Raw genomic sequence first — 72,089 nt, 5'->3', positions numbered from 1 at the left:
ATTTCACTCCTGCGACCCACATAAAGTACGACTAAGGATTGCATTTCTTCCATACCGAATTTTGGAGCTACGCTTCGTTCAACCCCAGCGGGTTTGGGGTCAGAATAAGCCCAAGGTATTCCTGCCTGTCGTAAGAGGAGACTAAAAGGAGTCCCTCCCCCTCAAGGGGGTAGTTTGCGACTGTGTCCGGAGACGAACGGTTCAACGACTTACATTTGATGCCATTTTTGTTTTTGGATTATTCTGGTTTCTTCCTCCCTTTCTTTGTTTTTCTTTCATTTCTTTTTCCTTCCATTCCTTTTCATTCCTTTGTTTTCCTTCCTTTGTTTTTCCTTCCTTTGTCCTTCTCCCTCCATCACTGTATTCCTTCCTTTTTTCCTTGCATTCTCCTCCTCCTCCTCCTCCTCCTCCTCCTCCTCCTCCTATTTCTCGCCTTCTCCTCCTTCTCCTCCTCATCATCACCTTCTCCTCCTCCTCCTCCTCCTCCTCCTCCTCTTCCTCGACTTGCCCTTCCCTTCCTCGACTTCTTCTCCTCCTCCTCTTCCTCATCCTCGACTTCTCCTCCCTCCCTGCCTCCTCCTTACCTTTTTGTCCGCCCTATTGTCTCCAGCTCAGCGTTTAAAACAGTCTGTCCTTTCTCTCCCTCTCTCCCTTTTTTTCTATTCTTCTTTCCTCCCTGTGCGTGCCTGAAGGCCGACCCACGCATTCACACGCATAGCTGGTGACGGCGTAATGCGTAATTCCGCGCCCTGGGTAGGCACGTAAGGTTCACACGTACCCCCTGGTAAAGGCCAGGCCCGGATAGGGATGATCGCCTGAGCTGACACCTTCTGACTATGCCGATTGTTCCCTCAGTCCGTTTCTCGGGAAGTGTGACCTGAGGTGTAAACATTCACCTAAGGCAGGAGCACCCTCTGGGAGGGTCCCAACAAGGAAGGAGCACGCCATCTGAGATGGTGGCAATCATAGAGGATTCATCCGCAATGAATTCTTCTTCTTCTTCTTCTTCTCCTTCTCCTCTCTCGACTTCTGCCATAAAAACGGAAACATGACTGGCCACCAGTGACAAAAGTACTGCCGCCTGCCCCAAAGTTTCTCGTAGTTTCTAGATCTGAGGATGGAAAAGATTTTTCATCTGTCAACCCCTTCGTTATTCATAATTGCGTAGATATCATAGGTGGATCTGACAAGTCTTGCACCAGGATGCGTAACTGTACCTTGTTGTTGGAAACTGAGAGCGCCTTTCAGGCACAAAAACTCCTTCGCGACACACTCCTGTACACGTTCCCTGTCCAGGTGGGGGCTCACTGCACTTTGAATTCATCTCGTGGTGTGGTATCTACTAGATCACTTGATGGATTGATTGACGAGGAGATTCAGTCTTTCCTCGCTGAGCAGAGCGTGACATCTGTCCATAGGGTCATGAAAAAGGTCGACTATGACCTTGTAATGACCCAGACAGTTTTCTTGCCCCCCTATGGGGTCCACAACTTTTTTGTGGATACGTGTGTGTCGAGCAAGGGGCCCTGAGCTATTGCAGCCTTCTTTCTCTCCAGGGCTGCATTTCCTTTCTTTTCCCCTCCTTTCCCCTCCTTGTTTCTTTCCCCTCGCCCTCTCCTCTCCCTCTCTTGGCGTCCTTGCTTAAGTTGGCCCCTGCTAACCTCCTGGTTCTGTTGGTTTTACAATTTGGCTTTGTTGCATAATCAGCTCCTCCTATTGGCATTCCCTGGTCCCCCTCTGGGGTTTGACCCCCATTCCTAAATTTTTGCTCCATAGTGTGAACCATTTGGGGAAGAGCACCTTACCTAGTGTCTCCGATCTGCGCCCTCCTAGTACATTCCACCTTCTCTTTTACGTCGTTGTCTGATACTAGGTTGCATAGCCAGCACGGTAGCCAGCCCATGTGGTGGGGTCGCTATGTACCCTTTTGGTTGAGCCCCCTGAACACACAGGGATTACACTTCTGATACCTGAGCTGTGACCTCCTAATGCATGCCTTGGAGTGGTTGCTCGTCATGCTGGAGCATCGGAACTCCTGGCAATGTCGGCCATGCCAGACGGCCCTTGCTGTGGTTAGGTGGCACCTGTGAGGAGAGCCCCTGATCTGAGTTGGTAATATCAGGGCGGACGCTATGCAAATGAAATGCATATGGGTCCAGAACTCTGGCTGTTCTTCTGCAGCTGTCTCTCAGCGTAGAACTGATTCTTAAAGTGCTTCTTCTCTTGCCCCCTTCGGCCTTCCCTTCCATGACTACCCCCTGGGAAGAGGGTCAGGCCCGTTGGCTACTGGCGACGCACTTCCCCCGTTATCCAGTTTGCACCAGGACTGATGGGGATACTTTCACCAATACCAACTTTATTTTTTGTGTAACACATGGAAGACAATTTTGGTGAAGTGGACTCCCTGATCAAGATGAGGTCGGGTTTGTTGCTGATCAAAATTGCTTCACTTGCCCAATCTATGGCCCTTTGTGCCTGTACCCATCTTGGATCAATGTGTATTTTTCACATGGTCCTCATCCTTCAAACTGATGAGGAACTTCGGGACAATCTCGGATGGCGGGGTGTTCAGATTGTTCGGCGTGTTCAGAAGGGTTCTAAAGACAGTCGTATTGATACTGGTGCCTTTATCTTGGACCCTGAAGGGGATACCCTGCCTGCAAAAGTTAAGATTATGTTTTATCGATGTGATGTGAAGCCGTACTTCCCACCACCTATGAGCTTTCGTTTTGGACACGTCTTCCTGCTGTTCACAGGCCCCTCTCTGTGGTGACTGTGGACGTCCACTCCATGTGTTCCCCCTCCTGTGTGTGGAAATTGTCATGGTAGTCATTCTCCACGTTCACCCGATTGCCCAGTATATAAGAAGGAAAAGATGATACAGGAGTATAAGTCCCTCGATTGTTTAACCTACACAGAGGCCCGTAAGAAGTATCCAGGTCTTCAGCCTGTGTCCATGACATCTAGTTATGCTTTGGTTTCATCTTCACCCCTTCCTCACCCCCATCTCGGAACCCTCGCCTCCCCCCTCCCCTGCAGCTCCAGCACTTTCTTCTCTGGGCGGTGCTCCCCTCTCCAGCCGGAAAAGTGTCCCACTCCTTCGGCGTCTGCCGGTCAAGGGCGCCTATTCAGGATGCCCCTTCCCAGCACCTTCCAGGCCAAAGGTCTGCTGCATCGTGACGACCGCGAGAGCCGCGGTCTGTCGGCCCCCAGGTTGCCCGGTCTTTCTGTTCGCGATATTGCAGCAGCTTGCTCCTTTATGCCACACGGCCCTCCTAGATCTCAAAGAGAAAAGAAGAAACAAAAGTCCGAGACAAAGAGCCTCTGGTGTCAGCAGAGGTCCTCGTGTTGAGTTTTATTCGGGGGGGGGGGGTTTATCGTATGATTTGAGTGTTTGTCCTTTTCTTTCCTGTATTGACTTGGGCCTTTCGCCTGTGGTTTTAAACTGTGGGTTTTAATGTCATTTGGTGGTTGGCTTTTCCTTATTTTCATGGTCGGCCAACCACCTTCACACTCGGTGTGATTTTAGTTCCGTTTGTCTGGTCTTTGTCTGTCTTTCTCGTATTGTGTCGTCCCTTGTCTCAGTTCTCCGTTTTTAACGACTGACAGTTTTTATTTCGTGTGATTTTATCGTGGAACAAGGGACCGATGACCTTAGCAGTCTGGTCCCTTCAATCCCACACCCAACCAACCAATCAGCAGAGGTCCCATCCGGATTCTGTCGTTCATGGATGTCGCCCCCTCCTTGTCGGTGACAGATGGTGACTGGGTGGTATGACTGGCTTTAGCCTGTTCAACCTCCATTGAAATCATTGTTCAGTGGTTATCCAATGGAACTGTAATGGATACTACCATCACCTTCAAGAATTGAAATCCCTTATTTCGTCTTACTCTGCACCTTGTGTGGTTCTACAGGAATCTCATTTTACTGATGATCACTCACAGACCCTCTGTCGGTTCAGTGTTTTCTGTTAAAATCGGGTCGGACCCTCACGGGCTTCTGGTGGCGTTTGTACGTTGGTCCATACAGACACTGCTAGCAGGTGGATTCCTCTTCAATCTATATTGGAAGCTGTTGCTGTTAGGGTACACCTAGACTCTGAGGTCACGGTTTCCAATCTTTACCTCCCTCCTGACAGGACTCTTACACCTGCTGCCTTAACTGCCCTCCTTCAGCAACATCGTCTTCCCTTCTTCCTTTTTGGGGATTTTAATGCTCATCATCCCTTGTGAGGCAGTGCCTTTCCATCTAGACGAGGTCTTCTCATAGACCAGTTTATTGCAGACCACGACTTGTGCCTTCTTGATGATGGCTCTCCTACTCATGTCAGTGCCGGTCATGATACCTTTTATGCCATTGATCTTTCTCTTTTCTTTGCACTCTCTCCTCCATTCATTTCACTGGTCGCCAAACGACGACCTTTGTGATAGTGACCATTTCCAGTTGATTATCTCTCTCCCTTCCCGCTCCCCAAATGACACGTTACCTTGTTGGTGTTTCCAACGCACCGATTGGCCTCTATAAACTAAACAGGTCTTGTTTTCTCCCTCTTTGTCGGGTTGTATTGATGACATCCTACATGACGTGTCTGACGCGATTGTTCGCGCTGCTAGCCCTGCTGTCCCGCGTTCATCTGGGCCATTAAGTCGCCGGCAAGTCCCATGGTGGAGTACAGCCATTGCCATTGCAATCCGTGATCGCTGTCGAGCTTTGCAACACCTTAAGGGGCACCCATCCGTAGCCAGACTTACTACCTTTAAACGCCTCTGCGCTAAAGCACGTTATTGAATCAAACAGAGCAAGTGGATATGTTGGGAACGATTCGTTTCTTTCCTTGGTAGTACTGTCCCTCTGTTACGAGTATGGGCTACACTTCGCTCTCTCCAAGGTTGCCATCGGCAGTCCACCCTCCCAGGCCTTCACCTCCCAGATGGCCTTTGTACGGACCCATTAGCTTGTGCAGACTACCTTGCGACCCATTTTGCACTGGCATCAGCCTCCTATCCAGCTGCTTTCCTTCACCAGAAACTGGTGGCTGAAGCTTTCATCTTATGTTTTACCCCTTGTGAGTCAGAATCTTAAAACAAACCTTTTACTGAATGGGAATTTCTTTCTGTTCTATCTTCTTCTCATGATACGGCCCCTGGCCCAGATTCCATTCATAACGAACTGCTTCAACATCTCAGTGCTCCACAATGACAACATCTTCTCCAGCTGTTTAACTGTATCCGCTCCAGGGCGACTTCCCTTCTCTGTGGAGGGATAGCATCGTGGTTCCTGCCCTTAAGCCTGTTAAGAACCCCCTATTTGTAGACAGCTATTGGCCAATTAGTCTGACCAATGTTGTTTGTAAGTTACTTTAATGGATGGTAGCCCGTCGGCTCAATTCGGTCCTCCAGTCTCGAGATCTATTGTCCCCTTACCAGTGTGGCTTCCAAGAGGGACGGTTTCCAATCATCCAATCATTTACTTCACTTGGAATCTGCAGTTCGGCAGGCTTTTTCCCAGCGCCACCATTTAGTTGCAGTGTTTTTTGACCTTCTAAAGGCCTATTACATGGCCTCGTGCCATCACATTTTGCTTACCCTTCATCAGAAGGGTCTTGGGGCCCACTACTGATTTTCATCCGCCAGTTCCTGTTCCATCGGTCATTCAGAGTTTGAGTTGGTACTGTTTTTAGTTCTCCACGGACCCAGGAGACAGGTATCCCACAGGGTTCTGTCTTGAGTGTCCCTCTTTTCCTCATTGCTATCGATGGACGTGTGGCCTCAGTCAGTCATTTGGTTGCCCCTGCCCTGTATATGGATGGTTTCTGCATTTGGGTTAGTTCCTCCTCGATGGCATCTGCAGAACGGCAGCTCCAGGGAGCTACACGGAGTGCCTCTGCATGGACCCTCTCCCACGGGTTTCAATTTACTCCTCTACAATCGCAGGTGGTCCACTTCTGCCGCCGTACTATGATCCACCCCGATCCAGAGCCCTATCTTTATGCACAACGATTGCCAATGGTCCCACAGTTTCGTTTCCTTGGTTATCTTTTCCACAAAAACTCATTTGGCTGCCCCATATCAGACATCTGAGGGTAGGATGTTTCTGTAAACTCAATGTCCTTCACTTCCTTACCCACTCCTCTTCGGGTGCAGACCGTTCCCCCATCCTCCATTTTTATCATGCTCTAGTTCTGTCTCGCTTGGACTATTGTTGTCAAGTTTATGGTTCAGATGCTCCTTCCACACTGCACGTGCTGGATCTAGTCCACTATTGTGTTATCCATTTGGCCACCGGTGCCTTCCCTACTACCTCTGTTGATAGTCTCCTGGTTGAATCTGGGATTCCCCTCCCCCCTTTTCTGTTCGGCAGTCCCAGCTTCTGGTGTCTTAAGCACTCGCTGTCCCTCCCTCTCATCCTTCCTATTCTGTCCTGTTACGAGACCATGGACGTCGCCCACCCCATTCCATCCCTCGGGCGGGTTTACCGGTTGGGCTCTGCCTTGCGTCTCTTTGCTGTGATTTTCAGCTTTCTTCTTTGTCCTGTCTTCCTCGCTCTCTCCCCTCCACCCCCCCCCCCCCCTTGGCTAGTTCCTCAGCCTCTAATTTGGATTGATCTCCTCCAACGTCCAAAAGATTCCATCCCCCCATTGGTGATCCATTCCTTTTTCCGCCTAACTTAATGGGAGTTTCGGGATGCTGTCGTTTTTACACTGATGACTCAAAATCTGCTGATCATGTGGGGTATGCTTTCACGTCCCCTGTTGGAACGAAAAATCACCTGCTGCCACCTACATGTGGGGTTTTTACTGCGTAATTGATGGCAATTTCGCAGGCCCTTTACGTTTATTAAACAGTCCCAACACAACTGTGTTTTGTTAATGTAACGACTCAATGAGTGGCCTTCTTGCTATTGACTGATGTTTTTTGCGTCGTCCCTTGGTCTCTGTCATCCATGACCATCTCGTTGATATTCACTGTGCTGCTTGTTCCATTGACTTCCTTTGTGTCCCTGGCCATGTGGGTATCCTGAGTAATGAGCTCGCTTATCATTTGGCTGGAGAAGCAGTCACTTACCCCCCGTTTTCTTTAACCCCTCCTGCAGCGGATTTACTGCTTTACATCAAATCCCACTTCACACAGGCATGGGCCAACTTTTGGGACGCTTCTCCCCTGTCTAATAAACCTCGTGCGATCAAGGTGATACAAGGATCATTGTGTTCTTCCTTCCACCTCTCGCGAAAGACTCGACCACACTGTGTCGTCCCCGCATTTGCCATACCAGGCTTTTGCGGGATGGGTCACCCCCACTTTGTGGTTGTGGAGCCTTCCAGTCAGTAGCCCACATTTTTCTTGAATGCCCCCTTCTTTTGGCTCTGCGTGCTAAGTACAGACTCACCCACACTTTACCTCTGATGTTGGCTGACGATTCCCACATGGTCTCTCTGGTTCTGTTTCCTCCGGGAAAGTGGTTTTTATTCTCAGTTTTAAGGTGTTGGGGCAGGGCGGTGAGTGCTTGGGTGTCTCCCACTGTAAGCCATGTTTGGAGATTCCAGACTCACCGCCCTGACAGAGATAATATTTTCTTCCCCTTTTACTCTGTTTTACCCTTTTTTAAAGGATTGGTTAGTCTCCTTTTCTCATAGGTACTTCTACATTCTAGCGGTTGCACGTCTTAAGTCATAGGTGGTATTGCCTATGCTGCTTCATCATAGTGTTGGGTTCGTTGTCTTGCTGACTTCCCTCATTTTGTTTTTTACCATTTACAACATGACTGCCCTTTTACGTTTTCACCTTCTTCCCTTTTATTGTTCTGACTTTCCTGAGATGTCAAACAAGTGGAATGGACCACATTTGCAACAAGGGGCTGATGACCTTGCTGTTTGGTCCTATAAACCCCACACAACCAACCAACTAACCAAGCTTTCTTGCCTTTGACAGTGTTCAGCTGCCGTCGCGCATCAAAGTGGGCTATGAAGTTATTTCTGTTCGCCCTTACGTCCCGATACCTACTCGCTGCTACCAGTGTCATCGTTTTAATCACACCCGCCAGTCTAGTTCTAATGCCGATAAATGCGTCACTTGTGGCAGGGACGCCCATGGGGGTGACTGTCTGTCTGTCACCTTGTTGTGTGAACTGTCAGGGTGACCATGCAGCATCCTCCCGCGAGTGTCCCATCTACAAGGATTAATGCTGTTTACAGGAAATTCGGGTCAAAGAGAAAGTGTCCACCTCGGCTGCTCGCAAGCTATTTGTTAGTAGGAAGCCCACGCTGCTCCCAACAAGGAAATACAGTACTGTACCCTCCCCTCCTTCGCCTACTAGGTAGGTGTCGACACAGACATGCTATCTGACCTTTAGCATTACGGTCGTCCGTTCGGCCAGTGCTAAGATCGCCCGATCAACGTCTCCTCTTCCTCCAGTCACCCCTAAGACACAAGAACCTTCATCAGCTTCTGCCTAGTCGAAGACCCAGAAGTCAGCTGCACGGGCCTTCAAGAAGGAACCGTCCCGTGAAGACATCCTATGTACCTCGAACTCCCAGCCATCGACCAGTTCTTCGACTAAACAACCTTCCAAGAAGGCTCATAGGAAGCACAGTTCTCCTTCTCGGCCACGGCGCGTTTCTTCTCCTGCGCCACCCAGCAGTTGCCCCCCCAGGCCGTCATCCGTTTCGCCTGGCCGCACCGCTGGTAGCCGAACATCTGGCCGTTCACCGCCGGAGGAAGCTCCCCCTCCCGGCCGTCTTAACAAGATGGCTGACGAACCTATTGAACAAATGGACAAGAACTCTTCGCCTATTGATAGCGACCATCTCGCTTACCATCTATGTCTGTAAGGTGATGGAACGAATGGTTAACTTTAGGCGTCGAGATTCGAGCAGCCAAACCAAACTACTTACCGATGTACAATGTGGATTTCGTAGCCGCCTCCATGCTGACGACCATTTGGTTACCTTGTCGACCTTCATTATGAATAACTTCTTGCGGAAGTGCCAGACAGTAGCTGTGTTGATTGATTTGGAGAAGGCTTAAGACACCTTTTGAAGGGCGGGCGTTACCCACACCATGCTTACATGGGGATTTCACGGTCGCCTCCCTCTTTTTTTCGTGAATTTTTAATCGATCGACAGATAAGGGTACTTGTGGGTTCTGTGCTGTCCGACGCCTTTCGCTAGGAGAATGGGGTGCCACATTGCTCATTTTTGAGCGTCACTCTCTTCGCCATAGCGATCAATCCAATAATGGATTGCCTCCCAGCTGATGTATTAGTCTCCCTTTTCTTGGACGATTTTACCATCTACTGCAGCGCACAGCGTACATGATTCCTGGAGCGCTGTCTTCAGCGTTGTTTTGACCAGCTTTACTCCTGGAGTGTCACCAATGGCTTCCGTTTTTCTGCCGAGAAGACGGTCTGTATTATCTTCTGGCGCTACAAAGAGTTTCTCCCACCGTCCTTAAATCTGGGCTCCGTTGCTCTCCCATTCTTGGAGACAGGATAATATTTAGGTCTTACATTTGACAGGAAACTTATCTCCACATGTCTTTTTTGGCTGCCAGTTGTACCCGTTCTCTAAATGCCCTCCATATTCTCAGCGGTACGTTGTGGGGAGCGGATCGAACCGTCCTACTTCGCTTATATCGGTCGATCGTCCGCTCCAAGCTGGATTGTGGGAGCTTTGTACACTCCTCTTTACGGCCGTCCATCTTACGCCGTCTCAACTCCATACAACATCGGGGTTTACGTCTTGCGATCGGAGCGTTTTATACTAGTCCCGTCGAGAGTCTTCATGCTGAAGCCGGTGAATTGCCACTAACCTCCCAGCGCGATGTACTGCTATATTGGTATGCCTGTCGGCTATTATCAGTGGCCAACCAGCCGTCTTATAGTTCCTTTATTGATAACTCTCTCGACTGTCAATACGGGTTCTATGTATCTGCCCTGCTAACCCTGGAGTTCGCTTTCGTTGCCTCCTTCAGCAACTTAATTATCCACTCCCTGCAACCTTTAGAGTGGGCGAGAGCAAAACGCCACCTTGACCCTACGCTCAGGTTCGCGTTCACCTTGACCTCAGCTCGTTTCCAAAGGAGGTAACCTCAGCTTCAGTATATCTCTCGCGGTTTGTCGAACTTCGTTCGAAGTTCATTAATACGAACTTCATTTATACAGATGGCTCTAAGACCAATGACAGTGTCAGGTGTTCTTTTATTGTCGGGGCACACAGTTTCAAATACCGGCGCCATGGCCATTGTTCGGTTTCACAACTGAGCTCTTTGCCCTCTACCAGGCTGTTCTATACATCCGCCGCCACCGACATTCTGCTTATGTCATCTGCTCTGATTCCCTGAGCGCCATCCAGAGCCTCAGTGATCCGTATCCGGTTGACCCTTTCGTGCGCTGGATCCAACGCTCTCTTCAGCAGCTGGCTGACGATGGTTCTCTGGTTACCTTTATGTGGGTTCCTGGCCATGTCGGTATCCCTGGGAATGAAGTTGCAGATGCCGCCGCCAAGGCTGCGGTCCTCCAGCCTCGGACAGGTTCTTGTTGTGTGCCTTCATCTGATTTCAGCAGGGTCATTTGTCAGCGCATTTTATCGCTGTGACATGCCAATTGGTCTACACTTATTGAAAACAAGCTTCGGACCTTGAAACCTCTCCCCACGGCTTGGACAACCTCTTCACGCCCTTCTCGGCGTGAGGAGGTCGTTTTGTCCCGGTTACGTATTGGACACTGCCGGTTCAGCCGCCGCCATCTGCTGACGGCTGCGTCGGCGCCGTTCTGCCAATGTAGGCAATCGCTAACTGTACGCCACATTTTAATGTCCTGTCCAAATTTTAGTGCACTGCGCTTTGATCATAGCCCCCCATGTACTCTGGAAGAAATTTTAGCGGATGACCCAAAAGCAGCTGCTCGCGTTCATCGTTTATCCACTCGACAAACCTGTCTGACATTTGATTATGCTGTTTTTTATTATTCCTTGCCTGTTAATGTGCCTTTTATTAGTGTTGTCCTTTTTAGTTGCTGCTTTAACATTGTGCCTCACAGTGCATTCATAATTTAGTCTGGGCGCTAATGACCACTGTAGTTTGCGCCCGAAAACTACAAAAAACCACACATTGACAGAAAACCACAATTTCAAGGTGGCTGCCGACAATTTCTTTATGAGTGACACTCTTTAGTACTCTCTTGAGTATTAGGAGTAAATATACTGAAAGATTGACCTCCCCAACGAAAAGACATGAAGGCTGGAGAACGAGGAGCAATAGCATGTCCAATAGAAGATACAGGAGATCCATTGTAGTAATACGTACGATAACAAACGTCTTACTCTGCATTCATCTTTCGTTGGTATTGAGACTCAGGGTGAGACACAGGTGGAACATTCCACAAAGACAATACGTGCAAGTCCCAAGGTGGGTCATTGCACCTTACAACACCTGTATTGGTGGTATTTGATTGACAAATTATCATCACTATAGAAATACTACATAGCATCGATGATTTAGTATTTATACAGCTTCCAGGACGCAATTAAAATTGCGGTGATCACCAGGTGACTCGAATGGACTGCAGGTTACTTCAAGAACAACACATTCCACTGCGCAAATTAAAACCGGAAATTGCGGGTGGACTATTAGCCGTTAAGAGAAATCAAAGCGAGGACGCCCAAGTAAAGAGAACTTGTCAAAAAAGAATAGAGCTACGAAAACAGTTCCGCCAGTTTTTGACTGCCAAAAGAAAAAGTAAGATGATTGGCTTGTAAGGGAGGAAACAAGAGGACGATGCAGATGAGTTTCAAGGTGGTAGCGTCTAAGTCTGCATCTGCATCTATACTCCGCAATCCATCATGAGGTCCATGGCAGAAGTTACGTCCCATTGTACCAGTTACTAGAGCTTCTTCCTCTTGTATTCACGTATACAGCACGGAAAGAACGATCATTCGTATGCCTCTGTGCGTGCAGTACTTACTCTAATCATATACTCACGATCCCAATGTGAGCAATTGGGATGGTAGTATATCCTAGAGTAATCATTTAAAACCGGTTCTTGAAACTTTAACACTTTCTCGGGATAGCTTCTGTATTCGAGAATTAGTTCTTTCATTCTCTCTCCCACGAATTAACCCTGTGACCATTCGTGCTGCCCATCTCTATATACGTTAAATGTTCTCATCGAAACGTCGCGGGTTTTCGACGCAGATACCCGGATGGAAGCCCGAGAAGATTTCATCAGCAGTACACGCCGGGAAAGCCTACATTCACATATTTGGCTACGGTAGTCACTGCCTGTCAACAGAGCGTGATCCCTTCAAACATTTCATTCAGCACCTATCTATAGCCCTAAGCTTTCAGACCTATTTTGCACTAATGTTCCTTTAAAAGTTTCGTTACAGCGTTTCTATACCATGGAGGTTATCTCCCATTATGAACTGTTCTGTGGGACACACATCTATCCAGCATGTGGTCAATTACCCTTTCAAATTTGAGCCATATTTCTTCTACATGCTCCTGCCTTGTGTTGCCAGTTCCTCATTCACATATGACAACATCCATTTTCCTCTAGTTTACAGAACATACTTATCTTTCTGCTCTAGTTGACCTCTGTACTTCAATAATCACTGTTGCCAGAACCCCACCATGGTCACTGATCCCAGTTTCGATGTGGGTATCCTCAGAATTCAGGTATGTTCGTTGCATTAAATCCAATATATTTCCATCATAACTAGGGTTCTTAACTGTCAGTTAACAGTAATTGTTAGTGAACTTTCACAGGACGCCCTACCATACCCACCACTAGACGAAACCTCAGTTCACTTCTCAACAAGTTCCCCAATCATATTGTAATCAGTGGTGGAGACTATAATCATCCAACAATTAACTGGGAAAATTAGTTTTGTTCAAGTGTTCGGTTACATCAGTAGAGGAGTCTGTTGGGCGAAAGGATCCTTTTATACCCACTCGTGGTACTCAGTCTTGTGCAGTCACCCACATGCAGCTTCAATTTCTCTCTGTGGATTTGAGTTACTGTACTGCGACAAATACACGACCTGTATTTGTCATTTGGCTATACTTTCGATGTACACCTAAATTTTCCCTAAAAATCTACCATTTCGGATTTGAACCAGCTTTCTGTACCTACCATAATGTGAGCATCACTGCTTTTGATGAGCACCTCAAACTCTGGCACTTAGTTGAAGTTTACCTTTAGGATTTTAATACTCTCACCGGTGGGACGTATTTTTCGAACTTCCACTGATATTTCTGGTTTTTCTGCAGCGAGTGTTATCTGGATGGATGAAGACCATCAGGTAATGAAACAGGTTGACAAAACCATAGTGCCTACACACACTGTTCCATGTCCGATGTAGTAGTGCTTCTGTCAGATCACGGCAAGCTAAGTAGTTCATCACGTGCCACATGACAAGCCCAGTCAGCTGTTGCTGGTGTCTACATTACAACCATACTCAAATATCTTGACGAAGCACAGCCGAATGTAGTACTTGTGGTAGGGATGCTCATGAGTGCAATTGCCCACCACCTTCTCCCTGCTGCATAAATTACAATATCAACTATGCTGCCTCATCTCGTTAATTTCCTCTGTATCTCCGTGAGCAAGCTGTCAAGGCGATCAGAGTGAAGGAAAAAGAGCCTTAACCTATCGTTAACAAGCTGTTGGATAGTGAAAGCTGTGTTTTCCACCATCTGCTACTAAAAGTATAAATCTCGATACTCCTCGCTCCTCAAAGGAAATCGCCACACGGACATGCGTTCTCAAATGCAGCATCGCAGTTGTAAAATAGCCTAGTGTCACGGTAGTATCCGCTTCTCCTTCTCCGAAGCTGCAACTCGCAACATCTTCACCTCTGGCGGCGAAATCACCTGCTACACAACCAGCAGGCTAGAAATCAGGGACTAAAGTGCCCTGTGAAGATTTTAAACATCCTTCAAGCCAACAGACATCTGAAACTTCATCTGCCGACAGCAAAGGCTCAGATATCCAAGGAAAACTGTCTTTCCTTTCGCTGACTCGCTGGTCCTCATAAGCAGCGTCGTCACATGACACCCTCACCTGCCCAAGCTCCGTTCTGCCAGTGCCAACCTTTTTCGTGCCATGGAACCTGCACACTTACTCAGTGAGGATGCCGACACTTTCGTAGGTTGCATGGAACAGGATCCTCCAGCCACTACGCCCTATAGCATTGATTCTTTGAAGGCTGACACTCAGCAGCCCATGAGGTGACAACCCACCATTATTCCTCCTCCCATATCCGTCATGACTTCCCTTCAGTGGAATGTTTGTCACTACATCCAACAATGAAGATTTAAACTGCTCTTGGAATCCCTGCCCTGAGGAAACAAAATTGCCCTTGTGATGGCTTCGACGTCTTCCGTTTCTTTCCAGTCCACTTTAATCTCCCCCCTCTCTCCCAATGATAACATTCCATCTCGTGAAGGATTCATGCTGCTCCTATTGGTTGACGTTCATATTCAATCACTCTCACTGAACACTTGGCTGCAAGCTGTTACAGTCTGAATTTCCTTTCATCACTTGTTCCCTTTCTATTATTGACATCACTCCAGCATTTGATGTTAGCAGTGGCCAACACCCTCACCTCTTTTTGCTACTTCGTGACTTTAATGTACACAATACCCTTCAGGGCCCTCCCCCCATGAACCACGGACCTTGCCGTTGGTGGGGACGCTTGCGTGCCTCAACGGTACAGATATCCGTACCGTAGGTGCTGTGGTGTCACCGCCAGACACCACACTTGCTAGGTGGTAGCCTTTAAATCGGCCGCGGTCCGGTAGTATACGTCGGACACGCGTGTCGCCACTATCAATGATTGCAGACCGAGCGCCGCCACACGGCAGGTCTAGAGAGACTTCCTAGCACTCGCTCTAGATGTACAGCCGACTTTGCTAGCGATGGTTCACTGACTTCTACGCTCTCATTTGCCGAGACGATAGTTAGCATAGCCTTCAGCTACGTTATTTGTTACGACCCAGCAAGGCGCCATTATCCGTATTATTGATATTGTGAATCATGTACTTTAAAGAGCGACGTTCTCCATTAATGGATTAAAGTTAAGTATTCCACCAGCTACGTCCGTTTTTCTCAATTCTAATTCCCTTGTCATGTTCCAGACCTCACGCGAGCCTGCGTGAGCTAAAACGCGAGCATTTCGGCCTCCTTTACTATCACGGTTGGCTCTCCTGCCAACCACAACAGGTGCAACTACAACGGAGGGATATCTGTTGAGAAGCCAGACAAACGTGTGGTTCCTGAAGAGTAGTTGCAGGGGCAACAGTCTGGATGATTGACTGATCTGGCCTTGTAACATTAACCAAAACGGCGTTGCTGTGCTGGTACTGCGAACGGCTGAAAGCAAGGGGAAATTGCAGCCGCAATTTTTCCCGAATGCATGCAGCTTCACTGTATGGTTAAATGATGATGGCGTCCTCTTGGGAAAATATTCCGGAGGTAAAATAGTCCTCCATTCGGATCTCCGGGCCGGGACTACTCAAAAGGACGTCGTTATCAGGAGAAAGAAAACTGGCATTCTATGGATCGGAGTGTGGAATGTCAGATCCCTTAATCGAGCGGGTAGGTTAGAAAATTTAAAAAGGGAAATGGATATGTTAAAGTTAGATATAGTGGGATTTAGTGAAGTTCGGTGGCAGGAGGAACAAGACTTCTGGTCAGGTGAATACAGGGTTATAAATACGAAATCAAATAGGGGTAATGCAGGAGTAGGTTTAATAATGACTAAAAAAATATGAGTGCGGGTAAGCTGCTACAAACAGCATAGTGAACGTATTATAGTGGCCAAGATAGACACGAAGCCCATGCCTACTACAGTAGTACAAGTTTATATGCCAACTACCTCAGCAGATGGCGAAGAAATTCAAGAACTCCATGTTCAGATAAAAGAAATTATTCAGGTAGTGAAGGGAGACGAAAATGTAATAGTCATGGGTGACTGGAAGTCGAAAGTAGGAAAAGGGAGAGAAGGAACCATAGCAGGTGAATATGGATTGGGGCTAAGAAATGAAAGAGGAAGACGTCTGGTGAAATTTTGCACAGGGCACAACTTAATCATAGCTAACACTTGGTTCAAGAATCATAAAAGAAGGCTGTAAACATGGAAGAAGCCTGGAGATACTGGCAGGTTTCAGATAGATTATATAATGGTACGACAGAGATTCAGGAACCAGGTTTTAAATTGTAAGACATTTGCAGAAGCAGATGAGGAGTCTGACCACAATCTATTGGTTATGAACTGTAGATTAAAACTGAAGAAATTGCAAAAAGGTGGCAATTTAAGGAGATGGGACCTGGACAAATTGACTAAACCAGAGCTTGTACAGAGTTTCAGGGACAGCATATGGGAACAACTGAAAGGAATGGGGGAAAGAAATACGGTTGAAGACGAATGGGTAGCTCTGAGGGATAAAGTAGTGAAGGCAGCAGAGGATCAAGTAGGTAATAAGACGAGGGCTAGTAGAAATCCTTGGGTAACAAAAGGAATATGGAATTTAATTGATGAAAGGAGAAAATATAAAAATGCTGTAAATGAAGCAGGCAAAAAGGAATACAAACGTCTCAAAAATGAGATCGACAGGAAGTGCAAAATGGCTAAGCAGGCATGGCTAGAGGAGAAGTGTAAGGGTGTAGAGGCTTACCGCACTAGGGGTAAGATAGATACTGCGTATAGGAAAATTAAAGAGACCATTGGAGAAAAGAAAACGACTTGTATGAATATCAAGAGCTCAGATGGAAACACAGTTCTAAGCAAACAGGGAAAACAGAAACGTGGAAGGAGTATATAGAGGGTCTATACAAGGGCGATGTACATGAGTACAATATTTTGGAAATTTAAGAGGATGTAGATGAAGATGAAATGGGAGATAAGATACTGTGTGAAGAGTTTGACAGAGCACTGAAAGACCTGAGTTGAAACAAGGCCCCCGGAGTAGACAACATTCCATTGGAACTACTGATGGCCTTGGTAGAGTTTTGTCAGGACTGGCTCTCCCATCTGGTGAGCAAGATGTATGAAACAGGCGAAATACCCTCAGACTTCAAGAAGAATATAAAAATTGCAATCCTAAAGAAAGAAGGTGTTGACAGATGTGAAAATTACCGAACTATCAGTTTAATAAGTGACAGCTGCAAAATACCAACGCGAATTCCTTACAGACGAATGGAAAAACTAGTAGAAGCCGACCTCGAGGAAGATCAGTGTGGTTTCCGTAGAAATATTGGAACAAGTGAGGCAATACTGACCCTACGACTTATCTGAGAAGCTAGATTAAAGAAGGGCAAACCTACGTTTCCAGCATTTGTAGACTTAGAGAAAGCCTTTGATAATGTTGACTGGAATACTCTCCTTCAAATTCTGAAGGTGGCAGGGGTAAAATACAGGGAGCGAAAGAGTATTTACAATTTGTACAGAAACCAGATGGCAGTTGTAAGAGTCGGGGGACATGAAATGAAATGGAAGCCCCTTCAGGGCTCTTCAAGAACCTGACAGAGGCGTGACGTCATTGGTGACATTCACAATTAACTCAACCTCATCCGCCTTAACATTGGAGCACCCACTCCACACACACCTATCACTATTTGGACTCCTCGTTCTGCACTGCACAGCTTGTAGAGTGGCCCGTTCTGTGACGTGTACTCCAGCAACTGTTTCCTTTGTGCTTTCTGTTTGCTGACACATACCCCTACATATGTGCAAAATTGATTGGTAGCTTTCTAAGGCTGAATGGAGGCTTCACTCCTCGCTGGCGACCTTCGATGAACAAACTTCCGCACTAGCGATGAGCAGGTTACCCTTAGTGCAGCCGAAAATTTCATTCCTCGAACTTCCTCTCTACTGCTCTGTGTCCTGGTCCCTTGGTGGACTGAGGCGTACTGCGAGGCACTTCGTGCGCGGAACCGTGCTCTCCGCGTTTATAACTGTCCTCCTACGATGACAAACTACATCTGTTGTAAACAGTTGCGTGCACAGTGCCACTGCATTCTTAGAGACAAAATTAGTAAATGAAATCCATCTACGTTTTTGCTAAGTTCCTCTCGCTCTTCTGTCATTTGCGCCAAACTCGTAGGGATATCTGGGAGAAAGGGCCTTTCTCAGATCTCTGGATGACAGTACCAGATGTCATAGTGGACTCTATCGCTATCTTAAACTTCGTGGAGCTTTGTTTTGTGGAGATTTCGAGCTCTACGCAATATTACCCGGCCTTCCTCCATCGGAAAAAAGTGGAGGCGGCTTGGACAATAACCTTGCTTTTTCAGAATCTTGAGGCTACAATGCCGGATTTACTATGAGAGAGTTGTACTATAATCTCACTTAATCCCGATTCTGTTTCCCAGGGCTGGAAGATGTTAACATTCAGATGTTGCAGCACCTTCTCTTGCAGGCAAGTATTTTATCCTCCATACGGACAATCCCCTCTAGCTGGAGGGAAGGTTTCCGAGATGCTGGACTGAAGCCACCGTCACACCCAAGCATAAGCAGGGTAAGGAGAAGCACTCTTCCAGCTACTGCCCCATTTCTCTCAGCAGCTGTTTGCAAGGTTATTGAACATATGATTCATCCCACCTGGCGTGGTGGTTAGTCCTGCAATTTACTACCCAGTGCCCAATGTGGATTTAGAGTGCGCCATTCTCCAGTTGACCATTTCTTCACTTTGTCCACCTATGCCATGAAGGGCTTTCTGTGGAAATCCCTGGCAAGCAATATTTTTCGATTCTGTGGAAGACACCTGCTGGGGGACTGGTATGTCTGTATTCTACACATAGCTTCCCTGTTCACCTCAGCAATTTTTAGAAGATGGAGTTTTCAAGGTGTATGTGGGTTGTGCCTCGTCAGACAACTTTATCCAGGAAAACGGTGTACCTCAATTTCCATCCTCAGCGTTGTCCTCTTTGCTATCGCCATTAACGCTATAATGGCCTGCCTCCTGCTGAGCACCTCTGGCTCCCTTTTTGTTGACGATTCTGCCATCCATTGCAGTCCTCCAGGAACCTCTCACATTGAGCGACGTCTCTAACTTCTTCACTCATGGAGCATCGAGAATGGTATTGTTTTTTCCACTGACAAAACCGTTTGTGTTGGTTCCTGTCAGTGCAGTTGATTTCTCCCCCCATATTCTCAACTTTGGCCTGCTGCTCTTCTGTTAGTTGAAACTACGAAATTCCTGTGGCTCATGCTCAATAGGAAACTGTTCGTTCTCACTCGTGTCCCACCTGGGAGCCCACTGTACGTAGTTCCTCAATGTAGGACATGTCCTCAATGATACTTCCTGGGGGCAGATTGAACCCCCCTTATCGGTTTGTACTGGTCCCTTGTCCAATAAAAACTAGAATATTGGTGCTTTGTTTACGCATCTGTGCGTCTGTCCTTCGTATGCCATCTCAACACTACCCACCATTGTCGCATCTGTTTGGCCACTGGCGCCTTTTATGCTAGCCAAGTTCAGCGCGTATGCCGAAGCTGTTGAATTACCAGTCATACTAAAGTTATCCTCAAGAGATAAACATGGAGTTTTTCCGCCATGCCAGGCCACCCATCCTATGCCTCCTTCGATGACTACTTTGATAGCCAGTATCGGGCCCACTCCTCTTCAGTTACCTCCTGGAGCCCATTTTCAGTTCTTGCTCCAGCAGCCGAACTTTACACTACCTGCAACTATCCTAGTGGGAGTGAACCCTTCTCCACCTTGGCTTTCTGTGGCAGCCTGTGTTCACCTTAGCCTTCATTTGCTCCCCAAGGACACAACTGCAGCCTCGTTCTATTGCCTTGACTTCCACTACCTACACACGCGACTTTTTAATAGTACCTTTCTGTATGCTGATGGCTCTGACTGTGGTATCAGGTGTGCCGTTGTCATCTGCACCAACGTTTTTCCGTATCTGCCTTTGCAACACTACTCAGTATTTCCAGCAGAGCTCTTCGCCCTCTGAGGCCAGAATAGATCTGGTGACACAGGCTTTTCCATTGTCCTGTGCACGAAGACTAAAGGGCACAGAGTCTGACCACTGTACACTGCCCATCCCTTGGTGCAACGGGTCCAGGAAAACTCAGTTTCTCACTCCTGAGGGATCCACTGTGATGTTCATGTGGTTTCCTGCTCAGGTCAGTCTGCCAGGAAATGAGGCTGCTGACGCTGCTGCCTAGACTGCAGTCCTCGTACCTCAGCCGGCTGGTTCTTATATTCTCCCAGATGATCTCTGTTCCTGTCTGCCAGCAGGTGGTGTCACTTTGGCATCACCAGTTGTCCTCCATTCTAGGAATAATCCCTGGGTTTTTAAGGCTCTCCCAGTGGCTTGGACAGCCTCCTCCTCTGCCCTCTTGACGTCAGATCATCTTAGCTGGGTTGCGTATTGGGCACTCTCTTCTTAGCCATCGTCCTTAGTTTAGAGGTGATCACTTACCACTTTGTACTCATTATCCTGAGTCTCTGACGGTTCACAATGCACTTTTCTTAACCACTTATGTTCTCATTTACGTTTGCCGTCTACGTTATCAGGCGTGCCGCGGGCTATCGACCGTGTTTTACTCTCGATCTGTTGTAGCGATATGGCGAAGGACATTTAATCTTCAGTGTAGCACCTCCATTGTCTCTATGGTGTATTTTATAGACCTTTATCAGTCTTTGTTTTTAAGCTGTCTTTTCCTCCATCAATTGAGTTTACCGTTTAGTCGTTTTAACCCCTTTTTCATCTTCGTGTTCTACAGTTCTGACGTTGGCACGAAAGAACAAAATCTTTGCGCCTTACAACAAAAAACACAAAGCCACCTGGAATGACAGAAGCCATTTGTTCAGAGCCCCGGTGTTCCTAGGACAGGCACCTGCTCCTTGGCGTGGACGGCGTCAACAAATTGCGTATATGTTGTGCTCCCTGCGTCGTCAGAGGTGGCGTTTCACTAATGTTAGCTGCAAGCCTCCGTTTTCAGAAGTACTGTCAGTGCAGACAAATTATATGTGAGGACGTCTTCCGTATTTTAACAAATTTTACTCGTTCTTATTATCCAATCAGCAACGTAACCAAATTTCTTAGATATTATTTCTGGCACATCCACGATGTGAAGTGTAAGTACCATTGGGACTAATATTGCACCTTCATGTGAGCCATTGAGGAGGAATTCCTAGCTACTGATTGTATTTACTACAGTGACCTGGTATCATGTCACAAAACTTGCTTTCAAGATTCTTTAACCTTTTGAATTGGGATTTCATTACCACTTCATACATTAGGCCCAGTCTCCCGATGATACCCTAGGCTTCAAACAAATTAATAAAAGCCAAAGATGTAGGCATCATCTTCTGAAAGTTTGCATCAGTATGAGATGTCCAAAACTTAGCATGCACTGTTTCGTCTGGGGGCAAAAGCTGGCTGGCTGTCCATTTGTTTGACCAATCCCTATTACCAGTTCGCGTTCCAGAAGTCTATAGAAAGGGGCGATAAAGTTAGAGAGCGTTGCTGCTGCGTGCCTGGAACACTCGGTAGAGCGTTTGAACAATAAAACTGTGTACTGAAAATAAAATTCTTGGCAGATTAAAGGCTAAGGTCCTGAGTAGTTGTAACTTCTAGAGTTTCTAATATTTCTTGTCTCAGCTTCGAATATATTCTTTGAATATTCTCAGGGTACATGCATCTTCGCTGTTACAGTAACCGCCCTCAAAAAGCTGTTGCCGTTATCGGCAGAAATAACTGAATGGTATGACTTCGTGTAAAACGATGAATGCCTGTATTCAATTCCTGTTTGTAGGTACCCTTTGCAACATAGGAATTAACATCATCAATGGGATTGTTCCTCCGATTCCTGCTGGAGCGAGACAGTATTGAAAATGAGGGAAATCTGACAAAATTTTGAGTTGTGACAAAGCTATGGTTCCCATCAGCAGTGCCAAACGTGAGTTTGTGCCGTTCTCCAATTCCAAGCTACTTAACTGAATGCAACCGTCTTCAGCATTGCAAACAAAATGTATGTCGTTTTTCTACCGCCTACTTAACGAATGTTTGAATAACATGTCGACCAAGGAAAGAGATTAGTTCGTCAGTTTAGGTGGTAACGTAATAGTGTCGTGAGTTGTTTAGCAGGTAACCATTTCTATTTTAGTACAGACGTGTTGCCTGCCTACTCGGTGAGCATCGTGTATGTCGCACCAACAGTATCGTGTCACACCATTTTCTCTTGTATAGCGTAGTTGATTTCCATGATCTGAACGACTTCCCTGTGGGACATATCATTGCTTTTGAACAGCATGTTCTGTAGAATTTCTGCTAACGTTCTCGACGTTCATTTGACATAAACACCTATTCCCATTCTCCTAGAGATGTGGCCCTACAAAAGAAGCTTTTTATGTACTGATTCGTTCCCTCTCTGTCCAGTAAGGTCTTGGAATACATTAAGAAGACGTACAGCCATTGTCTGGCAGACAGTTGTTGCTCTACTAGCACCACGCGGTGGTCACATGTGGGACACGTTTAGGGAACACCTACGGATGTGAAGCTAAATAGACCCCTGAAACAGCTGTCAATTGTAAAACTAGAAAGCTTCTTACCTTACATAAGGAGTCTGTTCACATGATGCGCAAGAGGGGTAGCATAAGGGGTGAGAGACAATGAATGCCAGTTATGCAACCTGCTGTGAGGAGGTGGTAAGTATGCTGCTCTGTAACTTTTTAATCTCCCTCCCACTGAGCTGAAAAGCTCATGGAATATTACTTCAGAAGTGGACTACAGCATTCATTTATTTGGAGTTACACATGTGAAATGCTGAGTTGTTCAGACAATGGAGTCCTTGATAGCAACACATTAGAGAACTAAATGTATCGAGAAGCAAATCAGTTTAGCCAACTGAGAATACGCGAAACAGATTCTTGAACTTAGTTTACACACAAGTTTACTCACTTCACTAAGCAGTGAAGATAGTATGAGGAAGAGAAAAGGTGGCCCAGAAGATAATTAGGTTTCTTTTCATAGAGTGCACAGAAACAACGTAAGCGGTTTTTGTGACCGTTTCGTCTCCAATATGAGAGACGTTTTGATGTAAAGGCTGCTGATCTCACTTTTGCTCAGTTGAATGAACGCCATGTTCCCAGCGTAGTTGGAAGCTGGCGCAAATGCCCAGGAACGTGGTGCTACCAACTCACCTGCTGGCTGTTGACTGTCTTTGTGTTAATCTGGCTTCTCGTGACTTCATATAAATTGTGTAATAGCTGTCAACTACTCCTTAGCCAGCCCAAGCAAAGGAATTCAGCATACCAAGTGGTATATGAAGCCTGCACTGGGTCTTAAAACGCAGAGTAACACTCAAAAACGCTTAGTTTTAATAACCATTACTTTCCAAATTTTTTACGTCAAAGTAGACTAATGAAGAGCATGAAGTTGAAAGGATTCGCAAGAACCATACATTTAATTAACATAGATCCTTCAAATATTGCAAATTCTTGGAACACTGAGACAACTTTTTTTTTAAATCAGAAAATAATCGTGCAAACAGTCAGTGAGTGAAACAGACATGCAGGCCACTTAACAATGGGGAATGAATTAAAATCTCAACACTATTTACACACCTTGGACCTAAGGGAATATTGAAATGTATGATGCAGCAAATGCAATAATAAAGATTTGAAAGACAGGAAAAAACTAGGTTTAACAGAATGCAACGTAGCTTCCCCTGACGAAACCTTGGCCAACCCAAGCTGCCACAGTCCACTGTGCTACTAACAGCCGTTAACCTCCGGTTGGTAGCAACTGACGTCACATTTCAGACGCCAACATTTACTGGACATCAAATGCCCATCCAAGCACACGTCACACACATTTTACACAGTCTCAAATCAACCATAATTAGTTTCTGGAAGCCAGCATCGTAAAATTGATAGCCATAGCAAGGACACTCACAAGATAACTATGACAGCATAACGGTGGTATCCTCAATTTCAAATTCATTCCGAATTACTAATCACATGCCTATCTCCATCAGTTAATCACATTCTGCTACGATCTTTACGTAAATCCACATCTCTGTACAGGTACGTCAAACCCATCAAAGGTTGGCAGCAGTGCTTCAGTAACCTTCCATTGAATATAACTAGTGAGAACCTATGTTTAACGTACTGTCGTGTTTTCTGTCCATGTGTTAATGAAATAATAATAGGTTTCATTACAACACTTGTCACACACAATGCCATGTGCTGCATATGACAGATGAGGAGTGTTCCGTAAAACTTGGGAAGGTTCTTGTGAGATGACAAACGTCTTAGGTTAAGTCACAGTCAGTATCTTAATACTGCCACGATCAGCGGAAGTAAATTGACCCACGGAAGTGCTGCTCCTTCTCCTACCCAAGTTTTGAGCCACCAAAATGCAAGACGTCTTCAATCACGATGGAAGTATAGAAATATATAGGGATGTGTAAGCTGATGTAAAGAATTAATCGTTAGCCACCAACAAGTAACATATTACTTCTGTAGGGAAGTCCATTCTCCTCTGCCTAAATCCACTATTGTAAGAAGTCTTACCATGCAAGTAAGGACATCACTCCAGTTAAGCACTGCCATATCAGCAGAATCAAGGCAGCGCCATTCATCAGACAATTACTTTAAATGTGCTATCACTGCCCGTATATTGCAGATATCATTGTCTTGCCCCACCAGCCTCCACCCTCCCAGGGGGTCAATAAGTCTTTTGTGAATACATGCGTGGCGAGCATGGGGCCCCGAGCCATTGCAGCCTTCTTTCTCTCCAGGGCTGCATTTCCTTTCCCTTCCCCTCCTTTCCCCTCCTTGCTCCTTTCCCCTCGCCCTCTCCTCTCCCTCTGTTGGTGTCCTTGCTTATGTTGGCCCCTGCTATCATCCTGGTTCTGTTGGTTGTACAATTCGGCTTTGTTCCATAATCATTTCCTACTTTTGGCATTCCTTGGTCGCCCCTCTGGGGTTTGACCTCCGTTACAAAATTTCTCCTCCATAGTGTGAACCATTTGGGGAAAAGCACCTTACCTAGTGTCTCCAACGTGCGCCCTCCTAGTACGTTCTACCTTCTCTTTCATGTCGTTGTCTGACACTAGGGTGCATAGCGAGCACGGTAGCCAGCCCATGTGGTGGGGTCGCTATGTACCCTTTTTGTTGAGCCCCCTGAACACACAGCTCAGGTATCAGAAGTGTGATCCCTGTGACATCCTCATGCATGCCTTGGAGTGGTTGCTCGTCATCCTGGAGCATCGGAACTCCTGGCAATGGACGCGGTGCCAGACGGCCCTTGCTGTGGCTAGGTGGCGTCCGTGAGGAGAGCCCCTGATCGGAGGGGATGGTATCAGGGCGGACGCTATGCAAATGAAACGCATACGGGTCCTGAACTCTGGCCGTTCTTCTGCGGCCATGTCTCCATGTGGAACTGATTCCTCAAGTGCTGCTTCTCTTGTCCCTTCGGCCTTCCCTTCCGTGGCTACCCCTGGGAAGAGGGTCAGGCCCGTCAGCTAGGGGCAAAACCTTTCCCCCATTATCTAGTTTGCACTAGGACTGATGGAGATACTTTCACCAATACCAAACCTTTATTCTTTGTGGAACACACTGAAGACAAGTTTGGCGAAGTGGACTCCCTGAGCAAGATGCGGTCGGGTTTGGTGGGGGGTAATGGACACAGCAATTGTGCCAAGCTGGATACAGGCACGTAGGGCTGCAGACTGGACAGCTAAAGCAGTTTTTATCAGCAACAGTCTCTAAATATGGTACAAGGTGTGGTTTTAACAGGGACCTCATACTTCAAACTGATGAGGAACTTCAGGACAATCTCGGATGGCGGGGTGTTTACTTGGTTCAGCGTGCTCAGAAGGGTCCTAAAGACAATCGTATTGATACTGGTGCCTTTATTCTGGCCTCTGAAAGAGATACCCTCCCTGAGAAAGTTAAGATTATGGTGTATCGATGTGATGGGAAGCCGTACATCCCACCTCCTATGAGGTGTTTTAAGTGCTTGCGTTTTGGACACGTCTTCCCGCTGCTCACAGGCACCTCTCTATTGCGACTGTGGACGTCCACTCCATGAGAGGAGTGCCTGTGTTCCCCCTCCTGTGTGTGTAAATTGTCACAGCAGTCATTCTCCACATTCACCAGATTGCCCAGTATATAAGAAGAAAGTCACTCGATCGTTTAACCTACACAGAGGGCACCTAAGAAATATACATGATTTCACCCTGTGTCTGTGACATCTAGTTACGGCTTGGTTACATTTTCACCCCTTCCTCACCCTTCCTTACCCTCATCCTGGATCCCTCTTTCCCCCCCCCCCCCCCTCCACTGCGGCTCCCACACCTTCTCCCCTGGGGCCTGCCCTCCCTCCCCAGCCAGAGAAGTGTTCCACTCCTTCGGCGTCTGACGGTCAAGGGCGCCTCCCCAGGATGCCTCTTCCAGGCACCTTCCAGGCCAAAGGTTTGCTGCCCTGCAACGACCGAGAGAGCCGCGATCTTTTGGCCCCCAAGTCGCCCAGTCTCTTTCTGTTCCTGATCTTGCTGCAGCTGGCTCCTTTTTGCCACACAGCCCTCCTCGAGCGCAGCCTGAAAAGAAGAAGAAATATAAGTCCCGGGACAAAGAGCCTCTGGTGTCACCGGAGGTCCCTTCTCCGACTTCACAACCGGATTCTGACCTGTAGTTCATGGGTGTCGCCCCCTCGTTGTCGGTGACGGGTGGGGACCCTGCGGTATGACAGGATCCATTACAATTCCGTTGGAGAATCACAGAACGATGGTTTAAAGGGAGGCTGAACACGCTAAATCCAATCGTCGACTTCCAGAATTGAAATCCCTTCTTTTGTCCTACTATGCAGCTTGCGTGGTTCTCCAGGAATCTCATTTTACTGGTGCTCACTCACCGACCCTCCTTGTGTTCCGTGTTTTCTGTCGAAATCGGGTCGAACCCCTGCGGGCTTCTGGTGGCATTTGTATGTTGGTCCGTACACACATTACTAGCACGTGGATTCCTCTTCAAACTACATTGGAAGCGGTTGCTGTTAGGGTCCACTTACTCTGCGCTCACAGTTTGCAATCTTTATCTCCCTCCTGAGAGGAGTCTTACACGTGCTACCTTAACTGCCCTTCCTCAGCAACTTCCTCCTCCTTTCCTCCTTTTTGGGGATTTTAATGCTCATCATCTATTGTGGGGCAGTGGTCTATAAGAAGACTTCGTCTAGATGGAAAGGCAGTTTATAGCAGACCACGACTTGTGCTTTCTTAATGATGGCTCTCCTACTCATTTCAGTGCCGGTCATGGTACGCTTTCTGCCATTGATCTTTCTCTTTCTTTTCCCTCTCTCCTGCCTTCATTACACTGGTCGCCACCTTTGTGATAGTGAACATTTCCCATTCATTATCTCGCTCCCTTCCCGCTCTCCGATGGACACATTACCTCGTTGGTATTTCCAACGTGCCGATTGGCCTCTATACACAGCACAGATCGTGTTTTCTCCCTCTTTGTCCGGTTGTATTGATGACATCCTACGTGACGCGTCTGACGCTATCGTTCATGTTGCTAGCCTTCCTGTCCACCGCTCATCTGGGCCATTTCGTCGCCGGCAAGTCCCATGGTGGAGTACAGCCATTGCCATTGCCATCCGTGATCGACGTTGAGCTTTGCAACACCTTAAGAGGCACCCATCCATAGCCAGCCTTGCTACTTTTAAACGCCTCCGCGCTAAAGCCCGGTATTTAATCAAACTGAGCAAGCGGATATGTTGGGAACGATTCGTTTCTTCCCATGGTTCTTCTGTCCCTCTGTCACGGGTATGGGCTACACTTCGCTCTCTCCAAAGATGCCATCGGCAGTCCACCCTCCCAGGCCTTCACCTCCCAGATGGCCTTTGTACGGACCCATTAGCTTGTGCAGACTACCTTGCGACCCATTTTGCAGTGGCATCAGCATAAGCCTCCTATCCAGCGGCTTTCCTTCACCAAAAGCAGCAGCCTGATGCTTCCACCTTATGTTTCTCCCCTTGTGAGTCAGAAACTTAAAACAAACCTTTCACTGAATGGGAATTTATTTCTGCTCTATCTTCTTCTTATGATACGTCCTCTGGTCCAGATTTCATTCATAATCAAGTGCTTCACCATCTCAGTGCTCCACAACAGCAACATCTTCTTTGGGTGTTTAACCGTATCTGGCTCCAGGGTGACTTCCCTTCTCAGTGGAGGGATAGCATCATGGTTCCTGTCCTTAAGCCTGGTAAGAACCCGCTATCTGTTGACAGCTATCGGCCAATTAGTTTCACCAATGTTGTTTGTAAGTTATTTGAATGGATGGTAGCCCGTTGGCTCAATTGGGTCCTCGAATCTTGGGATCTATTGTCTACTTACCAGTGTAACTTCCGAGAGGGACAATCTCCAATCGATCATTTTCTTCACTTGGAATCCACAGTTCGACAGGCTTTTTCGGAGCGCCGACATTTGGTTGCAGTGTTTTTTGACCTTCGAATGGCCTATGACACGGCCTGGCGCCATCACATCTTACTTACCCTTCATCAGTGGGGTCTTTGGGGCCCACTACCGATTTTTATCGGTCATTCAGAGCTTGAGTTGGTACTGTTTTTAGTTCTCCACAGACCTAGACGACCAGTGTCCCACAGGGTTCTGTCTGGAGTGTCCTTCTTTTTCTCATTGTTGTCGATGGACCTGTGGCCTCTGCCAGTCCTTTGGTTGCCCCTGCCCTGTATGTGGATGATTTCTGCATTTGGGTTAGTTCCTCCTCGATGGCATCGTCAGAGCGGCAGCTCCAGGGAGCTATACAGCGTGCATCTGCATGGACCCTCTCACACGGGTTTCAATTCTCTCCTTCAAAATCGCGGGTGATCCACTTCTGTCGCCGTACTACGATCCACCCTGATCCAGAGCTCTATCTCGCTGCACAACGATTGCCTTTTGGTCCCACAGTTTCGTTTCCTGGGTCTTCTTTTCGACAACAAGCTCACTTGACTGCCACATATCAGACTCCTGAAGGTAGAATGTTTCTGTAAACTCAATGTCCTTCGCTTCCTTGCCCACTCCTATTGGGGTATGGACCGTTGCCTCCTTCTCCGTCTTTATCATGCTCTAGTTCTGTCTCGCTTGGACTATGGTTGACAAGTTTATGGTTGTTGCTCCTTCCACACTGCACATGCTGGATCCAGTCTACCATTGTGGTATCCGTTTATCAACTGGGCTAGTAGGGAAGGCACTGGTGACCAGTCTCCTGGTTGAAGCTGGGATCCACCCCCCACTCTGTTCGGCGGTCCCAGCTTCTGGTGTCTTATGCACTCGTTATCCGTTCCTCTCCTACGCATCCTTCCTATTCTATCCTGTTCCCAGACCATGGACGTCGCCCACCCGACTCCCGACCACAGGCGGGTTTATCGGTTGGGCTCCGCCTTGCATCTCTTTGTCGTGTTTTCAGCTTCCTTCTTTGTCCTGTCTTCCTCGCTCCGTTCCCTCCACCCCCCCCCACCCCCCTCTTGGTTAGTTCCTCGGCCTCGAATTCGGATGGATCTCTGCCGTGGTCCGAAAGATTCCATCCCCCCTGGTGGTGTTCCTTTCCTTTTTCCGCCGAATTTTGTGGGAGTTTTGGGATGCTGTCGTTTTTTAGACTGATGGCTCTAAATCTACTGATCATGTTGGGTATGCCTTCACGTCCTCTATTGGAACGGAAAATCATCTGCTGCCATCTACATGTGGGGTGTTTACTGAGGAATTGATGGCAATTTCCCAGACTCTTACCTTCATTAAAGAGTCCCAACACAACCGCATTTTGTTATGTACGGACTCGATGAGTGGCCTTCTTGCTATTGACCGGTGTTTTTCGCGCCATCCCTTGGTCTCTGCCATTCATGACCATCTCGCTGATATTCACCGTGCTGCTTGTTGCATTGACTTTCTTTGGGTCCCTGGCCATGTTGTCATCTCGGGTACTGAGCTCGCTGTTCGTTTGGCTGGAGGTGCAGTCACTTACCACCCATTTTCTGTAACCCCTCCTGCAGACGATTTACGGCTCCACATCAAATCCCACTTCGCACAATCATGGGCCCATACTTGGTTCGCTACTCCTCTCTCTAATAAACTTCACGTGATTAAGGTGACCACAGGCCTGTGGCGTTCTTCCTTTCGCGTCTCCCGAAAGACTTGACCACACTGTGTCATCTCCGCATTCGCCATACCATGCTGACCCATGGTTTTCTTTTGCGTCATGAGCCACCCCCACTTTGTGGTTGTGGAGCCTTCCAGTAAGTTGCTCATATTTTGTTTGAATGCCCCCTTCTTTTGGCTCTGCGTGCTAAGTACAGACTGTCCCACACTTTACCTTTGATGTTGGCTGACGATTCCCGGATGGTCTCTCTGGTTTTCGGTTTTCTCCAGGAAAGTGGATTTTATTCTCAGTTTTAAGGTATTGGGGCAGGGCGGTGAGTGTTTGTGTGTCTCCCACTGTAAGCCATGTTTGGAGATTCCAGACTCATCTCCCTGACAGAGATAATCATTTCTTGCCCTTTTACTCAAACCAATCCTTTAAAAAAAAGGTAAAACAGTCTCCTTTTACCATAGGTTGCACATCTTAAGTCACAGGTGGTCTTGCCTATGCTGCTTCAGCATAGCGTTGGGTTTGTTCTCTTGCCAACTTGCCTCATTTTGTTTTTTACGATTTACAACATGACTGCCCTTTTACGTTTTTGCCTTCTTCCCTTTTATTGTTCTGACTTTCCTCAGATGTCCCATTAGCGGAATGGACCCTATTTGAAACAATTGACTCATGACCTTGCTGTTTGGTCCCTTAAACCTCAAACAACCAACTAACCAGTCTCCTCCACACGGCTCTCCTCTGATTCCCTTGGCGCCACCAGTGGAGATCAAGAAGGCTGTAATTTGCAGATTTGCCACTCAGTCGTAAAAGATGTGTCAGTATTCTGGTGCCATGTGAAAACATGGTAAGTTTATTCTACTCCATTCACAACTGCATTAGATCATTGAAATAAATCAGAAAAGCATGGACCCAGGACTGAAGGCACTTTTTTCCCAAACACTATTCCACTGATCTTACTAAAAGTTGAATCTAGTGCTGCATGTCATGAATTTGGTTAATCATTCCTATCTGATAGCTTCCTGGTTCAACAGAAATGAATCTTGGATGTAAGATCATACCTATTTCTGAGTAAATCCAGACAATTTTATTTTCAGTGTTACATATATTTTCCTGCATCTTAAAAGATTACAACACACAAAGAAAAGGATTTGTCAGAAACGGTGAGAGGTCATCAGGCAGTGCAGATAAGGATGCACAACATACACTCACTTTCATAATGAGCACTTTGTTGCTTCCAACAAACATTAGACACAATTTCAAACCTCTAAATGCTGAACAACAGATATGTAAAATATTATCATTTGCAAAATACCAGAGATTCAAAGAAACCGCAGTGTATAAAACAGCTTTAAATAATTGTAATTGTAACTGATAACAATTAGAAACACAATAGTAAACTTTTCCTCCTAGTTTGTATTTGCCCATCTCCCATAGCATTTTCAAAGTTTGCTTGAGGTCCAATACATCCTGGCCTATGGAAACCATATTTCCAGTCAGAGAATTCAAACAAAAGTTTTCTAAAATCCATCATATTCATTTAAAATAAAGGCTTAAAACAACAAATGTATTAAATTTCTGCTTTGTGTCCTTTAGCTTTATCATTTTTCATGGGTTTTATTGCATGCTGTTGAAACTTTAAGAACACACAATCATAATATGGTACAACACTTGTTCCTGTCGTTATATGTAATAGGCCATAGTCAGGTACGAGGGTTGAGTGAAAAGTAATGCTCCACCTTCGTTAATTGGGTTTGGATGGCAATATCTTAATAAATCACATGTAGACATAGTCTGCAGAACGTGATCCTTAACTAAAAGTATTCACTTTTCCACATAATCAACACGAGCCAATTGGATAAATTTCTGCCAACAATGAACAAGTATTCTGAATCCATCACAGAAGAAGTCGACACTGTTCCTGAAACCAGTCTCACAGTTCTCTCAACGTATTCATCAGAAGCATAATGTTCCAGCAGATCGCCTTTCATTATCAAGAACAGATGGAAGTCAAATGGTGCTAAATCTGGACTGTATGGAGGATTCTGTATGGTTGTAACGTGCTGTGTTGTTTACTCACCTGGGACACCACATGTAACGTGCCGGGACATGTCCTTATTTAGTAGTGTCATTTAAAGTTCACGTCACAATCGGATGTACCGGTACTGAAATATTTCCTCGCCCAGTGTTCTCGATCTAACTTGCTTTGCTTATTCAATTTTGTCTTCCCGGTAGCTACGTCTGTCTCACCTAAATCACACTGAAATTAAGAAGCCAGGATCCTAGGTTAAGTTTTCCAAAATCAAAAGTCAAGATTGTATTGATTGTTGAACATTTATGTCAACCACATGGCGATTTCTTTGTTATCACTAGCACACAGAATATTCATGTGACCAGACCTCTTACACTTAATCGTCACATTAGGAAGGTTAAAAACTTCCAGTCTTTAACAAAGTTCACAGTCACAATTACCGAAAAAATTGACCAACTTGCTGCACTTTTGCTCCAAGAGAATCTGACCGAGAACTAACTAGAGCTGCACTAGCTCCGACCTTAAATAGACGAGCGCTTGAATGTTTGACTATTCTGTTAATATATTATAGTTTATAATTTCCCAGGGTTAAAATGATCCTTTCTAACTGGTTTTTAAGTTAACTATTGGGTTTATTATTTAACTAACATGAGTAAGCTGTATCAATTTAAATACGCGAAACTAACTTATGCATCCGCCGTGGGAATTCCCGACTTGTAACCACGGTAGCCCTTTAGAACAATAATTTTTACATATTCAAATTTACTTAATTCTTAATTAATGCACTTACAAAGTTGAGACTGGAGTCACTTTACGTAGAAAAATAAAGATATCAAAAATATCAAAACAGATGTCGGAATTATTTAGTAGTTTGGTCACAATTGGCACTGAAAGTCATACAGGCAACAGATTTTAAGTCTTAATATCTATTGAACTAACAGACTTTGGGTAAATTTAAACACTTTGCTGGAATCAGTAAAATTTAGGCTTTCTTTTGGATGCAGTCTTATAGCTGAATTTGATCTATTAGCTCACTCGAATGTTACTTAATATATATTGCACAATATGTCATCGTCCATAACTGTTAATAGTATGCATTTCCAATAAAACTGATTACCTCATTGCTTTTAGAATATATACTAGAATGTACTGAAATAATAGGTTTTACTAGGGGAATTTTATTTAAACTATTTCTGAATTCTGTGCTATGAGGCTGAAGGCCACAGAATCTGTAGTCGGGATCTGAGTAGTGAAAATGAAAAAAAAAAAATTAAACGTTCATTGCTTTATTAGGTTACTGAAGTAGCGTAAGACCAAAGCAGGATAGCAGTGGGCAATCCTGCTTCGATACATGGTGGTGAGATTGTCCCTGAAATTCTTCTGTGGTTACACGTGAAGCAATAATGTGACCCACACATTCTTGTGAAATGCTGATTGTGCTTGAAATTTCTCTCTGACTGATAAGACGATCGTTCTGAATCAGTCATCGGTTTGCTTGTGAAACTTAGTGGTTGCTGTTCCAGGACATCCAACTCTGTCACGCCAGTCAGATGTTCTCGCATCAACACCTTTAAACTTACACGCCCAATGACGGACAGTACTCACATCAACACATTCACCATAAAATGCTTACATTCTCTGATGAATCTCCTTTGGAGTGACACATTCTGCTGTCAAGAATCAAATGACTACACGTTGCTTAAATGCATTGCCCTACCGTCTGTAGGGTTCCATACTTTACACTGTAACACTACAACAGTTCAATGCTTAGGCTTCCTGCCACCTGGAGCTGTAGAGGAGAGGCTACAGAACAAGCCAGTACCTGCCACATACCAATGCTGTCAACAGTTGAAATGTTACGGAGGTGAAGGCATTACCTTTCTGTCAACCCTCGTACACAACATGTTAGTTTGAGCTTGGTTTCCTATTAATAACTGTAATATCTAGAGTGTTACCTGAAAAGTGTGTGCAGCTACAAAGTAATTCATTGTTACTCTAGCGCTTATAAGCCTCTCTCTGTAAGAGTGCTTGCATCACAAATGTGTGTTCTTAGTATAATATTTCCTTGTAGATATTTGTACACACTACTGTGATTCAGTTGCGAATAGTTTCCTTTATAATTAGTAATTGTGGAAAGAGAAATGTCACAAGCGCACTCAGTATGATCGGTAATACTGGTTGCCTGTTGTTGACTCCCCACACCTTGTCTCAAGTACGACTAATATGAACGATGTATGGTTACATTATTAAGGATTTATTGTTGTTGTGTGTTTTTTGTTAGTTTAATGTGATTATGCAGAAGCTTATAGAGAGATAGTTTTTGATACGATAGTTTGATATACACATTGCCATCTCTTCATATTATTATACTTCATAAATACTAGATGTAGTACTGCATCTACGTTCCTTGATGTAATTTAATTATATCTGACTCCAGTATGTTTAGAGAGTCAGCTGCTTATGACATGGGTGTTTTCTGCTTTCTACACGTTATGGTTTGTACACTGTTTTTATTACGTTTGCATGGCATGTATACATCATGTGCCCCCTGTACGTATGTTTGCCATTTGGTTGATTTTTTTAAAATGCCTTTGTTGAACACAGCTTTGTTACTGTTATACATTCGTACAAACTTGACATAGAAGTGTTTTTACCTAATGTTATGTATTATGCACATTCACGCTCTTTGTTTGCATGATCTTCGAACTGTTAACTTCGACACTTCATATCTTAGCTGTGTACCTCACAGACAGTTTTTTACTTTAGAATTCCAACACTACGTTCACTGTTTCATATATTTTCATTATGATAATCGTTTTTCGTGTACGATGAAAGGTATGAATTCTGATCATATGATAGTAATTTTCTCGAAAAGAAACTCTATTTAGTAATCTTACTGGGTCCTCTGTTCAGTTTCGATGTCAGATTGCTGGCCAGATTGGCCAAGCGGTTCTAGGCGCTACAGTTTGGAACCGCGCGACTGCTACTGTCGCAGTTCTAATTCTGCCTTGGGCCTGGATGTCCTTAGGTTAGTTAGGTTTAAGTAGCTCTAAGGTCTAGGGGACTGATGATCTCAGAAGTTAAGTCCCATATTGCTCAGAGCCATTTGAACCATTTTGATGTTAGATTCCATTTCCTTCTGTTTGGTCTTTTACATAAATGGTAAATGACCAAAACCAGTCATAATAAAAAGTAACCTCTCACTACACTTACCTCTCTGTGAAAGGAATTATTAGTTGAAGCCATAGTGTTCGCAGTTAAATTTTTCTGTTACCATAATCATACGACCTTAATGCTTTTTAAAAAACTGGCTCAGAGCACTATGGGACTTAACATCTGACGTCATCAGTTCCCTAGACATAGAACTATTTAAACCTAACTAACGTAAGGGCAGCACACACATCCATGCCCGAGGCAGGATTCGAACCTGTGACTGTAGCAGCAGCATGGTTCCAGACTAAAGCGCCTAGAACTGCTCGGCCACAACGGCCGGCCACTGTTATTCACATATGTATTCAACAATTCGTGTAAAATTACTTTTTGGATTAATTTACAGTCTTAAAACTGCAGGTGTAGACTCCAAATTCAAGTTTCAAAGTAATTAATGAAATTGGTGTTTGTGTGCTTGGAGATGGTTTCGTTATCCATACTCTCTCCCCAAAATAGTTGTATTCCACAAATATATCTTAGTTTAAGTTTGTACTATTAGTCTTTGAAATTAGTTCGCTTTGAAAGGAAACATAGTTTCGGTAATGGCAATCGGAAGTCCCTATTAGTGTTGGTTCTTGCAAGCACTGTAAAAAAAGTCTGGTACAAACATTTGCAACGATCAGAACTACATGTGGTTCAGTTAGATGATGCAGTGTCATGTTTAGTACTTCCAATGTGGATGGAACAATATTTTCAGATTAATACTACACGAGATTGTAGATGGCTGATGTAGAAATGTTAATTACTCTTCATGTAACATACAGCTATTACTTACTTTGCATGCTCCACAATTTTAAAATGTTATTGCTCACTTAACCGGCATCCTTAACAAAGGATGTGTTACATCTAGCTGATTATCCTGAAGGATGTATATTATACCTTCTCTTACAGGTGCTTACAATGTCGATTGACTTGTATATTGTGTTAAGTGTATCTTCGGCAGAAGTTTGAACAGCTAACTATATCTTGACTCTCTGTTGTTACTAGATCAGTTATGGTTTTCACACTACAGAGTGTGGTTCTGAAGTAAAAGGACAGAATTTAAATCATAAAATTTTATTGTCTACTGTTATTCACATTGTTAAATGCTCTTCTGTTGCTGTTTGATATAATGCGTACTATTATGCATTTATTGTTATACAGGGTGTTACAAAAAGGTACGGCCAAATTTTCAGGAAACATTCCTCACACACAAATAAAGGGAAGATGATGTTATGTCGACATGTGTCCAGAAACGCTTAATTTCCATGTAAGAGCTCATTTTAGTTTCGCCATTATGTATTGATTCACCGCCATGATTTCATACGGGATACTACATGTGCTGCTAGAACATGTGCCTTTACAAGTACGACACAACATGTGGTTCATGCACGATGGAGCTCCTGCACATTTCAGTAGAAGTGTTCGTATGCTTCTCAACAACAGATTCAGTTACCGATGGATTGGTAGAGGCGGACCAATTACATGGCCTCCACGCTCTCCTGACCTCAACCCTCTTGACTCTCATTTATGGGGACATTTGAAAGCTCTGGTCTACGCAACTCCGCCAAATGTAGAGACTCTTCGTGCTCGCATTGTGGACGTCTGTGATACAATACGCCATTCTCCAGAGCTGCATCAGAGCATCAGGGATTCCATGCGATGGAGGGTGGATGCATGTTTCCTAGCTAACGGAAGATATTTTGAACATTTCCTGTAACAAAGTGTTTGAAGTCACGCTGGTACGTGCTGTTGCTGTGTTTCCATTCCATGATTAATGTGATTTGAAGAGAAGTAATAAATTAGCTATAACATGGAAAGTAAGCGTTTCCAGACACAAAGAAAGTAAATATGTTACGTGGACATGTGTGTGAGGAATGTTTCCTGAAAGTTTGGCCATACCTTTTTGTTAACAACCTGTATATGTGGACTGATAATGTGTGCTCTACATTTTGGGGGACATCATACATACTGTTAACATATTTTTAAATAATAGCCAATAATGCTAACTGAAATTAAGCTTGTAAATTGGATTTTTTAAACATTTTAATTAGTAAAACCCATTACTTCCTCTATAAGTCTTATAGAAATACATGGGGACTTTCGAAAAAGAAATTTATTCTGTTCTATAATCTACATATTAAAAAGTCTATATATTTTGTCTTGGTTGAAGTCAGTCGTTATCTGAACATGCATGGGCTATCATCATGACAATAAATTCCACTGCAAAGTATTTCAACTGACAGACATATCAGCTCTCTTAAAGATTAGCTTTGTGCTGAACATGTAGTGTGTTATTGCTGTATGATGCTTTCCTATAGATACACAATAACTATCTAAGTTAGTATTTTAGACAAAGATTGTAACATTTCAGTGGAACAATTTCAATTTAATTATGAGGAATTTAACTTCTGTACCAGATCAAACAATATGTGTAATTATTTCCACTATTATTAAAATGAGGAAAATACTTTCATGCCAAGCAGCTTTAATTATTAGCTAAGGAGTGACCTGTGTGTACCAGTTAAACAGTTTTCAATGTCTAATTGAATGGTACATGTAACAAATCTCTATGATGTGTCCACATGTAATAATTATATTTTTCAGTAAGTGCTGTTCCTGTTAAAAGCACTTTCCTGTCAGTGCATAGAAAATAATGTTTATTACTTACGGTTTGCTTGCATGTATTGAGTGTACTATGCATTAAGTAACAATTCACAAATCTTCCTTCTCTTTGTGTCAAATAGCCTTAGATGACTTAGCGCTCTGACACCACTTCCACTAACTTTGACTTTTGGTTTCCTTTCCTGTCGGCCTCTCTTGGTCAACTCTTGATTTTTCGACCCCAACGGTATTAGGTTGCGAGCCCGAGGGTGTCCCTCATTCTCTTTCTCTAATCTTACATTCCATATGGAGGAGAGCCTCCATAGATGTGAAGTCAGCCCTGCTAGGAATGCCAACCTGTAAGACAAAATGTCGCCCTCCAAACTGAGGGTAATATGACAATACTGGTAATCTGTGCTAGAATCGTAGTACTCACAAGCTTCAGAACAAGCCCCAGATATGAAGGTTGATGAAAAGATGGCGAGATCATACCATAATGGGTGTGTAGACATCATGCACCCTCTACTACTCTCATTTGGGAACAATGTGGCCTGTGGTTGATGACGTCCCTCTGTATCAAAACTGAAGGAGTTGAGACATAAACCACATAAAATGGTAACAGTTGCTGCATTTGTATCATCGCCAAAAGAAGTAAATGAGAATAATGGTAACCCCCTCCAGGAGCCATTACTAGAGGGACAATCCTAGAGAGAAGCTTAGCACTTCAACACTGCACCGAGAGAAATGAACAAATGAGACAGATGAGGTTGGTGTTCCAAAATTACTGAGACGTTATGCACTGGGTTGGTCATTACTGAAGGATAGAACTAAAGTTATGTTGCTGGTGCGAAATGTGAAGACTGAAGTGAAAGTGCTTCCTCAATTTCAGCAACAGTGCCCCACAATGTTTCGACAGTTACTTCAACCTAAAACAGTTCATTGCACAGCATCTCAAAAAATGTAATGTTCCCGATTGTCAGTCACCCCAGATCTAACGGATGTCTGCACTAATAGTCTTCATTTGGAACCTGGTGACCACTACTAGGAGAAATACGACAGTTACTGAAGAAGACGGTTCTGCATCTTTAACAGGAAGATGACATGATGTACAGTCAGCTTGATAAGGGGCCTGAAGAATCTTCACCTGCTGTTTTCTATTTGGAAGAGGGACATAAGATGCCTGTAGGCCAACATCATTCCACAAAACTTAAAATTCTGACAAATAAGCTCTACCTGCCAACCAGCCAGCACGTTTCTTCCTGTTGTGTACTTGTCTCACCTTTGCTGGAAAGTCCAGCATAAGAGCCAAGAAACCAATATACACAGAGCAGTTGACGACGACTGCCTGTGGCTACATGTTGTGAGATTCTGACATGCTTGTACCTCAGTCACTCGGAACACATCGTTGCATCTCAGAATCTTCAGCTGAATGCAATTTTAAATACCAGTGCACTGCTACTTTCATCTGGCGTGGAAGTGGACAGCTTAGAATGAATAAAGTGCGAGATGCCAATCTTAGTAGATGTACCATCCCGATGTTTCACGGACCAATTTGTGAGATGTGGTAGTACTGTGGGTGCTCTATAAAATGCCAAAGGACAGTGGTAACTCTATGGGTCGCTGTTCCTAAGTTGGCCTGTCTCTGGCTTTACATCAGAACATTTCTTGAGGGAGATAGGATAACCGGAAGAGTGCAATGTGCTACGTGGCACAAGAAACTGCCACCTGTTCTCCAATATCTGTGTTGACTTCGCACTGAACTACAGCAACAAAGAAGACCATCCAGAACTTGGGATATAAGGTAACAAGGTACAAAGAAACATGTTATTGTGAGGAGAAAATTGTGTCCCAGTCACTTCTGTTAACCTGGCTTCAGTGTAACATCAGCCACAGTTCCCACAGGTGTGATGCGCTGTTGCAACATTAGTTCTGACGAGTAGTAGTACACAAGTATCTCATGAGCAAGGGCAGTATTGGAAAAAAGAGCCTGTTGGTTGTTTCACTTCATGTATTCTTCACAAGCTGTTTATGTATGTGCCTCGCCTGCAGCGTTGCTATTACCTTTTTTCTTATTCATTGTATTTAATCATACAATACAGTGTAAATAAATGTTAGCTGAGCATTATTCTCTACATCTGTTCTGCACCACGTAGGAAATGGTTAACATTTCAAGAAAGATGACTTCGTTGTGTGTAATGTGCATATTGAAATGAATGCACTGGATAAGTGAGGTAAATTGGCATCTATAAGATAACAAAACCCATGAATATTTTGCAAATAATAAGTGGCAGAATTCCATGATTTATGAATTAAATGTACTGAAAGTAATTTAGCACCATTTTGGCTATTTACTTATGAGCAATAAACTGTTCAGCGTTTTTGACTATATAACATGTTCAGTGCTGATAAATACATTAATAGAACAACGTTTAACAGCTCGGTATCGTCCTTTTACTACAAAATACATCTATATTTACTGTGCAGCTACCTTGGTGTGTTTATTTCGCACCGAAAGGGGTTTTATTCAGTCTGTGCAGCAGAACTTTGGTTTTTGTGTGTGTGTGTACTTTCTGTTACTGTGTCTTTCATTGTCATATTTGGGTGGCCAATGATAAACTTAACAGACGACAGCGCTAGTGGAATAATGACGTTTCTTTAATACAGTAATTTATATGAATTTAGAGCTCCTGTGTAATACTTCATTGTAACGTGATAATTAAGAGACTTGGATAAAATTCGTTATTGCAGTTATCTGCTCATTTTTTAGTTACAAAAATTGTATCCTGGAATGTGAACATCCACCATAATGCACTCGTTAGTTTTATCACTACAGTCAAGAGACTTGTCATAATGCCAAGCTATACAAGAACTGAAGACTTGCAGTTTTGAGTGTATACATCAGTTACATTGAAGTATACTATGAACAGCTTCTCATAAATTGAGACTGCCAATTTAGATGTTGCATCTGTTCAGTAAGGATGTCTTACTGCTCATTGTTTTATGCACTGCAGGTGATGTGAATTAACTTTGTCTCCTCTCCACCACAAACAAGATACAAAATCTGCAGTTTGCTCTCGCTGTTGTCCGTGTCCAGTGTGTTTCACAATTCCTAACACAGGCCTTCATGGTTTGTAGAGGAGACTTTGTACATTTCTGGACATGAGCTCATTACCAAAACTTCGTCTACTAAGCTTTCTATCAAAAAGTGTAACAGGAAACGTGAAATGCCCTGCATTTATTAGTGATCAGATTGATGGCAGATGCTTTGCACAGTTTATTGAGCGTCAGTATGAAAGTGTCTTATATATCTAGTTTTGCAGCATCTGCTACTATGTAGCAAGTGGAATTACGTCCAATTATTACACACAAAATTATGAAGTTAACGTCTAATTGCTATGTTTCTTCCAGTGTTTCCAGTTGGGGTCTTTGGAAGTTCATTGTTCATTGGAAAGTTAACATAGCTAACGTAATGAACTAAGTTTGGAGAGTTGTAAATGATGGGGTTTTTGTTGGAGAGAAATTTCGCGGTGAATAAACTTCCTTCCACTTCACAATCTTTCCTTCAATCTTCCTTAATGAACATCAGTGTGCAGTAATAGAAATACCTTGTTATTCTATGATGCCCATAAAATTCTCTGGTAATATTTCTACAATGAAACCTGGACAAAGTCTGTAAAATTAATAGCAAAGTTCCCCATGCGAATTAAACCAATGACTTTACGGCTTATGGATGTGAACAATACAATTAGTTTCTTCACAGTAGTATGAACACTCTGATAATATTTAAGAACGAAGTGATGAATTATGCAAATACTGGTTTGCAAGACACTTTAATTCTCTCATAAAGAACAAAGAAGTTTGTTAAAAGTTACTATGTGGGGCTATGTAATTTTGAATGTAAAAGACACAGGTCTTAAAAATGTACCAGTGTAACTTGAATTTCTAAAGATTCCCACGCATGAGAGTAGAGGACTCATCGCTCTGTAAATTGTGTTAATTGACTTGAAACATGTAAAAACGAAAAGTTCTGGACAGTTTTGAAGTTGAGTGTCAAGTTTGGAAGTTGGTAAGCGCTCTTTCGCAACAATGAATGGATAAAGTCCATGTATACGCACACAATCTACGGGGAGTCGAAAAGCACTTGGTTCCTCAAGTTCCTAACTATTTGTGTTATTCCGTTGAACTTCCACTATATTACACATCTAAATGAGTAAATTATGGCTTTATGAATGTCTGAATTTGGTCAATTATGTGAGATAATAATTATAAAATTTCTGTTGTCCTTGGAAGCTGTAATGTAGGCAACCTGAAATTAATAACCATCCCAGAGCCCGGTACCAGTGTCGCCATCTTAGTGACAACCAGGGACATGGAAGACATGATTGAATACCAGTTACAGGAACAATTGTTATAATCGTTGTAACCAAAGTGCTCACATAACAAGAAGGCAAAGTCAGATTTACAGTATGCTCTGACTGCCTGCATAGTGACTTTAAGATATTGAACCTTGAGCTACTGGCACTGCGTTTTCACTTGTTACTTCAATGTTTTTATTAGACCAGCTACTGGCTACAGATGTCACCCCCCCCCCCCCCCTCCCCAGTCAAATGTATGTATTCATTCATGTAATAGGTTGTCACCCCTACACTGACATTTTTGTAGTATACCAGCAGTTTAAAAATGCTCCCCTGAGAACAAACAGGTGAAAATATTTCTCTGTAAAACAATGACAGAAAAGTGGGGAACCAGCTGCACAGTCTCATTTTCGTTTCTTCATCAAACATTTTGGCGCATGAACGTACGCTGTTGTAACATGGAACATTGCACATCTTTTATCCAATCTCTCTGAGTTAAGTATTCATACTCCACCAAAATGGGGAACAAAAAGATGGCTATAGGGGTGTGGAAAACATGAAAATAATTCCCCCTACCACCCCCCCCTACCCCCCACCGTGACGATGCCTGGAAAAATCTAGGCTCCACTCACTCTCAGCAGCGGTCTCCACCAGTTATCTCTACCACTGCCACTGTCGCCTCTGTTCCACAGTGTCTCTCTGCTACTCTCTCAATGCAAAAACGCGAATATGTTCTTCCTTAATTCAGTTCCATGCAGTCAGACCCAAAGGACAGCATGTGGCTAAAAGTTACCTTCCTCACTATGTCCAGTCGATACTCGACTCGTCTCAGGAATATAGCACTATTTCTAGGATCAATATTTTTTATAGCTGAATCCTTAATGGTCTCGACATTCACCTCGACCAAAACAGATTCATTGGGCTGTAGGACAGGTTCCCTGCATAGATCACGGAGCTGATCTCTATTCGATATGAAGGGTTCCCATTGAGAAACTCAGTTGCAGGACTGGTCTTCCACCCACAGTAACAACTTGACCAGTATATTGACCCTGTCGACGATTGCTAATGAACAGGCTTCTGTGGTGTTTGCAATCATAGAACTTCGTGAAATCAACAGATTAAATCTAGTTCCTTACTGTGTCATCTGTTTTTCAGTGAATTACCAAAGAACGAAGATCTGATCTACTGTTCAGAACCTTGGCTGCAAACCTCTCTGAATTCAACAATTACTAATTTTCAAGAGTTGAGTTCTCTATACGAGCAGCTGGACAAGATGACGTATCTTAGACAAATGTGTGTTATTGTTGAGTGGCCCTCCTTAGTCAATCATCCTCGTTTATGGACTGCATAGATTAGCAGCGTTTTCCTTTCTGGTATTTCTTCTTTGGTCCTTACAATTATCTGCTGGTGTAGTCTGCTGCAAGTAAGTTTCTCACCTCCAGTCTGGATCAATTTGGCTTGTATTCTGTTTTCACCTGGGCTTCCCTTCTTAAGCTATTTGATTCGTTTGGAAATCATGCTGTGTGCATTGGGAAAGGGGGGGAGGGAGGAGGGACGACAGTGGTGTGGGTCAGCCGTAGTTAGAATGGAAATAGAATCCTACTTTGGTTTCATTACAATTGGAGATGGTAGAAGTACTCCTTCCATCTTCTGGCGATTTCAGTCGTTTGCAACTATTTTACATCTTCGACAATATCCTTTGTAGCCTGTGAACGTTATAAGCATTACTGTGACACTGTCTGCTCTCGCCTGTTTCTGCCTCCACGATGATGTCCTTGATATACTTCCTCTTCGCTCTTCTCAGTGTTGTCAGGGTAGCTCTTGAAGCCACCTCAAATTGTTCTTAATTCTGCACAAGATTTGTCTCCAGCAAACCCCTTCTCATGGTTTTCGGTCTCTGTTCAGAAGGAATTAAAGCTTGTAAATCATTACACACATAGAACTGGTCACGTTATTGTAAAACTCCAACAACAGCGAAAACTACTCCACCAACAACACCAACTCCATCAAACAACTCAAAAAAAGCACTTCGAACTTTATCTCAACGAGCAATGCAGGAAGAATGATTCACAGCTCTTCCTTTCGTCTGTCGCAGCCGTCAGCCTGATCACGTGACTCGCCAGCAGCGCCTCTCGTGGCACCTCAACCACTGTCCGTCCGACAAATTGGTTGTGTGTCGGTGTTTTGACCGACCGACCGACCAACTTTCACTGTCGGGCGCGACGCACCACTGGACAGCCGACCCAACAGATTGTGTCGAGTGTGCGTGATCGTGCCAACCACCCGACTAAAATTCATGTTTTGTCACAGCCGACGGAATTAAATAGTATTCTAATATACATGTCGACGTCCGAGGAGAAGATACTTTAAGGACTGAGTTTTTAAAGAAATTTAAAGACTGCTGATGTATTTGCGGCACATCGTGCGAGGAGTATTAACAATAGAGATGCAAGAAATGAGGCACCTGTTTCATTTTTTAACGAATACATATTGGTTTCTCTTTATGCAACACGAGGTTAAGTCTGTCGACCTTCTTTCTCTTTTTAGGTTTTATTTCCGATACTTATCGGAAATGAAATCTAAAACTGAAGTATCGACATTCCATGGACGTTAATTCATAAAATGTACTTGCCTCACTGTTGTAAGTACTGAAAAATTCCAGCCTATATCCATGCCATCTGCCATGTAGTTTTTTTCAGTTCTAACAGTCGCTAAATGCTTCATTTCTTATTCATCTGTTGTATTTATTAGATGATGCGCGCCTCCACCATGTGTAATCTTTCTTCTTCGAATATGGGTCTCTGAAATTTACAGGTAATCTTGTTGTGCTACATCCACAAATAAATCAATAATGTTTTCACGAATGACTTTTGTTTTATTTATTTTGCTTTACCACGATGTATTTTCTCAGTCAACTATAAATCACGTTGCACATTTCAGGAACAACTTTAGTTAATAATTGTGGCAGCAGAAGAACACTGAATCTTACGTCTCCTGCCATTGGCGACAAATCGTAATATACGTAGCTAACAGTCTCTCCTCGAAGTTTACAACCTCTGTCAGCACTGCAGTATTTTCGCTTAAGAATGGTTTTATGATGTTCAGCTGTTTCGTAATGCACGATTCACCCGTTTTTGCTTTTGTGAAAAACCGAGCGGGATCCCATAGGGCAAACACAATGAACTAAACATAAAATAAAGAAACTACGACAGCAGGCCCGCATTGTAATCACAGAGTTTAGTCGGTCGGGACGTGTGTAGGCTGTCATGGAATTGGTCGTCTGTCAGCCAGTAAATTGGTGGGTGTGCAGGGGTGTTATATACGCCCTAATTAACGCAAATAAAGTTCGTTTATACTCAAACTAATGACAAATGCGACTTCCCTGCTTTCCGACGCTGAGCTGCCTCTGCTTCCTTTGCCTCGTCTGACGATAGCCAACACAGCCGGATAAATGTTTTCGCTATGGCACCAATTTTAATTACTTGCTGATGAACAAAAGAATCGTTCGCAAAGTATGGCACACAGGTTTTTAGTGACGCCACATTCCGTGTGCAAATTGTGGTATCCATAGATATAGGCAAATATTAACTCCTATTTCGTAGCTGGAGGAGTAGCAGGTTAAAGTTTAACGTCCTGTTGACAACGAGGAGGAGCATATTCATGGAAGGATGGAGTAGGAAATCGGCCATGCCCTTTCAAGAGAACCAACATGGCATTCGCAATAAATAGTTAAGGGAAATTACAGAAAACCTATACTTAACTGGCCGGACGCAGGTTTGCACTGTCAACCTCCCGAATACGAGTACATTTTGCTAACTACTGCGTTACCTTGCTCGATAATTTCATAGTAGTTTCGAGGAACGATCCTGAGCTTACAAACAAACCTCAACGAGAAATCGTGGTCAGCCGCTCAAGCGAACTTCCCTCAAGCATTGCCAGTAACTTCCCATTGGATGTCGCCAGTGATCTGTCGTAATTTTCGCATCGATATACTACATAATTGGTAAGGTATAGTATTGAAACACTTAAGTAAGAAACTTGTTACGAGATGTCGGAATCTGCTGCTTCGAAATCTAGTTTTTCGAGCTCTTTCTATCATTCAGTTACGAGGCCAGGTATCACTGTCTCTCCATCCTGATAGTAGTAACTTTCAGAGAATTCTGTGGTGAGAATCAACGTGTGAGCTGATACAAGAATATGGATTGTCCACAGCCACTTATGGAACTGCTCCTGCTGCCTTTATTGCGACTACATGTCTCCAACAGTTAGGCTTCGAAAATCAAGACAAGTTTTCAGTGGCAGCCTAAACTTCGTTGATTAGTTTCTATGTGGGCGACTTCATAGGCGAGTTAGATATGGAATCTGAAACTCAGAAACCCAGGTGACTAAGCTATCAGCTTCTGGATGGTTTCTACTGAGGAAATGGAACTTCAGTAGCCACAAGGTTGTGGAACAAATTCCAGTGCAGCACACAGAAACGTTTGTACCTTGTATTCTCATTGATGGAGAAGTAATAAAAACATTAGGAATCTTACGGTACCACAGCTCTTATCCTTTCCAGTGCCACTCGAAGCTGAAGAATCATCGGTGCTCAAAGATCGCCTGTCTACAACAGCATTCATTTTTGACCAACTAGGCCTTTTTGACCCATTAGTCACAAGATGGAACTGTTCTCGCAGCGCTTGTGTCAACTAAGCCTTGACTTGTATTAAGTCCTTCTATCCAACCTAGCTGATGAATGGAATGTCCTTTATATGTAACTGCCTTAACGAACTGATATTTTTATTAGCAGGCATGTCATTCCCTGTCCTCAATACGTTAAATTCGAAATTCCATGTTTCTGTGATGTTTCACAGTTGGCATATGATGCCTGTGTATACATCATATGTGTTCTTCCCAACAACAAGATTGTAGTTTCATTGGCTGTGGCTGAATCTCGTTTAGCCCCTGTCACAGAACTATCTGTTCTGTGACTGGAATTATGAGATGCTTTTCGTCTTGCTCGGCTCATTCATAATTTGGCCAGTGACTTAGACATTGTAAACAGTAGTGATATCCATATTTGGACGGATTCTCCAATAGTTCTCAGCTGGCTGCAACGTAGTCTCACGGGAAAACCTTTGTTGTCAACAGAGTCTCTGAAATTCAGGAAATGAGTTGTTTCCAACTGGAGACACATCAAATCAGAAGACACTCCCACTGATTGCTTATCACGTGGCATCAGCGCAGCACATATGGATTCACTTTTGCAGTGGTGCTCTGCCCCATCATGGCTATTCAGTAGTGACCTGGACTACAGCACTTGTCCTTCACTTGTGATAGGAGATGCGCCAGAAAGGGGTGTAGGTGTCTTTGATGTCTGTTATTGAGCTTAATGCTGAATCGTAGTGTAAGTATTCCCCTTGAAAGGAAACTCAAAGGATTTTGGCTTATGCACTAAGGTTTGTTAACAATATAAGGCGGCAACAAACAGAGGATAACTGGGCCACTCACCCCACAGGAATACCAAAACGCTATCAAAAGAGCTTTTGGTATAGTTGGTGATTGCGCTCGTGAGATCGCATTGTTGAAGGCCAGTTACGCGGTTATAAGGCATATGACAGGAACCGTAGCGTCTATATCAGTGTCAGGTGGTGTTCATGTTTGTCCTAAACTCTCTAGTGAACCTGTGCCCTTTCAAATTCCTCTTCCCCCTGTGGGTCCAGGGCAAGAATAGGCCAATGGTATTCCTGCCCGTCCTAAGTGGCGACTAAAAAGAGTCCCTCTCCCTCAAGAGGGTAGATTGAGCCTGCATCCAGAAACGGTTCCACTACTTATATTTGTGGTCATTTGGTTTTTCACTTATTATGGTTTCTTCCTTCCTTTGTTTGGTTCCTTTCATTATCCTCCTCCCTCTTACTGTCTTCCCTCCTTCTCCTTCCCCTTCTTCCTCCTCCGTCCCCCTCTTCCTCCCCCCTCTTCCTTCCTCCTCTGCCTTCTCCCCCGCCCCTTCCTCCTCAGCCTTCTCCCCCGACATTCCTTCCTCCTCCACCTTACCCCATCCTTCCTCCCTACTTTTCCCTCCTTCCACCCCTGCACCCTTCCCCCATCCTTCCCCCCTCAGCCCCCTCCTCTGTTCCCCCCTCCCCCTCCTCCTTTCCCCCTCCCCCTCCTTTCCCCCTCATTTCCCCACTCCTTCCCCACTCCTCCTCGTGCTCATCCTCCTTCCCCCTCCACCTCCTCCTCCTCCTCCTCCTCCTCCACTTCCTCCTTCCCCCCTCCCCCTCCTCCTCTTCCTACTGATCCTCTTCCTTCCCCTCTCCCCCTCCACCTCTTCCTACTGATCCTCTTCCTTCCCCCCTCCTTCTCCGCTCCTTCTCCTGCTCCTCCTTCCCTGGCCTCCGCCTCGGCGTTTGAGACAGTCTGCCCTCTCTCTCCCTCTCTCCCTACATTTTCGTCTCCTTCTTTCCTCCCTGTGTGCCTGAAGGCCGACCCACACGTTCACACGCGTATTCGGTGACGGGGTAACGCGTAATTCACCGCGCTGGGTAGACAAGTAAGGCACGCACATACCCCCTGGTATAGGCCGGGCCCAGGGAAACCTTCCGACCATGCCTATTGTTCCCTCTGTCCGTTTCTTGGGAGGTGTGACATGAGGAGGGAGTGCCCTTTGAGAGGGTCCCCACAAGGAAGGAACGCGCCATTGGAGACGTTGGCAATCATAAGGGGATTACTCCGCAATGGATATCTCTTCTTCTCTCTCGACTTCTGCCAAAAAACGGAAACTTGACCAGCCACCAGTTACAAAAGTACTACCGCCTGCCACAAAGTTCCTCGTAGTTTCTAGATCTGTGGATGGACAAGATTTTTCATCTTTCAACCCTTTAGTTGTCCAGAAGAGCGTAGATGCCAAAGCTGGATGTGTAAAATCTTGTACCAGGATGCGTAACGGTACCCTGTTACTAGAAACTGAGAGCACCTTCCAGGCACAAAAACTGCTTCGGGCCACACTCCTAAACGTTCCCTGTCTGGGTGGAGGCTCACCGCACTTTAAATTCGTCTCATGGTGTGGTATACACTAGATCGATGGACTGACTGACGAGATTCAGTATTTCCTCGCTGAGCAGGGCATGACGGCTGTCCATAGGGTCATGGAAAAGGTCAACAATGACCTTGTACCAACCCGAACACTTTTCTTGACCATTGATAGTGTTCAACAGCTGCTGTGCATCAGAGCGGGCTACGAGGTTATTTCTTTTCGCCCCAAAGTCCCGACACCTACGCGCTGCTACCAGTGTAAGCGTTTTAATCACACTCGCCAGTCTTGTTTTAACGCGGCTAAATGTCACTTGTGGCAGGGATGTCCATGAGGGTGACCGTCCACCTCCATCTCATCATTCTGTGAACTGTCAAGAGTGACCATGCAGCATCGTCCCACGACTGTCCCATCTACAAGGAAGAACGCTGTATACAGGAAATTCGGGTCAAAGAGAAACTATCCACCTCAGCTCCTCGCAAGCTATTTGCTATTAGGAAGCCAACGCTGCTGCCAGCGGGGAAATATAGTACCGTCCTCGCCGCTCCTCTGACTACCAGGGAGTTATCGATGCACATACGCGATCTGATCTTCAGCACTACGGTCGTCCGTTCGGCCAGTGCTAAGACCGCCCGGTCGACGTCTCCTCTTCTTCCCGTCACCCCTCAGACACAAGCACCTTCATCAGCTTCTGCCAAGACGAAAACCCAGAAGTCAGATGCACGGGCCTTCAAGAAGGAACCGTCCAGTGCAGACTTCCTACGAACCTCGAACTCCCAGCTATCGACCAGTACTACCACTAAACGACCTTCCAAGAAGGCTCATAGGAAGCAATGTTCTCCTTCTCCGCCACGGCGCATTTCTTTTCTTGCTGCACCCAGCGGTTGCCGCTCCAAGCCGTCATCCGTTTCCCCTGGCCGCACCGCTGGTAGCCCAACATCTGGCCGTTCACCGTTGGAGGAAGCTCCCCCTCCCGGCCATCTTAACAAGATGGCCGATGAACCTATTGAACCAATGGACAATGACAATCCGCCTATTGATAGCGGCGGCAGTGCTCGCTCAAAGCCAGGCCCTCAGCGGCCTTTGAGGTGACCCCCTTCTTGCATCTTCTTTTTCTTCTCATGATTGCACTTATTCACTGGAATATTCGCGGCATTCGCTCCTACCGAGAGGACTTTAAGGTGCTGCTCCACTTGCACTGTCCGCTCGTCATAGCTCTCCAGGAAATGAATCGATCAAATTGCCTTGGCACACTATATCCTGTGCGTTTTGACCTACCCACTGCTGCAGGTATTTCAGCTAATGGAGTGGTTATGTTGCTGGTCCAGGATGATATTTACTACGATCCCATCACATTGAACACGGGCCTGCAGGCAGTTGCCGTCTGAATTACTCTCCCCACTTTCACTTTTTCCGTTTGTACCGTTTACACTCCTTCGTCATCTGCTGCTACTGGGGCAGACATGATGCAAATTATTGCTCAGCTACCTGCACCATTTTTGTTAACTGGAGACTTCTATGCTCACCATCCTCTTTGGGGCTCTCCAGCATCCTGTCCGAGGGGCTCTATTTTAGCAGACGTTTTGAACCAGCTCAATCTTGTCAGCCTCAATACTGCCGCCCCTACTTTTCTTTTGAACACAACTCACACCTATCCCCATTTATTCCTCTATATGTACTACCCAACTTGCACGCTGTTTTGAGTGGTATGCACTTTCTGCTACATATTAGAGTGACCACTTCCCTTGTGTTATCCATCTCCTGCATCATACCCCATCTACATGCTCAACTAGTTGGCACATCTCCTAAGCAGACTGGGGGCTCTTCTCTTCCAGGGCGACCTTCCAGGATCAAACCTTCGCAAGCTGCGATAGTCAGGTCGCACACCTCACGGAAGTCATTCTCACTGCTGCTGTATATTCCATTCCTCACACTGCTTCTTCTCCACGTCGAGCACCGTTCCATTGGTGGACCACAGCAGGTAGATACGCTATACGTGCTCGTCGACATGCTTTACGCACCTTTAAACGCCACCATACGATGGCGAATTGTATTAATTATAAACGATTACGTGCACAGTGTCGTCGTGTTATTAAAGAATGCAAGAAAGACAGCTGGGCTGCTTTCACAAGCTCTTTACAGTTTTACTTCTTCTGTTGTCTGGGGTAGCCTGCGCCGGCTATCTAGCACTAAGGTCCACTCACCAGCATCTCGCTTGACGGTCGCGAATGACGTCCTTGTGGCCCCTAAGGATGTCGGCAATGCCTTTGGCCGATTTATTGCTGAGGTTTCGAGAACTGCTCATTACCACCCTGCCTTCCTCCCCCGAAAACAGGCAGAGGAGCCTAGGCCACCTAACTTCCGCTCCTCGAATCGTGAAAGTTACAATGCCACATTCACCATGCGGGAACTCGAAAATGCACTTGCCCGGTCACGGTCCTCCGCTCCAAGACCTGATTCTATTCGTATTCCGATGCTGAAGAACCTTTCTCTTGTGGGTAAAGGTTTCCTTCTTCGTACTTATAATCCCATCTGGATTGAGGGTGGTGTTCCCACATGCTGGCGCGAATCTATTGCCACGATTCCTACGCCTGGAACGGACAAGCACTTGCCTTCCAGTTATCGACCCATCTCGCTTACCAGCTGTGTCTGTAAGGTGATGAAGCGAATGGATAACTCTCGTTTGGTTTGGCTGCTCGAATCTCGACACCTACTTACCAATGTATAATGTGTATTTCGTAGGCGCCGCTCTGCTGTTGACCATCTGGTTACATTGTCGAACTTCGTTATGAATAACCTCTTGCGCAAGCGCCTGACTGCGGATGAGTTTCTTTGATTTGGAGAAAGCTTACGACACCTGTTGGAGGGCGGGCATTCTCCGCACCATATTTTATTCATGCATTTTTAATCGATGGACAGTTCAGGGTACGTGTGGGTTCTGTCATGTCCGTCGCCTTTCGCTAGGAGAATGGGGTGCCACAGGGCTCAGTTTTGAGCGTCGGTCTCTTCGCCATAGCGATCAATCCAATAATGGATTGCCTCCCAGCTGATGTATCAGGCTCCCTTTTCGTGGACGATTTTACCATTTACTGCAGCTCGCAGCTTACATGTTTCATGGACCGCTGTCTTTAGCGTTCTCTTGACCGTCTTTACTCCTGGAGTGTCACCGAGAAGACGGTCTGTATTAACTTCTGGCGCTACAAAGAGTTTCTCCCACCATCCTTACGAGTCGGTAGCATTGCTCTCCCATTTGTGGAGACAACAAAATTTTTAGGTGTTACATTTGACAGGAAACTCCTCCGTGTTCTCAGTGCTATGTCGTAGGGAGCGGATCGAACCGTCCAACTTCGCATATATCGGTCGATCGTCCGCTCCAAGCTGGATTATTGGGAGCTTCGGATACTCCTCTGCACGGCCGTCTATCTTACGCCGCCTCAATTCCATACAACATCGGTGTTGACGTCTTGCGATAGGAACGTTTTATACTAGTCCCATCGAGAGTCTCATGCTGAAGCCGGTGAATTGTCACTAACCTACCTGCGCGATTTGTCGTTATGCCTGTCGGCTACTGTCAATGCTGGACCGCCCGTCTTATAGGTCCTTATTTTGACGACACTCTCGACCGTCTATACGGGTTGTATGTCTCTGCCCTGATACCCCCTGGAGTACGCTTTCGTTGCCTCCTTCAGCAACTTAAATATACACTCCCTGCAACCTTTAGAGTGGGCGAGAGCCAAACGCCACCTTGGCTCCAGACTCAGGTTCGCGTTCACCTTGGCCTCAGCTCGTTCCCAAAGGTGATATCCCCAGCTTCGGTATACCGCTCCCGTTTTGTCGAACTTCGTTCGAAGTTCTTTAATATGACCTTCATTTATACAGATGGCTCTAAGACCAATGACGGTATCGGGTGTTCTTTTATTGTCAGGGCACACAGTTTCAAATACCGGCTCCATAGCCATTGTTCGCTCTTAGCAACTGAGCTATTTCCTCTCTACCAGGCTGTTCTTTACATCTGCCGCCACCGACAATCTGCTTATGTCATCTGCTCCGATTCCCTGAGCGCTATCCACAGCCTCAGTGATCCATATCCGGTTTACCTTTTTGTGCACCGGGTCCAACGCTCTCTTCAGTAGCTGGTGGACGACGGTTCTCCGGTTAGCTTTGTGGGTTCCTGGCCATGTCGGTATCCCTGGGAACGAAGCTGCAGATGCCGTGGCCAAGGCTGTGGTCCTCCAGCCTCAGACAGCTTCTTGTTGTGTCCCTTCATCAGATTGTAGCAGGGTCATTTGACAGCGCATTTTGTCACTGTGTCATGCCGATTGGGCTGTACTTAGGGACAACAAGCTTCCGCCCTTGAAACCTCTTGCCGCGGCTTGGACGTCCTCTTCATGCCCTTCTCGGTGGGAAGAGGTCGTTTTGGCCCGGTTACGAATTGGACACTGCCTCTTCAGCCATCGCCATCTGCTGACGGTCCGCCACGTATTAAAGTTCCGTCCAAATTTTAATACACTGCGTGTTGATCTTCGCCTGCCATGTACTCTGGATGCCATTTTAGCGGATGACCCAGGAGCAGGTGCTCACGTTCTTCGTTTTGTCAACTTGACAAACCTGTCTGACATTTGATTATGCAGTTTTTTTTAATCCTCTGCCTGTCCGTCTTGTATAGTATTGTCCCTTTTAGTTGCTGTTTTAACCTTGTGCCTCGCGGAGCATTCCTAACTTAGTCTGGGCGCTAATTACAATTACAATTGCAGTTGTGCCCCCTAAAACCCCCCAAAAAAATCCCTCTTGAAGCTGTGGCTGTCAGAATATGGGCGACGCAGGAAATAACTGTGTGCAATGTATATCTTCCTCCAGATGGTGCAGTACACCTGATTGTATTAGGTGCACTGATTGATCAACTCCCTAAGCCTTTCCTACTTCTGGGAGATTTGAACGCCCATAACCCCTTGAGGTGGCAGTGTGCTTACTGGCAGAGTCAGAGACATCGAAACATTACTGTCTCAGTTCGACCTCTACCTCTTAAACACTGGGGCCGCTACACAATTCAATGTGGCTCGATGTAGTTACTCGGCCATTGATTTATCAATTTGCAGCCCAGGACCTCTCCCATCTATCCACTGGTGATCACTTAACGACAGAGTGAGGTGGCGCAGTGGCTAGCACACTGGACTGGCATTCGGGAGGACGAAGTCTCAATCCCGCGTCAGTCCATCCTGATTTAGGTTTTCCGTGATTTCCCTAAATCGCTCTAGGCAAATGCCGGGATGGATTCTTTGAAAGGCACTGCCGACTTCCTTCCCCGTCCTTCTGTAATCCGATGCTGAGAGAACATAACGGCCCTTTATAGTAGTGACCACATCCCCAACTTCCTGTCACTGCCCCAGCATCAGGCATACAGACGCCTGCCCACATGGGCTTTAAACAAGGCAGACTGGGAAATTTTAACCTCTGATGTTACCGTTGACTCTCCCCCACATGGTAACACCGATCTTATGGTTGAGCAGGTGACAAAATTGTTTCTCTGCAGAAAAACGCGGTCCCTCGCTCTTCAGGGTGCCAGAGGTGTGAGGCAGTCCCTTGGTGGTCGCAAGAACTCTGTAAAGCAGTTAAGGAGCGTCGGCGAGCTCTACAGTGGCATAAGCAGCATCCTTCCTGGAGCACCTCATTGCCTTTACAACAGCTCTGTGCCCTTGTTCGGCAACTTACCAAGTGATGGAAGCAGGAGTGTTTGGAGGGAGAAATCTCGACCACTGGGTGCCATGTGTCACCTTCGCAAGTCTGGGCAAATATCAAGCGTCTTTTCGGGTACCAGACCCTAACAGGTCTTCAGTGTTAGGATAAATGGCGTATTATTTACCGACGCAAACGCGATTGCCGAGCATTTTGCTCAAGTCTCTGTGTCGGAGGCCCACTCTTCCAGCCAAGCAAATCGCTGCGGCAGATTTAGAGATGGGCAGAGCTTCTTCTCTGAAATCGGATCACAACTGGTCAACCACCGGGAAGAACACTTTCTTTTTCATGACTCACCACTCTCACACAGTTAGAGAAAGGAAGTCACATCGCCTTTTTAATTCATGTCACTAACCCTGAATTTTTATCTGGTTTGATCCTAGTTCTAAAGAACTTAAAAATAGTAAAAATTGTTACTGCCCTATTAATGGTGAGATATTAAAGTTTTAAACATCGTCTGCTGTAAAAAATACAAATGTTGAAAATAATACTAAATGTTTATCAAGTGATACTTCTTATATCTTGCTACCTCAATTGGAAAAGTACAGTATACAAATTACAACTGTAAAATAGTGTGTCTGCTTTCATTTAGTCAGTATTACCATATGTGTATTCAAAAAGGAATTTATAAATAAAATCTGACCCTCTTCAGTCGATGTCTCTCCTCAGTGGATATTTGTCGTGCTTTTAAAAATATTCGTTAACAGGGCACTGATGTTGCTCCGATGCATAACGCTTTTGGAACAAATTGATACAGCGTCGGCCATTGTAATTTTCTTGTTTCTCACCAGTTTACGGGATCGCTGTTTCTAGGCAAATATCCCTCCGCTAAATATTTATCCGAGTCTACAATTGCCGCATTTTGCACGTGGTGCCTTTCTTGGTTTCACCAAACTCATTCCAGGTTGCTCTGGCATTACAGTGGTAAATAGTTCAGAAATGAGCTGTGTTCTTGTTGAACAACCAACGCTTACTTCTCTGCAATAGCCTTCATGCTGAAAATCCTTGTTTGAATCGGAGGTCCAGTAACGTAACTTTGCCTGACCAGTTCGTTCCTGGAGATAACGCCAAAGCACTCAGATAACCCTTTAAGGAAATTATAAACCAGTGACTCGTTCTTGAGGACATTCTTTCTGTCCTTCAGATTCCAATTGTCGTTCCATTAATATTGGCAAGATTCTCGTTTTTGAATGTGACAGTTTTGAAGACGTCTCTTTGGTCACCTGACTGAAACTTTCAAAATCAGTAAAGGCTGTTGCATTATCTCCCAGGATGTATGTTATAAGTTTAAGATGATAGATTTTTGACCGAAAACAGCGAGGCAAGAAACTGAATCGCAAATTGTCAATTTTCGTTTTTTTCACTGAATAGTCATTTAAGAGTGTCGCGTATCGTTTGGTGTTGAAATGAAACTAGTAATACTTCTACAAATGGCAGAACAAGTAGTGCATTTAACGCTGTATGTTGGTGAAACCAAATAAGTCACTGACTTGTTTCGTTTCAACAGATATTGCTCGCTCCTGCGGACAGCCTGTTTTCCTTCAATAGTTGACATCCAATTCCTTTGTTGTGGCACTAATAGTCGCTGTTAATGCTCATTGCGCGACAGTTGGTTGTACTACCATGGCTCCAAAAGAAGAATAGTACTGCAAATTATGGAGGAAATAAGGTAAAGGCAATCTCTGTAATTGCTTTTGTACGAGCTATGTTCGAGGGAAAACAGTTAGAGAATCTTGCAGGTAAATATCACTCGTCCTTGTAACAACCGTAGGAAACTATAGATGTAAATGTCAATATTACCAGAAATATCATTCTTGTATTATTAATTTAATTCCAGCTGCAGAATTCAGTGTAATGCCTCAATTGACGTAATTCAACGTAATATTTTGACGAAATTCCTTGATCTTTCTCTTTCACAAGTAATTGTTGTAAACCACTGACAACTCTTAATATCTATTAGAGTTGTTCACAGTCAACAAAGAGATGTAAATTAGAATAATGTTACTACGTAGCCAGTGTTTCATGCACCGGATCTGAGGACGGCCACGTTTGCTCGTTCTAATGCCATTAGCTTGCTGTGTCGCCTGGACGAAAACACTGTCATTTGCTATAAGACAAAAGCACATTCTGCGTAATGGTACTTTTTAGTACTGTACTGTTACTTAGTAATGAGTTTATTTATGATAAAAATAAAAAATGTAAATTATTTCAGATACATAACAAACATCAAACACACATGTTAATGTGGCAGGGGGGATGTTAAGGAGTGGTAATCTAATGGAAGTAAAGGAAACCAAGGAGAGATTTAGGTGACAGATATCGTCCAGTAGAGTGATTCTTTACAATTGTGATTCTAAGATGTTGTACACATTCAAATTGTCCACAAGATGCACCAGGCACCCATTTTAATCTGAAGTTTAGTTGTCATTATGGCTGGAATGAAATATGAGCTACCAGATCCATTTGGAGGTTACAAACTGCCGTCGGTCCTGCCTGGTGAATGGAAGAGGAGAACAAAAAACAAGTTACTTTTTGTGGCCAGACATGAATAGTCAAGGTGAGACTACCTTCAGAAAGTATCAGACTTGGTTGTGAAGTTCTTATGTCGGATAATTTTGTTTGACAAGTAGTTCCTCAGGTGTGTTCCATACAATATGACCTTTTTTTCATGGTTCATTTGACTCTCTACTTGTGTATAGTATGAAATGTATTATGATACAGGAGTATACCAGATACAGGAAGTATGCATACAAGTAAAGCTGGAATTGCAGACCTAGTTATGTAGAATTGGGACAGACAAGGAAGCATTGTCTGTTGCCCAGTCTACATTAATGTACATTAAAATACGTATCACTTAATGAATCATGAATCAGGTCGTAAGTATGACATCCATGTAAATGTATAATCTAACCTGCAGCCCAGTAATTCCATCAATTCTAAAAATTTAGAGCAGCCAACTAAAAGTCGGACACCAGAGAAACTGCATAACACAAAAAGAAAAAAAAACATCCATTTGCAAAGTGAAGGTACGTAAAAATGCGGTAGGTTCACTACTTAGAAAACAAGAATCGGTGACATTCATCTGTAGGTTAAATTTTCTGTACCAGCCTAGTTACACACCAGGTTAATTACAGAAATAGGGAAAAGACGTGATGAATACTTTAAACACACAGGGGCATATACTGTAAAATGTTGGCCAGACAGAGCACCTTTAGAATATGATAAAAGTAATATGTGGAGAGTACCGAAGTCAGTCTAGTTTAAGGAACCTATCTTGAAGGCCTTCACCACATTAATGGAGGCATGCAGAACATTTTACAGAGCTCTAGGAGGTAGGGAGAGGTCCAATTTTAAATATATATAGTTACTGACAAACATGACTCGCTACTTAGAGAATAGGACAAATATACTGCAGTGAAGAAAAATAAGTAGGCATTAAAGAGCTATTTCGAAAACTAGCCCCATAAAGAATGACATATACGTAACACACAAGATGGACATATTTTGCTCCATGTGTTTTATTGAGCTCAAATGACCCATCTTCTCACAGATGGTTGTCGGACCTTGGCTTTTCTGTACAGACTGTTTTATACGGACAATTGAGCAGTCGGCAGGTGATGTTTAAAGTGAGCGTCGTATCAAAAATCTAGATGCCAGTCATTGAATACTGGCCCCTATTGTGACTGGGCCAGAGGTGGGAAAACTTCAAACACATTGGGCGTGGGGCCTGAAGACAGCATAATATATCACCAAAACTGTTTCCTCAATAACAAAGCAATTTGGAAATGTAGATGGTTAAAAGGTGTTTGGTTTGACTTTTGTACATGGAGAGAAAAGTTGTTCATAAATTGTATGGATGCCACACAGCAGTTAAGTGCTGAAAGACGCATAAGGGGAATAGTGTTAAGGTAGGGAGAGAGGGCTGGAGCTTACCAACAATGCTATTCAGTCGGTACATTGAACAAAGAAGTTAAAAAAGATGAAAGGAAAACCTTGGCTATGAAATTGTCAGATGACACATGACTTGGAAGAGCAGTTGAACACAGTGGATAGTGTCTTTGAGAGATCATAAGATGAGCAAGAAAAGTGTAATGGAATGTAGTCTAATTAAATGAAGTGACTATGAGAGAATTACACATAAGGCAATATATTCTATAATAGGATGCCATATAAATGTGGTATTCTCCCGTGATCGTATTTTAGACAGCTGAATACGATTTTAGGTATTCAACCTAAAAATTTACAGTAAAAGTTTTCTCTTATAAGATTTGTTGTACATGATCCAGAACAGTTCATGAGAAATACTGATGTTTTAGCAGTCTCCTGACTGGTTTGATTTGGCGTACTGTGAACTCCTCTACCCCAACTACATAACCTCACAGTATAACACCCAGTTATTTTCTGGACATATTCCAATCTCTGCCATCTCCTGAAATTATTACCTCTGTAGCTCCCCAAAGTATGATGAAAGTTAATTGTTAGTGTCTTAACGCATGCCCTTTCATTTTGTCCCTTCTTGCCACTGTTCCTGTGGTGAAACTCTTCATTTCTTACCACAGCAGTTCACTGAATTTTAGTCATTCCTCTGTAGAACCAGAGGCCAAATACTTAGAATTATATGAAAGTCAATTACACATTGTGATAAACCAGAAAAATAAATTTGTGTTCCAAAAGTAAAATTCCCCTCCCCAACTGCTTCACTCCCTCCTCCACTAGGAGTTTTAGGACCTCGTGTGCCTCCAGCATTATTGGATTGCAGGTCTCCCAATAATTTATTCAACTCCTAATTTTCATTGCATCACCTATGTGTTCAAACTCTTCTTCTGTCATGTCATCAAACAGATCCTACCACACATAGAAGCCTTAATGCACTCTTACCAGATGCCAGCTTAGTCCTCCGAGTTCAACAGTGGAATTACTTTCACGTCATTTAAGTTTGCCTCCTTTGCTTTCCTGTTTCAAACAAGTGACTTACTTCGCTGTATTTCTGTGATATATTGCACATTTTTGTAGTTCCTTACTTTACGAATCAATTTCAGTATTTATTCTGTAACAAGAGTTCTTTTACAGTTACCTCGTGCATACATAAATTTGTCTGTCCAACTTCTGTGACTGCCGTTTTCAGATAAATCCTTCCCTCTTCAACTGATCTGCGTGTTGCAGTATTCATTACCACACTATTTATTGCTTCAGATAACTTTAAACACACACCATTCTTCTCAGTACCCCACTTACTTCACCACTAACAGTTATGGACTATTCTCTTACGCCTCAGTCTGCTCTTGGTCATTACTAACTTGTGACATGAATGTATATCTGTTCCTGAGTATACCCTGCTATCCAATATCAGATTTCACAAAATGTCTCAGTGATGTAATCCAGATAGAATCTCCTCATGTCCCTCAGACTTTTTCCAAATATACCTCTTCCTCCAGTAACTTTAAAATAGCATATTCATAATTAATAACAGACTTATAGAGAAATGGAACTTTTTTACTCATCACTTCTATTATCAAGCTCATTCTCCTAAACTCTGCCATGTATTACATTGCCTTTTACAGCATTCCAGTCACTCATGATTATTAGATTTACATCCTCATTACATACACATTTTGCATATACTTCTCCCTCTTCGTCAGATTGTGACATTGGCAGATATACCTGAAACATAACCATTAGCTTTTTGGTGCAAATTTTGATGAGAATATTCTTATTACTGAACTGGACACTGTACTGACCCACACATACACTCCCAAAATCTTTGTAAGCAGTTTGCAGTGTGTACCGTGCAAGTCAGATGGAGATGGTGCTTGTGGATGTACACAGCCTCTCATCCATGCACTCTGCTTTCCAGCTGACATCTTTTGGGTATAGGATGAGCAACCTCTAGCTCAGTCATGTTTACCTTGACATGCATGTTACCTCATTGTTATTGTGCACGTCTCTGTACCTGGTATAATTTATGTTTTAGATTTAGTTTGTTGTGTCCATCATTATATTGTGTTCTCTTGCAGGATTAGAACATTCAATGACTCAAACTCTACCCTACATTTCTGCTCGTGAGAAATCCATCTTACCAGAAATGATATTTTTCCTATATCGTTTCACTGACTGCCACTACATCCAGAGTGAACATTAAAATTTCCTCTTCAGATTTTCTAGCGTCTTTACCATATTGAACTTCTACATATTTGTGAGTCAAAGCATGGAATGTCAGTAGTCACTGGACATTCATGTTTTGCAAGTTCATTTTATCAGGGGGATCTTCAGAGCCGAGATATATCTTTAATGAAGAAATGTATCCCGTACTCGAATCACACAGCATCCCTATGAGTATGCCTTATTTGGTAATTTTTGATGGATTGTAAAATTTAACTGTCCACACCATGGTTTCATTCCTTCATCAGTTGAGATATTTTGACTTAGATTAAACATTTCTTTATACTTTTTGGAAAAATAATCAACTGCAAATTTCACTTCAAAAAGCCGGTCGGCATTATCTGGTTTATTGTTGTCAGAAAAATGTAAAAATGATAATATTTGTCTGAATATCTTGTGGACATCGCTTTGCGAAATATGTGTCTATCAATGGATTTGTTGATCAGTAATCGTGGATCCTTGCGTTTCGAAAATTCCCATAAGGATACTAAGCCCAAACTATGTTATAAAAACGGATCCCATAATGCTGACAAATATGACATTTTTAATCCAGTTTCCTTCTATTGCAATGTTGACTGTAATACTCATGGGTTTCATTGCTAATGTACTCAAACAGATCTTTCCCAATATATAATTCTGAAATATCCATGACGCTCTGTGAATCTTTGGGAAATGTGTGTGGACCCGGAGATTCTTCAAATTTGTTATTGGTCCTCAGTAAATCATAGTCTGTCTTTGTCTGATTCATCTGAGAGCTGGTATCTGATAAAGCTGTTTTCACAGTTTTCACTTGTAGCCTTTCCTCTAATAGGTTGGCATAATCCTGTGTCAGACCTAGAAACATGGTTTTGGTGAATTGGACAGGCTATGCACCTTGTTCTCGAATGGAGATAATACCCCTATGGAGAGGTGATGGGGGATAGGAGTGTCAAAGGGGTGATTAGAATCCTTCGGAGGTTGTGCAGGCGTGGAAGACTACTTCAGGAGAGGTGGGAAGGATATGTTAGGATATCTCTTATTTCAGGTTACATGCTGCTATGTCAACTATTTCAACACTGTGCCTGACCAGCTCACCTCACAAACACAACTGCTGTTATGTAAGGCATAACGTAAGTGTTCACCAGTGGCAGGCTCAGTTGTGATCTACTTCTTACTTCGCGTGTTTTGGAAGACAGTATATGATTACTGTGCTACAGTGCCCTCCTCCTAGACAAGACCTGGCCCTCTGGATCATGACTTAGAACATCATTGCACTAAAATGACTGATCCTGTTGGCTGCCACAAATGGCTCCAGTCAGCTTTTTAAGGATTTCTTTCACCATCATGTTACCTTACTCACAACTCATATCAAGTCTTGTTTCCTGATTGTTTATTGCTACACCTCTCCCTCTGCTGCTTCCTAGTCTCTCGGAATCGAGTCCACAAGAGATCGAACATTGGCTGGATCCAAGCTTTGTCTAGGGATCCACTTCCAGCATGTGTAAACAAGAACTATAGTTGGTAGTGTCACAGCATTAACTATTATTACATTGGTCAATGCTATTTCCCTCTGGTTCTGACTCTCCCTGTGCTGACTTTCATGATGCACCCATGTCTCCATGGAGATGGGCCCAGCCTTACAGAGAATGAATTTGTCTGTGGACTATATAATCTCAGGCCCCAAAGTTCTATTTAACATAGTCAAATTAGTGGCTGGTAGCACTTCCATGTGTTCCCCTGCCCAATATAATCTGTGGGTTGTGCCTGAAACTGTGGCAGGTGGAGCAAAAATAAATATTGTTTTACATGGTGTCCTGTTCATTTATAATTTCCCCCGTCTTCCTTCAATATTAACTGCGTGGGATTTCTGACCCTCTCCACCTAGTCTGTTTGGACAAACCATAATGGCACTACTGTAATACTACGGTAACTTCTAGTTCCATATAGACAATCTGTGTTTGTCTTCCATAACCAATGATTTATTCCTTTACTCCAAGAAAGTTCTTCAGCATCTCACACTTATGAGGATACATGTGAACTGCATGATGTAGGTATTATGCATACTTGCTGCTTCTGGAAAGGAAATTGAAATCCATACTTTCCCCTGCTACTCATTTCCTCTGCTGTGGCTTGGTTAAAATGAAAAGGTTAGGTGCTACGATGATGCTAAAGGACAAACACTCTCTGGTATAGCTCCTTTTGCACTTGACATTGCACCTCCAGGCATTGTCTGGTGATCGGAATTCCGCTTCTAGCTGGCTTCTCACTTGTTCCATAGATTCATGTAATTCTCTCTCTCTGTCTCTCTCTCTGTCTCTCTCTCTCTCTCTCTCTCTCTCTCTCTCTCTCTCTCTCTCTCTCTCCCCCTCTCCCCCTCCCTCTCCTCTCCCTCTCCCCCTCTCTAACCCCCACTCTCTCCCCCTCTCTAACCCCTACTCTCTCCCCCTCTCTCCCCCCCGCTCTCCCCTCTCTACCCCCTCTCTCTCCCTCTCTCTCTCTCTCTCTCTCTGTCTCTCTCTCTCTCTCCCCCTCTCCCCCTCCCTCTCCTCTCCCTCTCCCCCTCTCTAACCCCCACTCTCTCCCCCTCTCTAACCCCTACTCTCCCCCCCGCTCTCCCCTCTCTACCCCCTCTCTCTCCCCCTCTCTCTCACCCCCTCTCTCTTTCTCCACCCTCTCTCTCTCTCTCTCTCTCTCTCACACCCCCCTCTCTCTCTCACCCCCCCTCTCTCTCACACCCCCCTCTCTCTCTCACCCCCTCTCTCTCACACCCCCTCTATCTCTCTCACCCCCTCTATCTCATCCCCCCTCTATCTCTCTCACCCCCTCTATCTCATCCCACCTCAGTCCCCCCTCTCTCTCCCCCCTCTCCCCATGCTGTCTTCCAAAGACAGTAGCAACTAAATTATTAGTTCTTTATCCAACTTTCTGCTTCATTTAGCAACATCTCAGTTAAGATTCACCATTTCTTCTGCTGTTTTGTGTAATAAACACTTCCAATTCAGCTGGTGCAGTAAGAGCATATCCTTCTGCAAACACGAGTTTTTGTGCTGTAGCACTCACTTATTGCCTTCCTTATTCTACCCGTTGTTTTATTACTTCTACTATATCATTCACTGTGTCAACCTCATCAGCTGTCCCACTGTTTCCACATGTCATCCTAACACAGTGATCCAACCTCTACTTCTGGTATGTGGTATATTCCCCAAAGCCTAAGTCACCTCATCCCCCAAATCCTCCCATGTTTCCTCCTACACACCCTGGAAACACCTTCAAACATTCTGTGATCACATACCATCAGTTTAAAATTACCGAGGGCTTCTTCTAACCATGTTACCTCATTCTATGTCTACCATTCATTAAATAACACCTGTATCCCCCATTGATAAGCTCATTTGTTGATGTGCTTGGTGAACAGTTCTCACTGTCAACGTGGTCGTTCTGAAATGCTGCCACTGCAATGACAAGCCATAGTCCTCTTAAGACTGGGTTTATCTTCTCTCCTGGCATAGCTCATCTGAGGACAGTGCATGTGTCTCTAATGCAAAAATCCACTGCTCCTGCACAGCAGGTAATCTTCCTTGTACCAAACATACAAAGAAAACTCCCTTACATCCTTGGTCTTCCCGTGTAGACCTACTATAGCTGTTTCACTTAAAACTTCTTGTTTGCTACTCATCACTTGTTTCCCACTTTCTTTCTGGCTCAGCCCTCCAATTCTTTGGTTAATCTAAGGACTTGTCACATGTTTCATATTTCCACATGCAGAATTCTCGTAGACAACTGCATTTTGAAAGTCACTGGTGACAGTTTCACAATCTGATATTGGCCATGACACTGCATAAAAAGTAGTGTCTTACTATTTGTAGTATGTGAATTCGATAGATTTCACATTGGCCATTTTTGTCTTGGTGTGATCTTTCCCTGTGAGTCATTGCTCCCTCTTGTTTATACAGTGCCAGTCTATTTACCTTAACCAACCTTTTCAATTCTTCTCTTGCCACCCTCACAAATGCGTTAACATGCATTCAATTATTGAAATAGGAAAACAAAAAGAGAAAGACAATAGGTTTTGACCATATTCCACCTCATATGGCTAAAATTCTGTAGTTTTTGCTGTTTTGATTTGTACACAGACAAAGATAACTTGAACAGACATCACAATTGGTATGTGTGTACTATATGGTATTATAGCATGCTCTCTATTGCTTCATGCACGCTTAACATGGTCCTACTAGCCTGACGATGTAGATGACTTGTCCTCAATTTCTTCCCACATTACAGCTTAAATTCCTTCTATAAATCCAAGATACGGATGACCTCCTTGATTTGTTATTTCTGGTACAATTAAGTTCCCTATTGTTAATTACTGCTTGTACCAATGTTGCTGCCTGTTCATTTGGCACTGCGACCATTTAGACAGGTTATGAAAAATGATTCATAATAACAAAACATCAATCCCAAAAAATTCAACCTCCTAAATCGCTTGTCACTTTTCAATGAGTTTGGGCTTGGCTACCATCGGACCTCTGCCATTGTAGCACCTTTGCACTTCCGTGCTGCATGTCTATCCTCCCTTTGGAACATGTCATGGACACGTTTTGTGAATGACGTTGAGGTGCTAGAGCTTCAGCACACAGACTACAGTTTCTTCTTTCGTAATCTATCGTTCTCCATTTTGGCGTTTGAGGTTTGGCTTTGTTTCCTCTTCATCCCTGTGCAGTTCTGAAGGCCAGCCCAAGTGTACCATGTGACGGGGTAACACGTAATGACCATCCCCAGGTCTGCAGGTAGGGTTTCCACATACATGGTACAGGCCAGGTCCAGGGAGGGGTGGTAGTTTGAGCTGTAACCCTCCCAAATAGCCATTTAGTCCCTCTGTCAGAAGTTTGGGAGGTTTGATCCATCGCCTAATTAGTGTGAGATCCCCTCTGAGAAAGGGTCCCACAGCAGGAAGGAACATGCTATGCCTTTGGAGATGATGGCGGTCTTGGGGATTCTGTCACAATGAGCCAATTCCAATCTGTGTCTACTAAACGTAATGGGAATGAGGTGAAACATTCAGACTCTTCCAGCTTTCACATTGGTTCCTCATACAACATACTGGACATTGTCATTTCTTTGCTACAGGTAATCCACATATTATTCAGAAAGGTGTTGACAAAATTGCAGGCCCTGTGAAATCCTGCTCTCATTTATGTAATTGCACTTTGCTTTTGGAGACCAAGTGTGGTCCTCAAGCCCAACAACTGCTTGCAGCTTCACTCCTCCAAAGCTATCATGTTAGTGGTAAGGCCCATCGAATCCTGAATTCATGTGGTGTTATTTACACCAGGCTGCTCAATGCTCAGAATGAAGGACTAATCGAAATATACCTTTCTGATGAGTGTGTCACTGCAGTCTATTGGTTAATGAAACAGGTTGATGCAACCTTAGTCCGTACATACTCGCACTTTTGGTAGAGTAGTGCCTCTGTCAAACATAGACCAAGTTATGAAGTCATCAAAGTCCAACCACACATTTGAAGCCAGACGAGCTGTTACCACTGCTACTGTAACAACAACACTCCTGTCGCAACACAGCAAAATGTACTTGTGGTAGGGATGCTCATGAGTGATTGCCTGCCTTGTCCTCCCTCCTGCATAAATTTCACTGACGACCATGCAGTCTCATCCTGAGATGAGAAAGTCATGCATCAGATCTGAGTGAAGGCTTGCAAGTTGTTGGCTAGTTGAAAGCCTTGCATTTTACCATCCGGCACTTGCAGTACTGTTCTTGCTACACCTTGCTGCACAAAGGACATATCCAAGCAGACGTGACCTCAAATTCATCACTACAACTAAAAATTGCCCAGTGTAACAATAGTGTCACCTTCTCCTCTACCTGTGCAAGCCGCCAAATCTTTGCCTCTGGCAGCGAAATCACGTGCTACATAATAAGCAGGATGGAAAGGACAGAGGAAATGCTTCTGTGGAGGCTTCCTACTTCCTTCAAGCTGACAAACTTCTCAGCTTTCATCTACTGAATGCAAAGCTTGCAAGACACCAAAGGCAAACAGTCTTCTTCTTCACTGACTCACTGGTCCTCCTCAGTAGTCTCACTGAATAATACCCTCACCCACCCAACCTCAGTTTTGCCAGTGCACGCTGCTAACCATTTGGATACTCCGGAATCTCCACACTGACTCTGATAGAATGCTGACACACACGTAGCTCACATAGAGCAGGACTCTACAGTGACTGTAGCTGCCAAGTGCCAGCCTTTGAAGATTCATTACTACAGGTGACAGAGGTGACGACCCATCACTTCTTTACCTCTTCCCATTTCCCCACCGTTACTTCCCTTCAGTGGAACAGTCGCAGCACTAGATCCAACAAGGAGGGATTATGGCTACTCTTGCAATTGCAGTGTCCACTTGTTTTCTCCCTCCAGGAAACAAAATTGCCCTCACAACTGCTTCAAACCTCTTGGTATTCTTTCCAGTCCTCTTTCACCTTCCAACTGGGGATAGCATTCCATTTGAGGAGTCACACTGCTCATCTGCAATCACATTCATTGTCACTCTGTCTCACTGAACACCAGACTGAAGCTGTTGCAGTCATCACTTCATCTTTCCTGTTTCCATTGTCCTCGTCTCTCCATCATTGTGTGTTACCAGTGCAGACATCCTTCAGCTTATTGGGCAACTTCCTCACTTTTTGCACTTCAATGTGCACCATCCCCTTTTGGGCTCTTCTGAATAAGATATTTGTAAAAATAGCAAAACCATGGTGAAGAGATAATAAACTTTTATCCACACCTTGTATTTGCGACTTACTGGCTGATTTTTTAACCTCTTTCTCGACCTTCATGCAGAAATTAGCAGTAGTACCTTCGTCAAAATGGATGGCTCTGACTGGTGTTGGGTCTCTCTTCTTTATTGGTACAGACTTTCCAGCATCAGCTGTCAAAACATTGCTCAGTATTTAGAGCGGTTTTCTTTGTTGTGTATCAGGCCACATAGCGACACAGGCTTTTCAGTCGTATCATCTGCTCTGCCTACACCCTTCAGAGCCTGTGCTGTATGTTGTCCATCCCTTAGTGAAACAGATCCAAGAAATCTTTCACTTGCTGAACCTTTATGGAGCCACTGTGATGCATTTGTGGGTCCCTGGTCACGGCAACCTGAGAGGAAATGAGGGAGCTGATACTGCTGCTGAGGCAGCTGTCCTCTTGCCTTGGCCTGCTAGTTCTTCCATTCCCTCCGATCTTTGTGTTGTTGTCTGTCAGCAAATGGTGTCTCTTTGTGATTAATACAGGTCTTCCCTTCATGGAACAAGCTCCAGGGAATTAAACCTCTTAGTGGCTTGGCCAACTTCTTCCTCTTACCTTAAAGAAATGTCTTGGAATGCACACGCTGAGCTACAGAATTAGTCCTTTGCCAGCCACAAATGACACCATATTACTCCATAAGGAAGTTTAATAATCCCAAGCAATCTTGCCCTCAATTCCAATTGTAAGAAGTCTTGCCATGCAACTAAGAACATCATTCCGGATAAGCACTGGTATATCAGCAAAATGAAGGCTGTGCCATTCACTCAAAACAAGGAAGCACTACTCATACACTGCAGACATTGTCCTGCTGAACTGGCCTCCATCACTTGATTCCACATTGCTCTCCTTTGATTCCCATGACGCCAGCAGTACAGCTCAAGTTGGCAATAATTCACAGATGTGCCACTTGTCCTCATAACAGATATTCCATTGGAATACTGCTGCCATCTGCAAACATGGTAAATTTGGTAAATTTGTACTAAACACCATTCACAATAGCTGGCAGATAATTATCAGAAATCAGAGGACAGACACAGAACAGAAGGCCTTTTTCCCCCCAAACCCTATCCCATTGCTATTACTAAAAGACTAACTTCATGGCCTGCAGTACCAGTTTCATATTGCTTATCTGACAGTGTCCTGGGTCAACAGAAATATTCCTTTTTAAAATGCAGGTAGTAATTACAAAAATACTGAAAATGGAACTGTTGTCAGAATGTAGTCAGTAAGAAGTATGATCTTGAATCAGCGGTTAAACATAAGAAGAACAGTATTCAGAAATGGCGTGCATGTCTTCAGCCAGTAGAGATAAAGATGTACAAAAAACACACACTATACTAATCCAGTGTTTCTTAATGAGAGCACTTAGCTGCTTCCAACAAAAACATTGATTATAAATTCAAACCTTCTCAAAATTCCTAATAGCAGACATTTAAAACACCATTTGCAAAGTAACAAAAGTTCAAAGAAACTGCAGTGTGTAAAACAACTCCAGATAATTTGAAGCTCAGTTATTAGAAGCAATAATAGCAATTAGAAACCCAATAGCAAACGATTTCCCTTAGTTTTTTTGTGGCCTTCCATAACATTTTCAAGGTTTGGCTGAGCTACAATAAATCCAGGTTTATGAAAACTATATTATCAGTGTCAGTTTGCTACACTTCACTTTCCTTTGAATTCTGTCACATGCTTTTGAAATTAAGACTTAAAGCAACATGTGTATTACATTCCTGCTTTGTGTCCTTTAGCCTTTTCACTATCCAAGGTTTTTATTGCATACTGTGCGCATTGAGAACATAGAAATAACTGTTCCGATATGACTCTCGTTCCTGTCATGCTATTAAATAGGTTATATTAAGTACATGAAGATCAGAGCATATTTTTCTACTACGTATGTATGTCTACAAACTACTATTCCATGTGCAGCTACACAAGAATGTATTGTTTCTCCTGTGCTTTTTAATCTCTCTCTAGGAGAGCTTACATCACAAAGTTATAGGCTTTTTATGATACATTTTCCTGAAAATATATATTTGTGCACACTACTGCCATTCAGTTGTAAATTGTTTTCTTTGAAGCGAACAACTGTGCATATAGAAATATTACACGCTTGTAATATGATCTGAAATGCTGAGTGCCTGTTACTGTTGACATCCCACCTCTTGTCCTAAGCAGACTAATAAAAAGGTTGATGTATTGTTACATTACAAAGCAGTTAATTGTATGTGTTGTCTGGCAGTTTATTGTGATCGTGTATAAGCTTAGGGGTGGCCACTTGTTTAAGATTGATCGACCCACAGATTGCCACCTCTTCATAATATTAGACTTCATAAATAAGACATAGTAATACATTTATGTTCCTTGACATGATGTAATTATAATGGAACTAGCTATAGTGAGTGAGCTGCTTATGACATTGCAGTTTTGTGTGTTTACACAAGTTAGGGTTCGTACACTGCGTTTCTCGTTATGGCATATATATACGTCAAGAATATGTGCACCCTTTTTATTCAGTTTTCTTCAGTCTTTTTTTTTTACACAATACTGGTACTGTGAGGATGGGAAATGACTGAAAACAGTTGTAATAAAGTAACCTCTCACTACTCTCACCTGTCTGAGGAAAGAATTATTAGCTCAAGAAGCCATAGTTTCCTCATTTAAACATTTCTATTGACATTTTCACTGTTTTGATATGACTTGTTCACACTCGATTACAGTTGTATGATATTTATTCAAAAGTTTGCGTAAAATACAATAGATTTCATGTAAGTTTACATTCTGATAACTAGAATTAGTAGTATAAATTTGCATTTGTCAAAGTAGTTACTGAAATCAGAATTTCTGTGCTTGGAGTCTCTTATCCAGAAGCACTCTTCAAAATATTTTGTGTTCCAAAAATGTATCATTATTCACATTTGTAACTGTTAGTTGTTTAAATTTGGTCCCTTTGAAAGGAAGCATAAGTATTTCATATTGCAATTACTGAAGCTTCTACATTACTGTCGTTTCTTGCAATCATTGTAAAATGTCTGTGTCATTTAATTGAACTTCATGAAGCTCCCATTATTGCTAATATTTGCACCAATGTCATATTTTGTACTTCCAACATAGACATTACAGTATTTGGAGATTTACGAACTACAGGAAATAGTAAAGCACTGATGTGGAAACTGTATTCTATCCCTAATGTAACATCCAGTATTTAGGTTGCATGTTCCATAATATGAAAATTATTAAAATGATATTCCTCAGTCATTAGAAACTCTTACCCAGCTAGATGACATTCTTTGTTTGCATTTAGGATGTATATTATACCGTCAGCCACAGGGTCATATATTATAGATAGTCTTGTATGTTGTCTTTGTATCTTTGGCAGAAGTTAAAACAGCTAACTGGAACTTGACAAAATAATCTACTAGTAACATCAACATACAGAGTCATTTGTTGTTCGTCTGTCTGTCCGTTCTCAAGAATGGCTATACTATGGTAAACGATCCCTTTGCGATGTAAATAATTTAAGGTTCTAAGTCAATGTAGTCAAAAGATACGGCCACATATGTCACATATTTCGTTACTTGCAAACTCACTCGTCAAATCCTATTGATGAAATCAGAGCTCGACCCTGGGGCCTGGCGCTGTGCACGTATAGCGCAGAAACCGAGAGGTCGTTATCGTTTCTCGATCGGACCACCAATTTCTCATTCATCGTTTTAACCTAGTCTTCACATCTCAACGATGTGAGGAATCGTGAGGAACAACACGTGGTTCAGATTCCGCGTAAAAATATAGGTTGCCTTTACCCGGTTCGATAACGTAAGCAGGTTAGGGACACGGTAGTCGCTCTGGTGGCGTTGAATACGAAGACTTGTTTCACGCCTCTGAGCCACACTAAATTATTATTATTATTATTATTATTATCTATAAAAATAAGTAATTTGTACAGAAACCTCAGAGCGCCGTCATCCTCCCAGTTGTACTGTCGCTTTTGGCAAATTTTGCCCAGGTGGATTACATAGGTCAGTCCTCCTCAAATAATGTGCTGCATTACAAAAGGTCACAACGCCCTTACCTACTCAGTTATATGACACGAAATTTGGTTTAAAAACATAGGGTG

This window comes from Schistocerca gregaria, unplaced genomic scaffold (assembly GCF_023897955.1).
Source record: "Schistocerca gregaria isolate iqSchGreg1 unplaced genomic scaffold, iqSchGreg1.2 ptg000178l, whole genome shotgun sequence".
Lineage (NCBI taxonomy): Eukaryota > Metazoa > Arthropoda > Insecta > Orthoptera > Acrididae > Schistocerca > Schistocerca gregaria.
The sequence above is the reverse complement of the archived record's forward strand: the minus strand, read 5'-3'. Positions refer to the sequence as shown.